The sequence below is a fragment of the Rosa chinensis genome, chromosome 2 (genome assembly GCF_002994745.2).
Source record: "Rosa chinensis cultivar Old Blush chromosome 2, RchiOBHm-V2, whole genome shotgun sequence".
NCBI lineage: Eukaryota > Viridiplantae > Streptophyta > Magnoliopsida > Rosales > Rosaceae > Rosa > Rosa chinensis.
Genome location: NC_037089.1, coordinates 20,245,093 through 20,316,699, shown reverse-complemented (window position 1 = coordinate 20,316,699; position 71,607 = coordinate 20,245,093). Strand labels below are relative to the sequence as shown.

General features: G+C 36.9%; 6 protein-coding genes, 1 long non-coding RNA gene and 1 pseudogene across 11 annotated transcripts; 4 read left to right on the top strand and 4 right to left on the bottom strand.

Moving 5' to 3' along the window:
* The first annotated feature begins 4,166 nt into the window (after positions 1-4,166).
* On the top strand, positions 4,167-5,933 carry LOC112183870. Its single transcript, XM_024322187.1, has one exon. It carries the CDS (start codon positions 4,167-4,169, stop codon positions 5,931-5,933), a length of 1,767 nt encoding a protein of 588 aa, XP_024177955.1.
* A 1,032-nt stretch (positions 5,934-6,965) lies between these two features.
* On the top strand, positions 6,966-9,231 carry LOC112185854. Its single transcript, XM_024324179.2, has 4 exons — positions 6,966-7,009; positions 7,810-8,166; positions 8,272-8,377; positions 8,492-9,231. The coding sequence occupies exons 2-4, from the start codon at positions 7,994-7,996 to the stop codon at positions 8,867-8,869; spliced, it is 657 nt and encodes a 218-aa protein (XP_024179947.1). The 5' UTR covers positions 6,966-7,009; positions 7,810-7,993; the 3' UTR covers positions 8,870-9,231.
* Positions 9,232-16,072: 6,841 nt separating this feature from the next.
* Positions 16,073-19,008, top strand: LOC121051763. 5 transcript variants are annotated; one of them, XR_005806852.1, is made up of 6 exons: positions 16,073-16,508; positions 16,657-16,721; positions 16,876-17,029; positions 17,106-17,154; positions 17,807-17,937; positions 18,515-18,997. XR_005806852.1 is itself a non-coding variant. In XM_040515010.1 (5 exons), exons 1-4 carry the CDS (start codon positions 16,417-16,419, stop codon positions 17,884-17,886), a joined length of 375 nt encoding a protein of 124 aa, XP_040370944.1. In that variant the 5' UTR covers positions 16,073-16,416; the 3' UTR covers positions 17,887-17,937; positions 18,728-19,008. The 5 variants fall into 5 exon arrangements, 3 of the variants coding, with proteins under 3 accessions (XP_040370944.1, XP_040370943.1, XP_040370942.1); XR_005806853.1 differs by having other exon boundaries at positions 16,657-16,732; XM_040515010.1 differs by lacking the exon at positions 16,657-16,721 and having other exon boundaries at positions 18,728-19,008.
* A 3,677-nt stretch (positions 19,009-22,685) lies between these two features.
* LOC112185801 (AP2-like ethylene-responsive transcription factor ANT) lies at positions 22,686-26,228 on the bottom strand. The gene is made up of 9 exons (XM_024324113.2): positions 25,548-26,228; positions 24,740-25,445; positions 24,544-24,626; positions 24,352-24,360; positions 24,169-24,257; positions 23,991-24,064; positions 23,836-23,886; positions 23,668-23,744; positions 22,686-23,411 (listed from the first exon to the last, which is right to left on the bottom strand). The coding sequence occupies exons 1-9, from the start codon at positions 25,852-25,854 to the stop codon at positions 22,825-22,827; spliced, it is 1,983 nt and encodes a 660-aa protein (XP_024179881.1). The 5' UTR covers positions 25,855-26,228; the 3' UTR covers positions 22,686-22,824.
* Positions 26,229-35,701: 9,473 nt separating this feature from the next.
* Positions 35,702-36,546, bottom strand: LOC112184238 (annotated as a pseudogene).
* An 8,390-nt stretch (positions 36,547-44,936) lies between these two features.
* Positions 44,937-45,902, bottom strand: LOC112189985 (short-chain dehydrogenase ptmH). The gene has a single exon (XM_024329400.2). It carries the CDS (start codon positions 45,900-45,902, stop codon positions 45,057-45,059), a length of 846 nt encoding a protein of 281 aa, XP_024185168.1. The 3' UTR covers positions 44,937-45,056.
* A 7,027-nt stretch (positions 45,903-52,929) lies between these two features.
* Positions 52,930-53,945, top strand: LOC112186017. Its single transcript, XR_002930593.2, has 2 exons — positions 52,930-53,008; positions 53,898-53,945. It is a non-coding gene; the product is annotated as an uncharacterized LOC112186017 (long non-coding RNA).
* A 12,545-nt stretch (positions 53,946-66,490) lies between these two features.
* Positions 66,491-69,349, bottom strand: LOC112186559. The gene is made up of 4 exons (XM_024325012.2): positions 68,539-69,349; positions 67,986-68,387; positions 67,168-67,272; positions 66,491-66,826 (listed from the first exon to the last, which is right to left on the bottom strand). Exons 2-4 carry the CDS (start codon positions 68,208-68,210, stop codon positions 66,797-66,799), a joined length of 360 nt encoding a protein of 119 aa, XP_024180780.1. The 5' UTR covers positions 68,211-68,387; positions 68,539-69,349; the 3' UTR covers positions 66,491-66,796.
* Between the last annotated feature and the right edge of the window lie 2,258 nt (positions 69,350-71,607).

The following is a 71,607-nucleotide window of genomic DNA, read 5'->3' as shown; positions in this document are numbered from 1 at the left end:
AAATATGTATGTGTTATATATATTTATATATATATATATTTATAAACACACATATATCTATATAATTATATATATTTATAAACACACACACACACATATTAAATATATATGTTTATAAATGTGTGGAAGTTCTCATACTTCTATATAGAATATGTGCATATATAATATAGAATCATGACGACGGTTGACCAATTTGATCGGATTCGAAAATATGGTGAAATTGGCTAAATTTTTTACCATACTCATAATTTGTTGTAATAATCTCATCCAATGGTCGGTTTTTCCATTTTCTTTGAATTGATAGGGGTTGCTCTTTGGAGTGCATGATATATAAATATAGGTTTATAAGAGAAACTAAGTTTGACCTCGTTGATTGAATTCAAAATGAGAACCAAATTAGCTGAATTTTTTACAACCACCATAAAACATTACAATCTCTCCATCGAGCGGTTGGTTTCTCTAAATTCATTTTCTACTTCATGGTTGCTTTAGAATGAACCTCAACAATTTAATTGCAATATACAAGTCATACAACTTTAGGGGGCAAATTGATATAGGCCAACGTCTTTGTAATTAAAATTGAAATTTTTATCTTATGTACACGCACATCCATCGATAGGATATTTACAGACGTGATGTGAAAAAATAAGCACGTTTCATTGTCGTCAAGCCATCGGTCAACCAAGAAAACATACAAGTGACAACGGTTGACCAATTCGATCGGATTCGAAAATATGGTGAAATTGGCTAAATTTTTTACCACACTCATAATTTATTGTAATAATCTCATCCAACGGTCGGTTTTTCCATTTTCTTTGAATTTATAGGGATTGCTCTTTGGAGTGCAGGATATATAAATATAGGTTTATAAGAGTAACTAAGTTTGACTTAGTTGATTGAATTCGAAACGAGAACTAAATAGGCTGGATTTTTTACAACCACCATAAAACATTACAATCTCTCTATCAAGCGGTTGGTTTCTCTAAATTCATTTTTCACTTGATGGTTGCTTTAGAGTGAACCTCAACAATTTAAATGCAACATATAAGTCATACAACTTTAGGAGGCAAATTGGTATACGTTAACGTCTTTATAATTAAAATTGAAATTTTTATCTTATGTCCTCGCATATGCATCGATGAAATATTTATAGATGTGATGTAGAAAAATAAGCACGTTTTGCGGTTGTTACATCATCGGTTAACCAAGAAGACATAGAAGTGACGATGGTTGACCAATTCGATCGAATTCAAAAATATGGTGAAATTGGCTAAATTTTTTACCACACTCATAATTTATTGTAATGATCACATCCAACGGTTAGTTTTTTTTTATTTTCTTTGAATTGATAGACGTTGCTATTTAGAGTGCATGATATATAAAAATATAAGTTTATAAAAAAATTAGTACCTTTAAAGATTTATTTGTAAATAAAGCCAGCAAGGCCCGACCCAAAAAAACCCTCAAGGCCATGCCCGCAAAAGCCCAAAAAAGCCTGCAAGGCCCACTTTATATGGACAGATTTGGATCTTTCGATTTACAATAAACCCCAGCCCAGCCCGGCCCGTTGATGAGGCCTACATGAGTATTCAGTATTTTGTTTATGACTAATATGATTGAGGTTATTATTGGAATTCAAGAGAGGTCTGGTACACAAATTTTAATATTTATAAAAACAAAATACAAGTGGCGTCGAAAGTTTAAGAGATCAAATAAAGAGATTTGAAGGTCCTAATAGAAAATTTTTTAAATAATAGATTATGTTTTGGTATTTAAATTTGGTATACACTATGCCAATAACCTCATCAGACGACAGAGCTCAGACGACAGACATGTTGGTTTCTGTCGTCTGATATATTTTAACGACAGACAGTGTAAAAACTGTCGTCTGAATATCAACAATACCATACAAAGTTGGTCTTGAGAATTAAGTTTGTTTTCAAACAACAGTTATCTGTCGTCTCGTCAAAGGAGATAAATTGATTTCGTTTTTGGTCGTAGCTTCTTTTTTTTGTTTGTATTCAGATGACAGATATATGTTGTGTCGTCAAAGGAGTAAATTGGCTTTGGATTTTTTTGTCTTGTTTTTTTTTTTTGGCACAACAAACAGTGGCTTAGTTTGGAACACTTAATGAGATTCTCTCCCCGACTTTATGAAAACTAAAACCTAAAGCGGTAGAGAGCAAACTTTTCCTTCGCAACGCTCTGACAAGACCCCCTTCCAACTGATGAAAATCCAAATTTCTTGCCAAATCGAAACACCCTAATCATAACTAAGAACCCAGATCGAAGAACCTTATACTCCGTCCATTCCCCATCTCTCTTCGACAGACGAAGAAATCCTCATTCCACATCTGAGTCTTTGTTTCAAACCTAAATCGCGAAATCATCCAAACCTCATTGCAAATTTCATGGGTCTCAATCAGTAGCTCTTTATCTATGCTGGTAAGCCCTTAGATTCATTGTTCAGCTATTTAGGGTTTTTGTTGGATTGGGGATTTACAGGCTTGAAAATGAAATTTCCTTTGAATCTTGAATTTTTTTTTCTGGGTTTTAATCGAATTGGGGATGCGAGGTTATAAGTGTTAGGGTTTTTGTTGAAGTTGAATGACAAATAGCATAATGTTGTTGTTTCAATACTGGCCTGGGTTAACTGGAAAGCATTTGCCAATCTGAATTGATAGTCATTGAATTCCGAAGGTAAAGCTCTGCTCTTTTTCTTCACTACTCCTTCACTTTCTCCAATTAAAGTTATAGAATTTGGTCTCTTTCTTGACAACATTTAATTGTAACCAAACCTAGAATTGTGATTGTATGTGGGCATTGACCCAATCATAGTTTGGGTTCCATGTGGGCATTTGTTGTTTACTGTGTTATGTCATTATTGAAATATGCTTTACATTTCTATTTTTCATCTTGGCTCTTACATTGGCTCTTATGTGGATTGCTCACCATCCAATGGTTGGACAGTAAAACAATTCTTAATGTTCGGCTATTCCCTATTGAAGTTTTGAAAAGTCAACTATGGGTTTGTGTATTTTGTATGAACTGTAAGTATTGGATTGTCATAATCATGTGAACTGCAAGTATTTTGTCTCAAAATCTGATGGTAGCCATTTCCATGTGGACGTGTAAATTAGGGACCTTGTGGTTATGGTTTTTCACCTTTGCTATTGATCTGATGCTGGATACATAATGAAACTCTTAACACGTCAAATAAATTGACACTGTCTTATGATTTGCAGAGTTGAAAAATCAGTGACATTATGAATTAAACAAGTCTGGAAGTGGTGGAAACAAGTTGTGGTGTTTGAATTGGCTTTGACTTAAATCAATTTTTGGTGAGTTCCATGATCATTACAAGTTTGTTTTTTGTTTTGTTTTGTTTTTTTTTTCTTTCCATTTTTCCTGTGCTGGACTACAAATGAGCAATGTCGAATTATTACATGGCTGGTATTAAGTATGAATTATATGATGATGTAAAACTAGAAAGATTTATACTATGTCAAATGCCCCTGTTATCGTATCGCTTGATGAAGTGCTAAATGTACATGAAGTAGCTAATTGCTTTATTGTATTGCTTGATTTCAGATGTGCATAAATGTACATGTTTGTGTGCACTAGCTAGTTTATGTAGCATGATCCTAGCTAGGTCTAATGTTAATATTGTAATTGATACATTTGTTTCTCTATATAAGATGGATAAGTCATGGATGAAGGCTGATAGAAGATCACTACAGTTTCAGTTAGGACTTGAAGAATTTCTGAAATTTGCATCGGATAATGCAAGAGACATAAATAAAATATGTTGCCCTTGCTTGAAGTGCCATAACACTGATTTTGGTGGTATAGGGCTGATTAAGGACCATATACTTTTTAACGGTATTGATGTTAGTTATAAGCATTGGAAGTGGCATGGAGAACCATCTGCTTCTGCCTTGCATGCTCTTAGAGGGGATTCTGAAACAGTCGAAATGAATCCTGATTTAGGCATACAAGCAGAAGCTGTAGGGTTAGAGGGTAGTGAGGATGAGGAGATTTCGGAAGACTCGAACGAGTTTATGCAGTTTGTAGAAGATTGAGATAAGCCTCTATATCCTGGTTGTACCAAGACAACCAAGTTGAATGGTTTGATACAAACATTCAATCTGAAAGCAAAGCACGGCATGACTGATGCGTGCTATTCAGATATGTTAATTATGATTGGCCTCTTGCTTCCAGAAGGAAATGACTTACCAGAGTCTACTTATGAGGCTAAAAGAACACTTTCCGCATTGGGGATGGGGTATGAAAAGATTCATGCTTGTCCAAATGACTGCATCTTGTACAGATTGCACCATGCTGATGCGACCAGTTGTCCAACTTGTGGTGAATCAAGGTGGAAACTTGGAAAGGACAAATCTGAGAAAGAAAGGGTTCCAGGGAAGGTATTGTGGTACTTCCTTCCGATCCCAAGGTTCAAACGGATGTTCCAATCGACAGTGTCAGCTAAGGAGCTAACTTGGCATGCCAATGATCGAAAGAAAGATGGAATGATGAGGCATCCAGCCGATTCCCCAACTTGGAAAATGATTGACACAAAATGGCCAGACTTTGGTCTAGAAAGTAGGAACCTTAGATTAGCGCTTTCATCAGACGGGTTTAATCCACATAGTTCTCTAAGTAGCAAATACTCATGTTGGCCTGTTATACTTATCACCTATAACCTTCCTCCATGGTTATGCATGAAGAGGAAGTACATGATGTTGACTATGTTAATTTCTGGACCCAAACAACCCGGAAATGACATCGACGTCTATCTACAGCCATTAGTGGATGATTTGAACGTGTTGTGGGATGGGGTTGAGAGAGTATATGATGCTGTAAGAGGAGAGTATTTTAAACTGAAGGCGATACTATTATGGACAATTAACGATTTTCCCGCGTATGGGAATTTATCGGGAAGCATTGTGAAAGGATACAATGCTTGTCCAATATGTGTTGATCAGACAAGACCCTATAGGTTGAAGCACTCTAAAAAAATGGCATTCATGAGGCATCGACGATGGCTGCCACGACATCATCCTTATAGAAAGCAAGTTGCTGCTTTCGACAACACCATAGAGGAGGGTGAAGCTCCTACACCATTAACTAGAGAGGAGGTGTTGACCAGAGTTCAAGGTCTAAATCGACCATTTGGCAAGAAAAACCCTCCTCCCCCTTATAAGGGTCTTGAAGATGAAAACAGACCTTGCTGGAAAAAAAGGTCTGTTTTCTTCGAACTTGATTACTGGGAACATCTTCCGGTAAGACATAATCTTGATGTGATGCACATTGAGAAGAATTGTTGTGATGCTATTCTTGGTACGCTGTTGAACATTTCTGGGAAGACTAAGGATGGGGCTGCTGCTCGTTTAGACATGGTCGAAATGGGTATACGGACTGATTTGAAGCCTACAACTGCTGCAAAAAGGGACAAGTTGCCTTTGGGTAGTTGGAACTTGTTCCTAGATGAGAGAAAGATTGTTTGCAGTTCCTTTTTCAATATGACCGTTCCAGTTCGGTTTTCATCCAATGTACGAAATCTGGTGTCAATGGAGGATTTACGACTTGCTGGTCTTAAATCACATGATTGCCACACTATAATGCAACTTCTTCTCCCTGTTGCATTATGTTCAGTTTTGGAGAAACCAGTTAGGTACGCAATTATTCGGTTTTGCCTATTCTTCAAAGCAATATGCAGTAAAGTGATCGACGTTTCAAAATTGCAACAAATGAAAGCAGACTTGGTCGATACAGTTTGCCTGCTTGAGAAGTTCTTTCCACCATCATTTTTTGACATAATGATTCACCTAACTGTCCATCTTGTTAGGGAAGTCGAGTTATGTGGTCCGGTATTTTTTAGATGGATGTACCCTTTTGAGAGGTACATGAAAGTGTTCAAAGGATTTTGATAGGAGCATTTTAATGCGACATTTTAACTGTTATTTCCCTATATTTTCTGCGTTATTTCCTTAATAAAACTCTGTTTATGAAAGTTTTCATTCTTCGAATGGGAAAGTTCCTAATTGTAGAAAGTTTCCGTTTTGTAGTTTCTATTTTCCATTTTTAGAAAGTTTCCATTTTAGTTTAAGAAAGTTTCCATTTCTTATTTTAGAAAGCTTCTATTTTCAGGTTTTTGGAATAAATAAGCAGAATTGAGTTCATAAATGGAACGAGAAGTTTCATGAAGATGACATGGCAAGGAGAGAATCAAGGAAGAGTTTTTTTAAAAAAAGGAAAATATATTTTCCTTGGGGATTAAATTTGCCGTGTAATACTTAAGGAAAAACAAGGTGACAACGTGGGAATTGAAGATGATTGATTGAAGATTTCAAGGAGAGATTTTCTTGGGAGACTTTTATGGAAAGAAATATTGTTGGAGGAATAATTTGGTGTGATTGCCAACGTGAAAATCAGAAATAATCAAGGAGATGACGCCAAGAGAGATTCAAGGGAGATATTTATGGAAGGAAAATATGTGTGTACCAAGGAAAAGCTAAAAAGGCGTCTAGATTCATCTCTAAATTCCCTAAAGGAATGTTGGCCGAAATTCATGAAGAAAATCAGAATAATTTCAAGGAAATTTGGCAATTAAATATTAGGGAGGTATTTTAGAGAATTATGATTGGTTGGACCACATCACAAGCTTACTTGGCGAATTATCATTGGTTGAAGCTATGTGGAAAATTCTGATTGCTTTGTGAACCCTAGCCATGCTCCTATATAAAACTCCCCCTTTCTCAACGTCAAGGGTTCCTCTCCCCCATACAGGTTCAAAACACCTTAGAAAAATTCAGAAAAATTATATTGTAGCCGTGAGCTTTTCTCTCTCTCTCTCCATCCTCTAAAGCAAGCCACGGAGTTCAAGCAAGGCCGAAGGGAGAAGAAGGAGCCGTGACCTATTCCTCCACCATCCACCATTGAAGACTTGCTTTCAAGCTTCAAGGATCACAACGAAAATCATCCATCCTCATCTTCCATCCACGGTGTAATTCGACCTCTACTTTGTAACCTTTGTTTGAATTTCATTGGTTTTGTTTTAGTTGACATTCATGATTGAACAAAATTATTATTTCTGGAATTTTTATGATTAAATGAGAATTTCGATTCTATTATTGTAATTCGAGAGTTGCTTATGTGAGTTTGTTTAATTAAATTTCCTTTATAGATATCTTTTGTATTTTAATCTTAGGTGGTTCGAAACACTTAGGGTTTTGATATGAATGGTGCTAGATTTAAGAACATGAAATCAACTTTTTGTTTTGTGTAACATGAATCGAAGTAGTAAAGGTTTTGGACAAAAACCGAATTTAATTAAAGAGGATTGCAATTAGGTGGACTTTTTCATACTAAGTTGCACACTTGAGTTGATAGCCTTTCTTTGTTCTTAATGCGTTAAACATGTCATGATTGACTAGCTTTCTAGGGCTTGATTACATGTTTGATAGGATTAATCTTTGTGCTTTCACTTAGGTTAATTAGCATTGAAAAGTAAAAAATGGGAAATTATTTGCTTTCGAATATTTCACATGATCAACTTCTTTCTCATGACTTAGATGAACAATATTAGGGTTTAATCGAATTTGATCATAGTTTCGGTTTTGATCTTTGTTCTCTCATTCCACCGTTGTATATATGTTTTTACATTTTCTTTATTTTATTTATTTTAGTTTTTAATTTAATAATCCTAAAACCCCCTAATTGTGTTTACTTGTATATATTTCTTTCTTTGTTTTATTTTTGTAAATAATACTTTTTACTTTTATTAATTTGTTTTGACAATGACAGGTGTACCCTCAATCCCCGGAATAGAATGATCCCTACTTGCTTATACTACTAATGATATTTATAGGGTTAAATTATATGCTTGCTTTTAAGCTGCATCAGATATGTGAGAAATCGACAATTTCCTGAAGGGTGCATTGCAGAGTGTTACATTGTAGAAGAGGCAGTTGAGTTTTGCTCAGAACGTATGCTTCCTAGAGAGGCTACCACTGTTGGGATTCCTTGGAGAACCAAACTTGGGCTCTTAAATGGCTGCAAGCCTTTATCAGGCGCCACCATCATTACTGTCGACAGAAAGCAGCTTGACATGGCCCACCTATGTGTATGCACGAACACTGAAGATGCAATCCCTTATTTCAAGTAAGTAATAATTTTACTTATGTTTTGTTTTCGATCATTTGTACTATATCACCTTACGCGTGTTCAGTTATGTTGCTCATTTGCTTAGTTTTTCTTCCATTGCAGAGAGCATATGGAATTCCTAAAGTTGAGTTTTCTAAGGTTCAAAAAAAATAAGAAGTGGTTGAAGGACAAACAGAACCTTACCTTTGCTGGTTGGTTCAAGGAGAGGGTACATAACTTATCTTCGACCTCATTGCAGTAGTATAATGTCTATTCAATTTTGAGTTTCGAGTTCAATAAACTTGTGTGGTTCCATACTTTTGACATGTCAATTTATTTGTAGGTTGCAAATGAAATGAGATTTGCCGATAATGATGTTCCTCAAACCATTAGGTGGCTGGCTGGTGGACCAAAAATGGAGGTCCCTACATTTGGTGGTTACCATGTGAATGGGGTTGATTTTAACACTTCGGAGCGTGACAAAGTACGATCAGTTCAAAATAGCGGGGTTTTTTTGGTTGCTGATGCAATGCAAGTTGCTAGTGCAAGGGATAAAAACCCTAAAACTGATGATATGGACTTTTACGGCAGGATACAACAAATTTGGGAGGTGGACTACTACAAGTTTAGGATACCCGTCTTCATGTGTGATTGGGTGGAGTCAGCTAGAGGGGTTAAAGTAGACGAACTTGGGTTTACTTTGGTTAAACTTGATAGGTAGGGCATTTAAATGATCCGTTTGTCTTAGCTACCCATGTGAAACAGATTTTCTACATACAAGACCCCCTTGATGATCAATGGTCAGTGGTAGTGTGGTGCCCGGAAAGAGACTACCAAGGAGGGTGTAATGATGAAGAAATGGAAGATATTGAACTGGAACAACACCCATTCATTCCTACAATGCCATCGATTGAGACCTTTGATGATGTAGTTGGTGATCTGCCTAGCTCCTATATTCGAGATGGCGATGAAGGAATATGGGTTGAGAATGAGGATGGTCGACGTGTTTAATTATATAGGCTGATATTAGTATAGGCTGCTTTTCTTTGTTTTGATTTCGATTTCTTGCTTTGTTAAGTAGGCTACAAGTTTAAGAATAATATACACAGACCACTTTCATCCATTTGTTTCGTGTTACACTATTGCTTTAGTTAATTTTTATTGATATTCTGTTTAACTATTAACTGAATCTTATCATGATAGTATTAACATGTAGCTAACAACATGCATTTGGGTTATGTGTTTCAGATGATGTCGCCTTCTACTAGATCATCAAGTTCTGCAAGAGCCATAGCTCTAAGGATTAAGGCTGTGGCAATGAAACGATCGAGGACAAAACCAGCAATACCAATTCTAGCAATTGAAGGGGCTGAGACATCAACCAAAAAGGCTGCCAATCCCATATCTAAAACTACCAAAAAAGCAGCCTCTCCCAAGAAGGGTCGACCTACCAAAAAGGCTGCCTCTCCCAAGAAGGGTCGGACTACCAAAAAGGCTGCCTCCCCCAAGAAGTCTCGGACTAGCATGACTATAACTGCTAAGTCCAACGGGATTGTGTCATCAACCAAGTCAACGAACAAGTCTGTTTCCAGTAAGACCAAGAAGTCTGAGGAGGATGATGATGAAAACAGAACTGGTGGATTGAAGTTGCTGAAGCGAGGAATGGTTACGATGAGCCGCATTACAAACAGGCTTATCCGAGGAAAGAGGCTCACTGTGAAGTTTAATGAAAAAGGAGAACCTGTTGGTAAGGCTGCAAAAGAAATGCAGTCTTACATTGGGCTGTTGGCACGTACGAAGATCCCTATCTCAATAAATGATTGGAGAGAAGTGGATCTAGATGAAAAGGAAAAGATATGGGAATCTATAAAGGTACTTACTGACCATATTTCAGCTTGATTAGTTTATATATATTCTACATGTTAATTAGCTTTGCATTACAGTAGCTTAGTTTATTGTACATGTATGTAGGATGCATTTGTGGTGCCTAAAGAGCTTAAAAAAATGGTGATTTCATCTGCTGCAACTAAATGGAGAGAGTTCAAGAGCAAGTTAACAAACATGTACATCATCCCTTATATGGATGAACCAGAACTGTTAGAAAATCTTCCAGATGATTACCGAAGCATAACGAAGGATACTTGGCACCAGTTTGTTGCTGATAGGCTTTCAGCTACCTTCCAGGTTACTGATTTGATAAAAATTTGTTGTGTTTTTTGGTTTCAGAAGGTGCTCTCTCTATGAATATTCATTGTAGTTTCTAATTTACTTATGTTATGGTTTGCAGGAAATACGTGAAGCCCAAATTGCAAAGCGAAAGGAGAATAAATATCCTCATCGTATGTCACGCAAAGGTTATGCAAATTTAATGGAAGAACTGGTTAGTTTTATATTTAGACGAGTCAACATATTCTGAGGTGATATGTACAGAATATTAACTAATTCATTGTGTTTTCATTTGTCAAAGTCTGAAAGTGTCCCTTTACAAGAACTTGATAGAGCTACAATGTGGATTAAGGCTCGGCAAGATAGGAATGGCAACTTCAAACAACCTGAGGCAGAGAAGAAAGCCGAAAAAATTGTAAGTATGGACATCAAGTTCATATTAATTTATATATGCATGGATGTAATGCTATCGCAGCATTTAACGCGGATATTTTGAATCAGGAACATTTAAGGAAAAGGGAGGCTGAAGGGGAAATTGCCACATCTGGGTCTGATGATGTGCTCACTCTTGCATTGGGGAATCCGGAGCATAGAGGTAGGGTTAGAGGTGTTGGTGGCAATGTCAAGCCCGATTTATATTTCAACTTGCCAAAACGGCAAAAGATGACTTTTGAACAGAGGACTAGGTTATCGCTGAAGAAGATACTAGAGGAGGAGAAGGAAGTTTTGTTAGCTAAGGAAAGAACTGCATGGGAGGAGGAGAGGGATAGAAAACTTGCTGAGGAGAGAGCTTATTGGACTGAGAGGATTGCGAAGCTAGAAGCGAAGGTCGGAAGGAGCTGCCTGTTGAGTCCCCCAAACCTGTCACAACAGTTAATGAGCTTGGTTCAGGACAAGGGAGTTGTTTTCGCCATGGGGAGAAGGCTGCACATGATAATATTGAAGCTGAGGTGAAGGGTGTGAAGAAGAAGTTGGTTTTAAGAGATGAAGTGAGCATCGAGGTTGAAGAGGAAATTGTGCAGCCCAGTGATGAGAGGGTACGGTTAAACCCGATATTGGAAGAGGAGGTTAGAGAAGATGTCATTGTACTAGAGGCACCAGTACATGGTGAAGAGGTAAATATCGTGCTTGCCTAAATACTTGAACTTTGTAGGTATGCTGATATGGATTTTTGGATATAGAACTGTATGGATTTAATTTGTTTCATGTATAGGAACAATTAGGTGAGACCAAGTATAAACTGGCCATTGACACGGTGGAAAACATTGTGGCTATTGGAACTGTCATCAGTGTCGACCTTGAGACCAAACAGCAAACAATCCATGGTGTTCCACTTGGAGAGGAGAATTTGCGTGTCTCTATCACAGAAACTGTTGTTCCTGAAGCTTTGCTGCCATTTCCCATAAAAGATGAGATAGTGAAGGTCAAGGATGCCATTGGGACTTGTGTCGCTTGGCCGAGGAACCTTGTTATTGCCCCTGCACCTGGTGGGAAGGTAACTCAATTTCTTTGTGTTTACTTCTGCATATGTGATTATGGAATATAATCTAACTTCATTTTTACAACATTAGAAAAAACCAAAGCGTAAAATTCCTAATAGGCCACAGAAAGATATGTTTGATGATAAGGAAGACTTGCAAATCCTGCCATCGAATCTCCCTGCACCTTTAAAGGACTTATGCATTTGGGCAAACATTGGATTGCGGAATGGGGCAACCATCCACGCCACTTTTGGACCAGAACTTTTTGGTCATCCACATAAAGCCTTTGTCTTTAGAAAGGACATCTATGCTATGACACACTTATTGGAAATTTCAGGCAGCTGCATTGTTTTTTACATGAGGTAATGCAACACGTTAAAGTTTCCTATTATTTGTTAGGTTTTGTGATTTTTCATTTGTGAAATCAATTGAAATGTTGTGAAATGTCGATGTAGCTACCTTCAAGGTGTGTTGAAGAAGGCTAAGATGAATGACATGGTCGCTTTTGTCGACCCTGCTCACACGGGTGCAAGTGGTTGTGGAAATCCAACCGAACGAGCTCGCTTAGTATCAAATCGGTTCATAAATGGGAAGTCTGGGCAAATTTATTTGGTCCCATATAATTCAGGGTGTGTAAACTGAATTACTATGCAGTATGTTGTGTTATATTACGTTTTGGTGAATGCTTTATATAAACTAGTTTAAACTTATAATGAGTTTTGTTTATTGCATATAGTGGTCATTGGACATTGTCTGCTGTGAATCCAGCTGAAGAAACCATTCACTTCATGGATCCGTTAAAGAGGCGACTCATCGCTGGTGAATGGAAAACAATTCTGGACAAGTGAGTTGACTGATTTTTCACTGTATAAGTCGATAACTAGGAGTTGTTTGTGCATTATATATGCTGATGGTCTGCTATTGATTTGCAAGCTCCATTAAAATCTACAATGCACACAAGAATAAGAAAGGGAAGAAAACCATTCAATGGAAAAATCTTGCTGTAAGTTAATTGCGTTTTTTGGGTCTTATCACCTAAGGTTTTATACTCTTAAGTGCTTCTGATATGGTACGGTGTTTTTTTTTTTCAGGGCATTCTGGAGCAGAAAGATAGTAAGACTTGTGGGTATTGGATCATGCGCTACATGAAGGAGATAGTGGAAGATAAGAATTTGGAGTTTGCAGCTAAAGTATGTGTTTTTGATACCATAACAGATTGTATTTCATGGTTTCAGTATGACTTTTTCATCATTGGGATATATGATAGTGATTTGATTTGGGTCTTGGTTTTTGTTTTTGTTTTTGTTTTTTGCAGTGGGAAAGAAGGACAAATCTGGTTTACACTGAAAAGGACATTGATCAAGTTCGGGCAGAATGGGCGAAGCATGTTATCATGTTTCCAGATATGTAGTGTGCATGCTAGGAGGTTTGTCGTACATGAATGGTTAGGGTCTGTTTTTGTGCATATTGACATCAGCATGCCTATATAGCTAGATATTGGAGGGTTTTTGCCTAACCAAATGATCAGCTTTTGCTATTATCGATCATTTTAACCTTAGCAGCTGATTAGTCACTTTTAGCCTCCATGGATTTTAATCTGTTGATTATTTTCAACAGTTGATGTACATTGGTGGAATATGGAAATGGTAGTACATGATTTGCAGTGGATATGTTAGTGATTTCCAGATATTTGATGAATATATGGTACCATTTTCTAAATGAATGGTATTGGTATATACTGTGGTTTATGTTTATTTCCAGGTTCTGGTATGGCACATTGAAGCCAAATTCTGTGGTTTTAAACCAAATCACACAATATAAAAATGTGGAACAATTGAAAGTCCAACAACAGAATTCAGGCAAAATACCGTTGTCTGAAACAAGAAGATTCAACAGACAAAAATAAATTTCTATAGTCTTAGTCTCATTCCCACGACAGAATATTGTGATGTATGATACTTTCTCACAACAGACGTAACAATGAAACATCAACTATCTCCATATTCAGACGACATATAAATGTCTTTTTAAACAATATCAAACAATAGAATGTTATCAACGACTGTGGTTTGAAAGGAGTACACACATCAGAAATAACAAAGAGATTTCAAGCATCCACACAATCAGAGGACAATTAAAAGTCCTTTTAGAATAAGAGACACAATAGATAAATGAAAGAAAATGTTGTGTCAATGAAGTTCACACAACAGATTTTGAAAATAAACTTCTAAATTCTACACATTCAGTAGACACTTTATTGTTGTCTCATATTTTTTAAGACAATAAAAAATTATTAAAGTCTGTTGCTAAAGTTAAACAACAACAACATTTGACTGTCATCTGATATCATATTTAACCACATATACTACCATTTTGTGTATATCTAAGCTACATTCAGACGACAGATATATTTTTGGTGACTGTCGTCTGAGTCATCTTCTGACGTCGGGCATTGACTGTCGTCTGAACACCAATCAGATATCAGCTTAATAGACGACAGATTTTCTTCATATCAGACGACAGTCAAAGTCTGTCGTCTGATGGGTTTGTTGGCATAGTGATATAATTTTGGTAGAAACTCATGACATTCGTCTCAAAATTAATTAGCATGCCTCCTCACGTGAAACCAGGGATGGAGCCACTACAAGGGCTATCTGGGCTGTAGCCCACGAGAAAAATTGGGCCAAAAACTGCCAAGTAGGGGTATAGCCCAAATAAAAAATAATAATAATAATGCTTTGCAATTGCTGCCTTGTTGGATTGCTGTTGTCGGTCCAACCGAGTTGAGATCGATTTTGATGCCACCTTCCAGAGTTCCAGGCTCTAGCCACTAAGCCATCTCCCTATTCAGAAGTTCAATCCGCCTGAGCTACCTCCTCTGCCACCTCCACTGCGGTTTGCATCTCTGGATTCTTTGCGATAGTGCGACTCTTGCTCCTTGAACTCTTGAAGGCTTCAAATCTTCAATCCATGAATCTCAGATTCTCAGGTAAACACTGTATACCCAATACCCATGCTGAACTACTGTCTTGCTGATGATGTTTGAATCGTGAATTCGTGATGTTTGGTGTTTAGGGTGAGGTTGTAATTGGGAATTGGGAATGGTCGAATGGGTTGATGAATGATGACTTGATGTTGATAATTGGGAATGGGTAATGGGTTGATGTCGATAATTGGGAATGGGTTGATGTTGAATACTTGAATTGTTTATAATTGAGACTGGGTTGAATCAGTTGATGAATGGTGATGTGGTGTTTGATAGATTCCAGATAATTGGGATTTTGGTGATGTTTTTTTTTTGGGCGAGGGTTGTTGATGATATTCGTAATGTTTGATAATTGATTTGTAGATAAATGATAATTTTTAGATTTTTCAAAAAATAAATTATGTGTCTGATACTCTGATTTGTGTCGACGGTTAGTTGAATCAAGAAAGTCAACATTCTTTTTTATGATTTATAAGTTGATTTGCCTTATTTTGACTCTGCCAGTTTCTACAGCAACAACAGAGAGAGCACACTATGCCAAAAAATGAATTAGATGACACATTTTCAACAACAGCGAAATTTTTAACTGTCGTCTGATTATATCATAAGACAACAAGAATTATTCTGTTGTCCAAATTTTTGATTCAGTCAACAATTATTACATTGCTGTTGTTCAATTGTCATTCAGACAATGATTATATTTTGATGTTGTCTGAGTGAGTTATTTAAAACAACAGTTATTACATGGACTTTTGTGCAATTACTATTCAGACAATTGTGGTATTTTGATGTTGTCTGACCAATCTAATTCAGACAATAGTTGTTTTTTGCTGCTTTATTATGTTGTGTAACTCTCTTTCAGACAATGGTTACAGACAACAGTTATCTATTGATATTTTACTGTTGTGCAATTTGTATTTAGACAATGGTTGAGTTTTAATGTTGTCTGACTGATTTTACTAAGACAACCGTTATTTAGTGCACTTTATTCTGTTGTGCAAGTCTCCTTTAGACAATGACTTCCTACAACAGTTATTTATTGATGTTTTAATCTGTTGTGTAACTGTATTTCAGACAATGACTATAAATTTATGTTGTCTGAGTTCCACACTTGGCCAAAACTCAAATTTATTGACTTCCTCTTTCAACTTTGCCCGCCCATTTTTTTTTACCAAAATTTAAACCGTTGGCTTTTCACAAAACTAATTTTTTAATTTGGGAAAGAAAAAATAGACGTTCAGATTCAACATCTCTCTCTTTTCTCTCGGAGGCCCAGCTCCCCACCTCTCTCTCTCTCTCTCTCTCTCTCTCTCTCACACACACACACACACACAAACGCCAGACCTTCAAGAAACCACCCATTTATTGATCGTGAACAAGAAACCGCAAAGAACGAAGAGTACCGCAACCTCAAGAAAGAGCTCCATCAATCCACAGAGCCTGATCCTCTTGCTCCTCAGATGCTCCCTCACTACCTCTATTTTTAGATCTTCGATCTGTCTCCTTAGCGCCTTCTCCTTCTCCTGAATCACAAAACCATCAACTCCGGTCATCAATTACAGAAACGGATCGAAAATCGGAGAAAGCGAGTTGAGCGAGTTACAGTACCGTGGTAGCGTCGCGGTGGTCGAGCGAATGGCGGACGACAGTTTAAGCCGAGAGAGAAGAAAAGCGACTTTGATCGAGCGAATTACGGTTCTCGATTGCAGAGCTTCGGCACGGCTAAGGTTAGGGTTTCGGCCTCCATTTCTCTCTCTCTCTCTCTCTCTCCTTCTTCTTCTTCCTCTCTCCTCCTCCTCCTCCTCCTCCTCCTCCCCAAGATCAAGAACTGATAAGCTGTCTCGCGATGCAAGGATCGGAAACTGTCTCGCGTAGGTCCACCAGCTGTCTCGTACATCACCAATCTCGCTCTCTCTGCGACCCCTTCCAAGTCGCCGATGGTAAAATTGTGGTGTGAAACAATGGATTTCTTTCTGTTGTTGGGTGTCTGATATATCAATTTGTTGATTGGAATGCTTGTATTTCTTCTGCTTTGTTTAAAGTTGTGGACTGTTTCGGTTCTTGTAACTAAAGATCAAATCTTTGTTTGATTAGATTGATGGAACACTATGTGGAAGACGCTAATGGCTTTGGTGGTGAGGAGGAGGAGTTCTCAGTTTTGAGTGGTGGGACCGTCTACATTGAGAGTATGAGTGGTCCTCTCGCCAATGTCGGTCTCTTCCAGTCTTCTATTCTCCAAGAGCTTCAGGTGAGTTTTGTTTTGTTCCGCATTGCTGGTTTTCTGATAGAGCCAATTACAAAGTTGTTTGATGTTGAACTTTCAGGGTTTGGAGCTGGAGTTGGCTTCAGGTTCATCGCAACTTATTCAAAGAGGTAGATTCTCGCCACCGCCTTTCATTCTCTTAGGTTCAAATTGAAATAGCATTTTTTTTTGTTTTGTTTTGCTTCGAATCGGGGTTGAGCTCAATCTTTGTTTAGTTGTTGAGAAACGGGAATATTTGGCTTAATGTTTCTTTTAATTAGGATTGGAAGATTAAGTCTCAATTGCTTTCAATTTTCAGTAATCATTCAGAAAGCTTCGATATTTTACTTGTGTATCTGTTTAATTTTGAAATGCCAATGAATACTGTTGAAGATGAAATTATGTATTTGATACCAATACTCGCAATACAAGATTATGAAATTGCATCAGTTTTGGTTAGTTAATGATTTGCTCAGTTTGGTATGATCTGATAATTTTGGTATGTTGTGTTTTGACTTGCGCTCAGTTTTGGTTAGTCAATGATATTACCCATCAATATGAACCTTTTCTAGCTACATGGGATGGCAACCCTACATTGATGATGTTTAGCTGCGTTTTAGTAGACTATATATTAATCATTGGTCTATCTTTTGGTTTGCATGTTTATGCTTATATGTAGAGTTTTAGCTTCAATGTGAACTAATCTCATCCAACAAACAATGAGTATCACATCCTTTTTTTTTTTTTTTTTTTCTCTCACGTATAACTTGCTTATTCTTGCAGGCTGTTCTCGTGCAAAAGAATATGGATCACTGAGGGTTCAGAGGCTATGTTCTGTCATTTATGAAACCAATATGGACTGATCTAGTTTTCTTTCCTTGTCGTTGTTTAGCATTGAAGAGCTAGAGAAGCCAGTAAGTTAAACTGTACCTTCGTATGTTTGAAATCTAATTTAGTAATATAACCTATTGATCATCTATTCAAGTACTTGTCTAACATATGAAGACATTCTATTGAAAGTAAGCATCTATTTCACCAAAGAAAGGGATTTTAGCCATTTTCATATTTCTGAAATTTCGACCCAGTCACTTTCTTTTGTCAAACTGTACTGATCTATTGGGAATTTGAGGTTGGCTTCTTCTAAAGTGTTTTAGTAGACATCTTAAAGAGTTATTTAGAACTAGAATCACCCAAAACGGAATTTTCTGGAATTAGTTATGAATTTCCAAAGTCAGAAGTCAGTCACAGAAATTTCTGATATCAGCTTTCAACTTCAGCCAAAAGGCAGAGCCCTATAACCCTTTGATTCAAACTCGTAAAAGTGAAAGAGAAGAGGAGATGGGCATTAGATCTGTATGGTTCTTAAACTTGCTTGTTCAGAACACTTCACTTGATACATTATTGCCTTTGTTCAAATTTTAAACCTGATACACCATTGAATATGGTTTAAGAGCTTAATTAGTGAGTAAATTCTGTGTTTTGTCAAGTTAGGTACCAGCTTTTATGAGGTTTCAGAGCCTTCTTCAGTGTACAGTCAAAGACAAATGACACTAAAAAGAAAGAGTACAAGGAAGCAAAATGATGTACCATTTAGTTGCCCTTTTTCTGTATTGCAATATTGAAATCAATGTTATATATGGTACTTAATGAGTTTGCTCTATTCGTGTTTTCAGATTTGGTCAATAACCTTGGTGCCATTGCAAGGTCTAGCACCAAGGAATTCATGGAAGTTTAGGCTGCTGGAGCTGATGTTAGCATGACTAGTCAGTTTGGTGTCGGGTTCTACTTTGGATATATTGTTGCTGAGAAGGAAGAGGAAGGAAAGGTATAGAGTTCGGAAGTTGATGAAGACAAGGAAATGGACTAGTACAATATGTTTCTGGCCTTGATGTTTTTGGGCTTTATGTTTAGGTAGGGTTAGTATGTTAATGTTGGGGTGATGATGGAATGAATTGTTTTTGAATGTTTAATCAATGGATATGTTTAATCAATGGATTATTACTCTACATGAAGTTGTATGTGAATGCATATGGCTAAGGTCTGTAATTAGACATATTCAAGGAAGTTGTAGTTTGAAGTCTACCACGGATGAACCTACATGCATTTATGAGAATAATGCAGCTTGTATTAAACAAATGAAGTTAGGTTTCATCAAGGGCGACAACACCAAGCACATATCGCCTAAGTTCTTTTATAATCAGCAACAACAATTGCTTCTAAAGATTGAAGTGAATCAAATCCGATCAGAGGATAATGTAGCGGACTTATTCACTAAGTCGTTACGTAAATCCACCTTCGAGAAACATGTGAAGAGCATCAGATTGAGAAAGTTATCCGAACTCCCATGATTGTAGCAATCAGGGGGAGATATCGACATCAGGGGGAGTTATGATGTCTACATGTTCAATCTCAAAGAGTAGAGGACGTGTTGTACTCTTTTTCTCCTCCTCGAGCGTATTTTTGTCCCACAGGGTTTTTCACTCGAGCAAGGTTTTTAACGAGGCAACGGATGAAGCGTCACCACCAAATTTGAGCGGCACAAGGGGGAGTGTTGAAGGAAAATCGAGTCTTGTGTGCCTAATCAAACTAGGAGTAGTAATAGGAGAGAAGGTTCTAGAATTCATAATCCTACTCGGATTAGTATTCCTTGTAACATTAGAACATGTACTTTGTAATCCCTATATATAGGGCTTCTATTCTCAATAATATGATTACAATTCTCTCTACAATCTCTCTCGAATTATCTCATACTTAAACACCTAGCAAGTCGAATACACAACTTAAGTTGGTTTAGTAAATCATGCTCTCGATATGATCGGATGCTTAACACGTAAAATATTTAGCATCTTAAATACCAATTAGCAATGGTCTACGTCGATTAGGTTGAAAAGCTTAAATTTCCAATGCGAAACTTGATATCTAAGAAAACTTTTCAATGAGATTTTGTTGATGACCAAAACTTTTGTTCATATTACACTTTGAGCATCACCAAGACACACGAAACTTTCCATGTTTGCAACCAGGCGTACGTTAATATATAAAGCCATTATTTTCAGCTATATCGATCGGAAAAGTAAAAGCTAAAACTCACCCTTGATATATCCTAGTTTGAACTCGTTTTTCAAAAGTTTCTAACTATCATGCCATGTAATTTATAGTATAGTAATCTCATTTTTCTAGTTTTTAGATTCTTACTCAAATGCAGCAAGGCAAGAGTTGTTGCATATGAGCAAGAGACAGTTGGAGAGCGCAATGACCCTTTGATTCGCACTAATAATATGGATTCTGCTTTGGTAGAATCTAGTGTTCATCAAGCTAAATTCTGTTGGGGTGATTGGAAAATGAGAAACCCTTTGGCCGTGGGTTGAGATAAGTCATTTGTGTTCCTAGTTTGATGAGGGTGAAGCAACTCTGAAAGATGAGAATCCTCTTAAGTTCCTCCCAAAGCCTCAAAATAAAAAATGGAAGACCAAAAGAGTTCCCGAGACCCATACCCTACCCGCAATCGGACACTTGTTGTGCGTCTTAATCTTCGATTCAATCGGCTTTGTTTAATCTTACATATGTTTTGGTTGCCTTTTGGTTTTGAAAAAAAAAAAAATATCATTTTTACTTGGTCAAATTTTCACTTCAAGTGATTTTCACTTGGTCTAGTACTAGGAGCCAATTTTCATTTCAAGTCATTTTGTCACGTATAAAAAACCATGAAAAAGAATTCCAAAGACGCTCCTCCATTGCCGTACACCTTTCTGTAAATAAGGACTACAATTATTCCTCCACTTTTGCAATCTTTAATTTCCACGTCCGGCCAGTTGTTCATTTCATTCCTTTTGACCCTGCATGCTATTCTCTCTTTATGTTCTTTTTCCCTATTTGTTTTAGATCAGCTAGCTGTATCTATCTGTTTATTTTTCCTCTTCGTTCTCATGCATGCCTGTTCTTTTCTCTGTACTTGTTTCTTTCTCTTGCTGATATTGATTTTGAGCCCACTTTTCTCGAGCACTCCTACTCCCTTTTACCCTTTAAGAATATATGAACTAAGATGCTTCCCCTAGATCAAAAGCCATCGATCACAATCCAAATGATCGTATCATTAATTTCACAAGGAGAGTTTACCTTTTTCCAGTTTTCTGCACAAGAAATAAAGCAGTTTTCTTTTTCATGTCAAAATAGGCGTGCCCTTATTATGGGTCGTTAAGATCTTACTTTAGTTGTTTAAGATCCTTTCACAAGTTCATAGTCATCCAACTCACCGACGTGAAATTCACATGTACGTAATCCACTGATATTGAATTGAAATGACTCTTAAACAGCAACAATCTACCCTAATCACTATATTCTTAATTTGTTTCCTGTTCTTTTTCAGGCAAAAGTTTTAATCTATCTCGCAAGAAAAATAGAAAGATTAATGATTGCTTTGATGCTAACAACAATGACTATAGCTGCAATCTAGAGAGCTATGGATTTGTATCTCGATTCAGTAGTATCAGTAATGTTGCGTATTGCTATACAAATAAGATTTTTGGCATCTTCACTCATTTTTTGAAGAGTTTTGAGATTATTACTCTAAATTTATATATAAGTTGTCTATGGAGTAAGATTTTAACGAGGCCACTTTTATTGTCTTCGCCACCATTTTCTTTTGCTTTGCAAGGTCGACCGTTTGGTTGAGGCTCCATCTTTAGCTATTTTGTGTTGGTTTGTGGAGCCAACTTTCTCCGTTTGTATTAGTTTCAGGCAGCGGACCTAGTTAGTGGGTTTTAACTTTTGTTTAGACACTATCTAGAGGATGGAGTATACTTCTACTGCCGTTGTCACGTTGTGTATACTACCTATTTTGTACTCTTATTTATCTCGTCATGAATACAATTGATACTTTTTACTAAAAAAAAAAAAAATTGTGTATGTGTCATATATATTATGTTACCCAATTCAAGTGACAGATGATTTATCTTGTAGTACATTGATAAAGTGATCATCTAACATAGAGTTATCACAAATAAGCATGTTATTCAATGCAAGCAAATCCAGTTCTACCGTTTTGCCATTACTTCAAACCAAAGTAACCTCTTCAAATGTGAACCTAGCTATCAGAAAAGGATGGTATGATTATGGTGAATGATAACTCATTATTCACACGAAGTGACAACTTCTACCACCACACGTACGTGTGAAGATATTTGGGATTCATTGTTGTGGTAGCCAACAATAGGACATGGGATTGCTTTTTATGCCGGCATGATTAGGTTTCACAGTGCACAAGTGTGAGTGGGATTAGAAAGAAACAACTTTAAGGTTTTCCAACAAGAGGGAATTTGATCAATTCCAGAATACCAGACAAACTCCCCGTATTGTCCATTGTAATCATTAACAGACCCCTAAAGTTTTGATCTTGGAAATCCTATTCCACCTTCAACCCTCTTTTCTTTGAATTATGAGCAAGGAATCTCTCATCTCTGTTACCTTTGAAGAAAGCTCAGGCAAAAAGGAGATCAAGTAATGATGGTGTCAAAACCTAAAGCATGAAAAACAGAAACTGAGCTGGTCCTGTACTTACACAAAGCAATAAAGCTGGTAGCAAATTATGAATGCCATACCAAATAAAAATCATAAATTAGCTTCAAAATCTTATCCTCTTCAATGCTTTCGTTCCCTTCCTCAAATTTCTTTCAAGATTTTGATTAGACAAGATAGGCTAAAATTAAACATTGATTAGTGGAGTTTTCTTTCACATTGTTCACAAAAGGTCTTCAAGACCATCATTAAAAACTACATGAACTCTTGAAACTCCTACTAGCCGATCAAGCATCAGTCCAGGCAGCAAAAATCGGCATGTGAGGGAGGGATAGACCTGGCCTGGATTGGACTGCTGGGATCCAAGAACTGACCGTATTATTAGTACCGGAACTTGAGAAGAACTTAGAAGCAGTTGGAGGCATTCCAAAGAAACTTGGTTGGCTTGACTTGTCAGGGCTGCCTTCTCTTGAGCTGCTCAAGCTTGTCACCAACGAAGAGGTGTTAGACAAGTGAGTAGTAGTCCCCATTGTTGCGGATTCTTCTGCTCGATGATCTGCTTGAATCACATTTTGATGATCAACTACTTGCTGGGAAGACTGAAAGAGCTGCATCATTTTCCATTCCTCAACTTCATTGGTGTCCTTAACTGCGACAGTAATGCTTTGTTCACCATTGCTGATTTGGTTAGTAGCCTCCTCACTTGGTCGAGGCAGCACCTTGTTTCGCTTGGCATTGTCTCCAGCAAGAAGGGTATTGCTTGCCATGATTCGATCCACATCGTACCTTGTTATGTCAAAGTTGGTCACAGCATTCAGTCCTCGAAATTTTATGGCCGCAATGTCATAAGCCTCAGCAGCTTCCTCTTGTGTGCCTAAAATTACAGATTAAAGATAACTATTTAGCATTTGGAGTAAAAACTCGGGAAAAGTGGGCAGTAAATGTAAATTAACCTTAGTTCCAAGACACATTGACCAATAAAGGGTACAAACATTACAGAGAGATGAGAGCACCTCAAAGAATCGCTTTTACCCTCATAAACCACACACTTCAATTTATTGGCTACAATGTAATAGTAATAATGACATGGTTTTCAGTCTTTTATAAAGTCAAGTTCTAAAGTGACTCACTGAATGTCCCAAGGTAAAGATCCTTATTCCCAGCAACCCTTCCAATCCGAGCTTGCCATCTTCCATGTTGATGATGTCTGCTACACAGATAAACACAGTTAGAGATTTTAGAGATTTATTATGTTTTCTTTGAGACATTTAAAATTTCATATGAGTAGCTTTTAAGACCTTGTCACTCCTCTGTACATTGATGCCCCCCTTGAGAATCCACTGCTTTTCCTGTGGAATATATTTATTATAAGTTAAACTAGAAATACACACCATTACTCCACTAATCAGTTAGTCAGCATCAACAAAAGGAAATATTTCACTTTCACATTTACCTTCTTAAGTGAGCAACATATTCTTGTCTACTCATGTTCTTCATTTCCTCGAGCTCTTTTTGGTAATTTTCCAACTGCCAAATCAGCATCACAGTTGTATTAAGTAACCAAACAAAGATATATAGGCCTAGTCCTGTTAACGGATTGAGAATAATTCAAAAGAGAACAGAATTATTACTGGGAAATTGATGTGAGTAGATGGTCCCCAATACTTAAGAGCTGCTAGATCATAGGCTCTTGCAGCTTTTTGTTCCATATCATAACCTCCTAACAAATATAAATCTTGGAATGATTAGATAAAAATAACAATATTGTAGGACAGTTTTAAAATGATTAACCAGATTGAAAATAAATGGCTTACCCAGGTAAACTAAGATTCATCATTTGATTGGCATCCACAGCCAAGCAAGTAAAACCCCAAACAATCAGGCAAAAAATCAGTAACATATAGTAATGGGCTGGTCAAAAAGCAAAATGAGACCAAGAAAAATGCACATTCATTCAAACTAAAACATCATTTTGAATTTGAATATAGCTGGATTGCTCCACCAACCTTGTCTTCCTTTCCTGCTCTGACCTTCTTTCTTGCAACTGTTGTCCCATAAATGAGCTTCATATCTACCAGTCCATCTATGCCTGCTTATCAAAATCCATAAATCAAAATCAGAACACTGAAGAAACAGAGAAAACCGAGTTTGCTAATTAAGAGCTTCGTACTTGAATAGTGTAAAAAACAGTGAAGGACTAACCTTGTGACTCCTCTATACTGAGAAGTTCTCTGCCCAAATGTATCCAGAGACTTCCTATGAACAATTTGCTTTTGCTCCACTTTTTCAGGCCCTCTTTTCTTGGAAGAATCCATGGCGACTACACAATCCGTATTAGTAGTCAAAGTGGGTGAGATTTGCTGTGAACCAGTAACACAGCTTGATTGAGAGCCAGGGCTCATTGACAAGCTCAAACACTGTAAATCCCCGTAAGGCATTGACCCAATAGACCCTGCAGATTCGGCACCATTGTCACCCATGCACCCAATCATGTTCTGCTCCAACACCCCTTGATTATTATTAGCTGAGAAATTTCTGGGAACCCAGTTCTTCATATCAGAAATGCTGTGATTAAGTGACCCCATACTTGGGTTTTGGACATTGTTGTAATGCTCAATCTGGGCTTGCTGCTTCTGATGATCCTCAAACATCATTTCATGGGTTTTTAGGCCAGAGTAGTAGGACGAGAAATGTTGCTGTTGGGACTCATGTTCTTGGTTGAGCAAGTTTTGGCTGTTGTTGTTTGGCTCATGGTGATGATGATGGGTTGGGATTTGTTGGTAAAACATGCTGTCTAAGCTTAGAGCTTCTCTGTCATTGTTGTCATAGTGGTTATGGGTCCCCATGGTTGCACCACCAAAGAAGTCCTCTAGTTTTGGAGTTGAACTTGAACTACTAGTTCCCATTCCTTGATATAAAATATAAAAAAAGTCAAGAACTTTACCAAAACCTACAAAGAAATTAAGACAATGTAGAAGTGGAAGTAGCTAGAAGTTTGATTTGAGCTAACCTTGAGGATGATGAGACCTGTTGAGAGCTTCCATTATGCAAAGAGAACCATCAGACTTTATTGGCATCATGGGCAAAGCAGAGTACAAGCCAGTGTGATCTCCTTGATCAACTCCATAGTATATTCCATAGTTAAAGTGAGGTGGGGAGTTGAAAAAAGCATTTGGAATAGAAGGAGAAGAGGACTGAGAAATTTGGTGGTGAGGGTCTGAAGGAGGATGAGGAACATCCATTTTCATGTTAGGGGAGAGAGAAAAATCCAACCAGTTATTGCTACTGTTGGTGTTATCATTACTCATGGATTTCATGGTCTCTCAAGGTTTTGAGTAGAAGCAGAGATATTGTTGGGGTTGAGACACTCACTCAATCATTGGGGTACATATAAGCTAATCATAATACTCTCAACATTTCCTTGCATTGTTTTGGTACTACTGGTTTTGCTTGCTTTGCTTGCTCTCTCCTCTCCCTTCTCTCTCTATGTTTGAAACTGGGTTTTTTTGTTTGCTAGCTGCAGAAGTACTGATTGGTCCAAGTCTAATACTCATCCAAAACAAATCCCAACTCCTGCAACTGAATCTATGCTAGCTTCTCTCTCTGAAAAGATATATATTTAAAGAGAACAATACAAGTTCCTTTAAACTAACAAAAAGAATGAGTTGTTCCAGGCAAGCAATGCTGGGTATCGCTCCCTCATTCTATAGGCATCTCTGTGATGTGAGAAAGTCCTTTTCTTTTTACCTTTAATTTTTGCTTTTGTTTTTTTGGTATTATTATTTCTTTTTTCTTCTATCAGAGGGATTGAGACCTCATTTTCTCATGTGGGTAAACACTGCAGATTCAATACTGGTGCCTAGAAAAACCCAGCAGTTACTCACTAGTCACAGGTCACAGGTCACAGGTCACAAGTCACAACCAAAACCAGTACGTAATTCTTTTTTTTTTTTTCAGAATTTATTGACTAATTGGTTTAGTGGGTGAAGCATTATTAATGGTACTGGGTTCTCGTTTAAATGGTTTCTCAGGCTTTTGAATTTTCAGGTTTCACGGGCAAGACAAACTGTCCCTCCAGTCACTTCATCACAGTATAAGATAACAGTAGGCTGCTGCCTCTGCTCTGCTTTGCTTTGCTTCTGTAGTAGTACTGGACCTACTTGTACTACTAACACTGCTCCATAGCTAAGATAGGGTAGGCTACTACAAGATTTGCAGGGTATCAAGTATTAGATTTGATGTATATGCAACCAATATATGGCCTTGGAGTGTAACACAATGCTCTAACGACGCCGTCTTGAGCAGACTAGCTTTGACTGACTGGGTTGGCTTGGCTTGGCCTTCAAGTACCCTCTGATCTTTTTCTTGGAAAACTTTCACATTGTTCACAAGGTCAATGCATTTTTCTCCGTGAGCTAGCTATACACAGATGGGGGGAGATTCCATTTTCAATGAATTCTTTTTCTTGGAAGAAGAAACAAAATTTCGGGACATTTTTCTATGACGGTCCAAGAGAAATCTCATCCTAAATATCATTGGATTCTGATCATTTCAAGGCTTTTTTTTTTTTTTAGTTTGAAGAGTTACTACAAAAGAAACTAAATAGATTTATTTCTCTAAGTCGGCATTCACCACTCCAGTGCTTCAAAATATAACAAATATTAATTTTCAAATGAACTAGAACAAACTCATATAGTGCGACCCCTGATCCACTAATCATGAAATTTTTAGTTGACATATGTCCTACCGTATGAATAATAATTAATTTAAAAATAAAATCAATAAGTTAAAAAACTTAAGCTCATAAGAAAACAACGTATATTTACTTTTTTATTTTATTTTTCGTTAACATTAAAAGAAATTGAGAACTAAGATACAAACAGGAGAGGTTGACATGACCTTACCACCTTGAAAAGAAAATGACCAATATTGAAGAACAATAAAGATCATACTAACACAAGAAATTTGTTTGACAACATAATAGCTGACTCCCAAAAAAACAAAAAACAGGAAGGAACAAAATGGCATATATCGATATATGAATGGGGCAGCCCTAGCTTTTCCATCATACGGACTAAAGCAATCTTCATACTACAGTGATGCCACAATACAACACCAAGAACCAAAGTGGTGTTTTTTACATATAAATGCCTACTACGACTCGTCATCGAGCTCTGGAGACAAAGAATTAAACCTGGAATTATTGATGAGCAAGACACAGTACAATATATATATATATATATATATTAATGTTTGCTTTATATATCTAGGCCCTTGTTCATGACTTGTTCTAAGGCTTCTAGCTAGTCAACATCAAGATGAAAAGGAAGAGGTACGTGTGTCACTGTAATTAAGAGCTAATCAGAAGTCATCTCCTTCTAATTAAGGGCCATGAACTTAATTACTTATTAGCTTAATGGTTGATTAATCCTCTAGATTAATGGATGCATGCAATAATTAAATAAAGAGCGTTACGGGAGAGCTTTGATCAAAGTTGATATTCTTGGAATGATGAACCAAGAACCCTTTGGGAACATTCTTTTCTGGGAAATGCATTTTATATCTTTCTAATCATTATGTAGTTCTTATAAAACTCAGAGAACAATGCGAATCCAACTTTGGTCGCTTGTAACTTTTTCAGTCCAATTCGAAAGCTACTGAATCAACATCCAAGGAGCAGTGGGATTGCTTCCTTGGATAAAATAGAGTAGTAATGACTACTGTATAATCATCCCTTTTGTATATATTGTTCATTATTGTAAACATTATTAAATTAATTGATAAAAGTTTTCAAACTCTCATAGGTTTTAAAATTACCCACCTTGCAAATCCAAAATTTTTACTTGATATATTACTTCAATATTTTGAGCTTGTATCGAGCATCACATATATGTTTTGAAACGTATATATTCACGAATATCAATTATTTGACCTCTTATACTTTAATTTCTGAAATTAAACTTAAATCAATCAACCTCTAAAAAGAAATTAACCAACCATTCAAATAGGGATTTCCCCTTTTAATCATATTAATCTTGCATGGGAATTTGCATGGCCAAGTTCGTGGAGACAGATTGTCAAGACGCCATGATTTGGTTTCAAAAGAGTGGTGAGTTTTGGGAGTGAAATATGACCAAGGACAGAAGGATATATAATGGAGGAACAGAGATAGCCTCCTTTTGATTGAAGTAATGATGAGCAAATGCATTATTTCATACCCACCATAGCACTAGAGGCCAATGAAATTTTCTACAAATGGTGCATGGCCAAGCAAAAGAGCATTGTGCTTCCTAAGCAAATTGGTTTTGCTTTCCTCTTTTCCTTTTTAATTCTTACCAAATACCCTTTTGGTGGGAAGCTGATGGGAAAGGGTTGGTGGCGCCTCTTTTCTCTGCATTGTCTGCTTTTAATTAGGGCATGGAGGTAGCCCCATAATTAGCAATTTGTGGGGTTTTCCTCCGTAAGAAATTGAAGTTTAGCAATTTGAGTTAGCTTGGGCACTAATTAACAGTCTTTTCCATACCTGCAGGCTGCAGCATTAAGGTAAGACATACCTCTTTTTGAAGCTCTTATTGAAGCGCGTCATGAATACACTACATCAATTGAAAGCTTAAAATGACATAATTGAATGAGTTTATGAAGATTATGATAAATACTCGAAAGTTTATAAGCTACGTAAGTTCAAAAGAAATGCTAGCATCTTCTTCCACTAGCGTTCTTTCTATATGCTAAATTCCAATTGCAGTGTACTTATTCTCATGATCATGTTGCTTTTTGTTGAAGGATGTTGTATTCTAGTCTGCCTCTTCAAACTAGGGTTTAGTTCTAGAGTTGTAATAGGAGAGAATGTTCTAGATTTCCTAATTATATTCGGATTCTATTTCCTTGTATGACAAGATTATGTACTTTGTAAATCTCTATATAAAGGGCTCCTATTATCAATAATAGAACACACAATTCTCTCATCAATCTCTCTGCAAATCATATTTACTACAATACGTTATCAGCATGAGCCCTAACCCTAGCCCTAAAACCCAAAAAGCTATCGCAAACTCTAACACCCGAAATTTCTTTCACCAAAAGCTACCGTAAGCTCCTAGCCCTTGCTAGCCATACCGTACGCTGCTCCTGCAGCCCTTGCGCACCCGTGTGCCTGCCCCTGTAGCATCATCACACTCCTGCTGCCCCTGCAGCATAGCAGCACGCTCGTTCCTGTGCAAATCAGCCTGTTTTCACGCCCTAAAACGTCTTGATCGAGACCTCAGATCAAAATCCTTCCTTCATCAAAGTCGTTAGTCTCTGTCTCTTCTATCTATCCTCCAAATTTTAGCCCCATTGGAATCATTTTGAGACCTGTACACCATTCGAAATGGGAGCTGTTCAGAACCGAATCTGCTCCTAATTTCAACAAGTAAGTTTTAAAGATTAAAGTTCATTCTTTCTTGTCTTGTAAATTTCTTTATTTGCTGCAGGATTTGCCATATACGAACATGGGTTAGATTATTTAGTAAGCAGAATTGTGGGGATTCATGCTAAACGAACTAAGAGCGTTTGTAATCAATGAACTAAGAGTGTTCATAATATTCGAACTAAGAGTGTTCGTAATCAATGAACTAAGAGTGTTCATAATATTTGGACTAAGAGCATTTGCAAGCATCAAATTGTGACCCTATTAAACATCATTGTTTCGGTCTAATCCAAATATTCTTGGAAATTGATTTCTTGGTAGCATAGCTCGAAAATCTTATTATTTTAGTTTTCGTGCAAGTTTATCTCCGAAATTCATTGGTTCTTATTTCACCCTTTTCAAGATGTCAAACACGAACAAACTTGATTTTGTTCCATTGGATTATGCAGGCAAAGGGTATTTAAACTGGGCCATTGACATTGAGATCCATCTTACTGCCCGGGATTTTTGCATACAATCCAAGAGCTTTGTCCTATAGAAACAGCTCCAGATCCTCAAACTAAGAAAGATAATTCCAGGGCACTTGCCTTCATGAAACGTCACATGAATAGTGACCTCCAGTTTGAGTTCGTAAATGAGGATAGCGCCATAAAGCTTTGGCAAGCGCTTCGTGAACGTTATGGCAATGTTTGTGACTCCATCCTTCCGAATATAGAAGTAGAATGGAATGATCTTTGCTTCTCTGAATTTGACACGGTCATGCAATTTAATTCGGAAGCTCTTCACATCAGATCAATGATGCATCTCTGTGGAAAGACAATCACAGAAGACCAATTGATTGAGAAAACCCTCAATACCTTCCCTGTCTATGCTATGAGGTCCTCAGAATTATTCCGGACTCATGTAAATGCAAGACGGATCACAAGTTTTCAACAACTTGTTAAAGCTATGAACAGAGAAATTGATAGGCCTCAAGATGGCCATCAAGAGCATCGTCCCATGGCTAGAGAAAGTCGCCATCGACGTTATGATCCATACGATCAAAATGCTAGAGAAGGTAATCGCCCAAGGCGACAATCACGCAACAGTAGGAGCTGTGATTTTGAGGGAAGAAGGGTTGGAAACCATGCAGCCAACGTTGGCCATGGTCATCACTTTCCAACGCCACCGGTTCTAGGGACCATGCAAATTGCGCCAATGCGCCTCAATCAAGGGAGAATCCTCTTTATGGTGTCTATTTCTGATATGGAACGTCTGATCAATGGACCCGAATTTGCAATGTACCTAACAAGGTAGCCACATCATGGTGATCAAGACATTGAGTTCAAAAAGACTTTAAATCTGACGATAAAGACAAAATGCCGCAGATTTTTATTGCGAATAGTTTTTTATTTTTCCAAGAATTTTGTAATGGCAATTATGCCTTAATCAATAAATGACAATTTTGTATTAAATCTTTCTCAAGTGGCGCATCCAATGAAGTATGATGTCTGGGAAAGTGATTGAGATTAGTGGTACTTAAGAGAGCCTCGCTCCACCGACATCTCTCTCTACTTCCCTGGTCATATTTGATTGGAGTTACCAAACGGATTGAGTGAATACGATTTATCTAAGTTTGATTTTTATTTTGGATTAGACTTTGGTTAAGAAACTTTGATGTAATCATTGGCTATTAATAAATTGTCGATTCTGTTACTTAATGTCTTGGACATACCTTAATTCGAACTTTATTTGAAAGATATAAAAGCCAATGGTTTTCATGTGAAAACACATTGTGAGAATTGACTAGAGTTCCTTTGCATCACCTCTACTAACTACGGACATAAACGAGTATTAGAGAAACTTATGTGTCGCTCTAGTAGGTTGTATGCAACCACTATTCAAGTCATTGAATCCAACCATGTCATGAGAGATGACTTATGGGATTATGACACATATAGACTTTGGCACGACCGTTTGGGACACCCAGGTCATGATATGATGATCCATGATACTAAAGACTTCACACGGACATCTCTTCTTCAGAATGAAGAGAAGTGAGAATCAAAAGTCGATTCAAAGAGAGCATTGCACCGCTGCCATGCACCACTAGCTGGCCAATGCCGGCGCTGTGATCCCCCTGCGGCAAAACCATGGCTTTGACGCCATGTATGGAGACTTGGCTCCTCTCTCTACTTCTGAAAGTAAATTGTGACATTGTGGCTCAAACAAAACCTTAATTGGTTGATTATAAGGCCAATCTTTCGTTCTGTAAAGCCTGTTTTTTTAAGATCAAGACCATCCTATGCAAAGGACACTAAAGAAATAATTTCATTCTTACATAGAATCCAAGAGGATTTTGTGGATCGATTCAACCAACTTGCGGACTGCTTAGATATTTTATGGTGTTGGTTAATGTGCGGATACGCTGGTCACATGTCACTCTATCATCCACTAGTAATGTTGCTTATGATGAACTCCTAGCCCAGAACATATGGCTACGGGCTCACTACCTAGATCATCCCATTCAGTCAATTTGACTTGATAATGCTAGAGAGTTTACATCGAAAATTTTCGATGACTATTGCATATCATTGGGTATTGATATCAAGAATCATATTCCCATGTATACACCCAATTGCTCTCGCGGAAAAGTCACCATTAAAAGACTACGATGGTAGTCCGGACTTTGGTAATGCTCACCAATATTTCCGCTTGGGTTATGCAATATCGCATGCAGCTATGCTAATTCATCTACGACTCATAGCAGCCACTCAACTTTTATTTGCGTTACAGCTAGTGACTGGGTTCGAGTCTAATATCTCGTACTTATGCATATTTAAGTGTGCGGTTTATGTGCCAATTGCGCTGCCACAGTTCATCAACATGAGTTATTACAACGAATGCATATATATATGTATATATATATATATATATATATTTGTGTTGGACATAAGTCTCCAACTATAAGTCCGCTATGTAGAACCCTTGACAGGCGATCTCTTTTTCGCTGGATTTGTGAATTGTCAATTTGATAAGATAGTCTTCCCGTCGTTAGGGGGAGATTAGAACGTCAATGTTCAACAGGAATTGTCGTGGTCTGTCCCCACTATGTCTCATCTTGATCCCTTAAAAGTGATGAGATCACATATACCTGCTGCAAACATGTCTGCAAGGATTATGTCCCCATAAGAGGACATGGTGCCACACAGTGGAGAGGGGTACGATACCCTACCATGGATGGTGGTATGGTGACACCACAAAGGTGGCATAATAGCGTCATAGGCCATGGGTTCCGCTAGAGAGAGTAGGAGAATCATAGGTTCGATGGATTCTCACCATACGAAGAGAGCGAGTTTGGCACAACTTGATCTATTGATCCTTGAAACTCAAAATCCATCTCATAAGAATATTCTGGATTGTGGTTATATCCAAGAGACATCGTTGGGGGACGCCTCAATGTTAGAACCAATTCATGAGAATATAGAGATCTCTACGAACTACACTAGTGTACATGAAGACGTGGAATTATTGAGACCAATGACATCGAACCTTACTTCGTTGAAGAATGCCAAGGTAGAGAAAATTGGCCTAAATGGAAAGATGCGATCCAGGTTGAATTGGATTCACTAACGAAGAGGAAGGATTTCGGGCCTGAGATGCCAACATCTCCTAACAGAAAACCTGTTGACATTAATAGGTCTTCTTTAGATAGTGTGATGAGAAAAAGAGATGATAATCTCGCCTTATGGTGCAAGGCTTCTCACAAAATGCCCTGGAATCGACTACGAGAAGACATATTCTCTCGTAATTGATGTCATTGCACTCCACTACCTTGTCAGTTTGGTAGTTTCCGAATAACTGAACATGCAGCTTAAGAATGTGGTCACTACGTATCTCTATGGGGATCTAGATACGGAATATAATGAAGGGTCTTGTGTACTTCATTTACCAAAATCAAGTGGCTCTTGACCAAGGAGCGTGTTTGCAATGAGGGTGAAACGCTCACTAAAGTGACTACTTGATTAGGAAGGGATATGATGAACTATGCCCCTGCGTTTTCATGACAAGTTCTAGATTAGCAATTGTCACGGTTTATGTTGATAAACATAATTGGGACTCTTGAGAGTTAAGGGAAACCGCTGAACACCTGAGATCCGAGTTTGAGATGAAGGACCTTGGGAGAACACGGTTTTGTCTAGATTTAGAACTTGTATACTTTGTCAATAAATGCTTTGCATTTTGATAAAGTCAAAGATGCACTCCCATGGTCGTCCGTAGTCTTGACCCTAAGAGGGATATGTTTTGTCCCAGAGATGATGATGAAGACATGTTAATTGGCAGAAATGTCTTACCTAAGTGCAATAGGCTCATTATTGTACTTAACACAATACAAGACCAGACACCTCATTTGTTAAGAACTTGTTGGCTAGATGTAGGCCTGCGCCAACGCAATGCCATTTGGACTGGTATAAAGACAATATTTCGTTACTTAAAATGTACGATAGATATGAGCTTGTTCTATCCCTACAGAGAGAAAAAAATGACGGAAGAATGAGAACGGATCTCATTAGCCCAAGTGGCACCGTCCAAGACGTTGTGATCGGCAAAAATCGCTGGCCACCCATTCTGCTCCCTTACATCAAAATGATGATGATGTTTTGATGAATTTTGCTGATATAGGGTATCTCTCTGACCCTCACAAATGTCGTTCCCAGACCGGTTATGTCTTTACTATGGGAAGCACTGCGATATCTTGGAGGTCTACAAAGTAGACCCTTGTTACTACTTCCTCAAATCATGCAGAGATTATTGCTCTACATAAAGCCATGCGTGAATGCATATGGCTAAGGTCTGTAATTAGACACATTCGAGGAGCTTGTGGTTTGAAGTCTACCACAAATGAACCTACATGCATTTATGAATTGAGAAAATGAAATTAGGTTTTATCGAAGGCAACAACACCAAGCATATATCTTCTAAGTTCTTTTACAATCAGCAACAACATTAATCACTTCTAAATATTGAAGTGAATCAAATCGGATCAGAGGAAAATGTAGCAGACTTATTTACTAAGTCGTTACCTAAATCTACCTTCGAGAAACATGTGAAGAGCCTCGGATTCAGAAAATTATCCGAACTCCCATGATTGCAGCAATCAGAGGGAGATGTCGACATCAGGGGGAGGAATGATGTCTACATGATCGATCTCGAAGAGTGAAAGACGTGTTGTGCTCTTTTTGTCCTTCAACCAGGGTTATTTTTGTCTCACTGGGTTTTTGTAACATGGCAAAGTGTTAAGTGAGGTAACGATCAAAGCGTCATCACCAAGTTTGAACGGCATAAGGGGGAATGTTGAAGGATGTTGTATTCTAGTGTGCCTCTTTAAACTAGAGTTTAGTTCTAGAGTTGTAATAGGAGAGAAGGTTCTAGATTTCCTAATTATATTCGGATTCTATTTCCTTGTATGACAAGATTATGTACTTTGTAAATCTCTATATAAAGGGCTCCTATTATCAATAATAGAACACACAATTCTCTCATCAATCTCTCTGCAAATTATATTTACTACAACACTTTTGTTTCTCTACCCAACTCTCTTATTACATGCAATTCCATCATTTAGTCCATCTACTGTTAGAGAAGCTTTGGCATAATTTTAATGTTTAAGAGCATTGATCCGTCTACATGAGGTTCTGACTTGGGAAAACAAAAAATTTACTTATAACTATGGCGGTTTTAAGCCCTGAAGGCTATTATTACATAAAACCTTAGGCTCACAACTTCTTGTTTAAGTTGAAATGAGTTGAAAGGAAAAGATCTCTCACCCAAAGTGGAGAGCAAGAAAGCACAGCAAACAACCAGTCATGTGAGCAAAACTAATTAGCCTTGGTGGTTTAGGACCCAAAACCTTCTTTGCCACATGCCTAGCAAACACACTAGGCTCAGTTGCTTTACCCCCTTGAGAAGCAGCAACTCTCTCTGCAATTGCCTCCTTGAAATCCTTGTAGAGTTTCCAATCATGATTCGCCAATCTATCAACATTAGCACTCCCAAAATTTGACCTTACTGCCCCAGGCATTACAAGCGCCACATCAATCCCAAATGGCTTCAGTTCCACCCTCAAAGTGTTTGACACGGCATGAACATATGCCTTGCTTGCACAATATGACCCTGCCCAAGGGTTCGGCGCTTTGCCCACGATGCTCCCGATATTGACAATGCTGCCACTGAGCCATGACGCCATGTGTGGCACAACTTACTGGACCAACCTCAATTGTCCCAACGTGTTAATTTCCCAGGCCCTTCTAATAGTCTCTAGCGGAAGCTCAGCTAGAGGACAGGTGCTTCCAATCCCGGCATTGTTGATCACTACATTAATGTGACCGCACTTGGATATGATAGTATTGACGGCCGATTCCACGCTTTGATCTGAGGACACATCGAGCTCGAGCTTGGCAATGTCATAACTATCCAAAGACTCAAGGTCAATGTCATCCATGCGTTGGGCGATGTCACTTGCAAAGACCTTGCATTTGTGCTCAGCAAAAGCTTTGCAGTACTCGTAGCTGATCCCGCCTCTGGCACAACCTGTGACTAGAACAACCTTAGAGTCACTCATTTGTTTTTCGACAAACCTCAACGGAACAACTAAAAAACACGATGATCAGCTTGCATGTATAGCTTATGCAGGAATGACAGTATATAGAGGCACCATGTTAGTTCCGCCAAGACGTTAAATTTCTTGTTAATCATAGTTTTATTTATATATCTAGATCCAAGGATATGCTTGAGGGCATATGCTGTTTTAATTGTTTTAATTGACGATTGGCCGGCTATGCTTGGGTGTGTTTGGAATGGCATGTAGACATGGACAGATTCAAGGGGTTCAAGTCTAGGCAGCTGCCTAAGTTAGAAATTTAAGATAAATTATGGAAGTCTTCTTTTTTTTATTTAATTTTTTAATTTTTTTAAATAAAGGATTGGTGCGGTTGCTCTCAAGTCTTGATTAATGAAACTGTCGAATACAAGGGGAGGGGACATTAATCCTAAACCTCTGAGTATAATAAGCATTTAGAGAACGTCTTGAAATACTATCATGAGTTTCTACCAAATAATTGTATTCAACAAGGCACCAACTAGCAAAAAGCGCTCGACTGGTAACTCTATTTGCTTTGACATAGCGGTGACATAACGGAAAGATAACTCGATATGTAACCAGATTACAACATAACATAATTACCATACATAGCTTTCCCATTTTGTTGCATCTGAAAGATAAATCCGACGACACTTAGCTTCACCCTGCCACTAAGCGGTAACGACCATTTGTGAAGTAAAGAACTCACTGCCTACCTAGAGCAGACAAGGCACGTTGAGTGCACGCACAGGCACACAGGCACAAAACCCGACTAGCCCTACAAAAACTATGTAGGGACTTATTGCTCGCCAAAAGCGCAATTGAACTAAAACATAAGAAACAACTACCATAATAAAGCAACATAAAAGTAAACCAGAGCCCAATTAATCCCAAGCAACAATGGAGTCAAACGAGCCAATAGCCACCCCCACAAACCAACAGCCAAACTGATTACATGCATTTATATACGTGTGATTATATCTAAAACACTAGGAATAAGCCAATCTTCATGTCAAATAATATGTAACTAATCCATTTTTATTTATTTTGTAGAAAATAAGCAGAGCTGTGGAGACGAGAGCAAATTGTGCAAAATTTGAACAAATTGGGGTTTCCGACAAAATGACGAAAGTCAATCTTGAGTCAAGTACATTGAAAAGAGCGAAACTTGATAGAAGTACAGCAGAATTAATTAAACTAATTAATTTTAGTTTAATTGGAGAACGGGGACAGCTTAACAATTAATTAAATCAATTTAGTTTAATTAACCAAAAAGGGAGCTGCGCATTGTTTTCTACTTTTCTTTTTGGCTTAATTAAGTTACCCATCTGCTCCATCATATAGTCTTCCTCTACTCCCAGTGAACGACACGTCCCATGATCCCCTCTCTTAGGAAGACGCCAGCTAGCCATCTTCAATCGACTCTTGTTCTCTCTAGCTTAAAAATGACCACATTTTTAATTAATGAGGGAATGTAGACACTAGACACGACCCATATATATCTATTCACCCCAATCGCACTACAAGAGAAAATGTCATCGGCGACAACCAAAAGTTGTTGTAAGAAGTCTAAATTTCTCGCTGAATTAAAAATGCGACGATTTTGGGTTGTCGCAACCAGTTGTCGCCTTATGTGTTTTACTGATTGTCAAAAGCGATGAAATTACATGGTTGTCGCTTTTTCAATATGCGACGCATTTGGTTCCTCACATATAACAAATTGTGAGACACACAATTGTGTTACTAAAAACTATATGTGAGACTTTATATTTGTTGCTATTTTTAATATATGAGACTTCATTTACGTGGCATATTCCATATGCAGGGCTTGGATGTTTGTTGCATTTTCAATAAGCGACGCAATTTGTTCCTCGCGTATGATATATTGCGAGACAAGTGAGTGCGTTACATTTTTGTCTGTATATAGAAGTTAATTATGGTTGTGATTCCTTAATCACGATTATCATTTTCTTAATTGATATATAATTATGGTTTTGATTATCGTTTCCTAAATCTTTTAAATCTAATATTTTTTTCCTTTATTTTCTCTATTATCTCTCATCTCAAACAGGTGCAGAAATCTTCAAGCTATTCTTCCCAATTTCTCTCACACAAGCGAGAAAAGTAGGCGGGATCCTAAGAGAAAAGAGAGGAGTCCTAATTATGACTCTTCTTAAACCAAAAGATATGGATCCGGAAGACAATATAAAAGGGAGGTTGGCTCTGTTGATCAGAACAGTTGGCTACTCTCTTCGTTCAATCTTCGTCTGTATATGGTTGAGTCTGTATTGTGATGGTTAGTGTCTCTGATTTCTTATATTTTCTTGAATGATTTTAATTTTTGATTTTTTTTCTCTTATGTCGAATTGCAGATTCAAGGTGTTCAGGACATCCAAACCCAGCCACCAAAATGGTACGTTTTTTCTCTAATTTTTCGATTTGGATCCATATGTGCCTGATATATAGTTCTGTTTAACATTTCAATTTAGGGCTTAAATAGTTGATGAGTAAATGCGACAGAGGTTGGGCACGGTTGATTGATGTAGTTGTGATGCTTTGAGGTTCCTAGTTCTGTTAGTTTTAGGGTTCCTGATTATGATAGGGTTATTCAAGCAAAAACAAATGAAACTGAAAGGGCCTAACATCAATATATCACAGCATCACCCAAGTCCACAACATTTCAATTTTAATCAAAGGACTAGCACTCTAGTATTTGAAATGAAATTTTCTACTGATCGAGTTTTTTTGCTTTACTTTGAAATGAGAGAGACGAGTGCATGTTTTGCTTCTATCTCCTTTTCTATTCCAGTCCATCTTACTTTTACTAGTATAATATGAATTGCCCCTTTTTAGTATGATAAATGGGATAGTTTTCTAGTGTCCAATGTAATCTAAGTAAATCATGATCAAATGTATTGTCTTTTTTTTTAATGAATAGTTTGACCCCTACTGAATTGAAAAGAAAGCATGGAAAAACTACTGGAAAGGGTATGGCAATGGCTATGTGATAAACTCTACACCAATCCAAAGTATATTGTATGTATTCTCTACACCTTCATTTTTTTTCTCCAAAATATTTTTTGTTATATTTTTTCAATTTTATGCTTGGATTAAAAATCTTAGAGTATATATATTTGACTTCACATTATTTATAAAGGATAAATGTAACAAGAATTCAGCTAGTCGAAGAAACAAAAGAGTATGAATTGTGGCGGAGCTGTGCCTTTCATTTAACATGCCTTACGGAGAGCCAAGAGATGAAGATAGTGTCAAACAATGCAGACAATTTGGAACATGAAGAATATGATGGAGATGATGAAATTTGATACCTTGCGAAGTTTTAAGTAATAATTAGTTTAGGTTTTAGTTAGTCTTGGTAAACTTTTTTTTTATTTTTTATTAGCTATTATTATTTTTTAGTAGAATATTTGTAGACTTTATTTGATTTATGATTTAATAAGTCTTTGAATATTATTATTTACAGATAAATATTATTAATGAAGTTTTTTTTTTCAAATATTGGAATTATTTTAAAATTTTTAAATAAATAATTAAATTTGAGCAAGAAATATGTATCCATTTTTCGCATTCCGCTTATTATTAAATGAGACAAACAACCTAACCTCGTCTATAATAATTTGCAACAGACAATCATTTCTCGCTTAATTGAAAATGCGACGACTTTGGGTTGTCGCAACTAGTTGTCGCCTAATGTGTTTTACTGGTTGTCAAAAGCGATAAAATTACACGGTTGTTGCTTATTCAATATGCGGCGCAATTAGTTCCTCGACGAAATTATAGGAGACAAATAAGAAATCTCGCTTATAAGTTTCAACAATAAATACATATGTGTCACATATTAATGTCTGCAACAAAAATGAAACCTCGCAGTTACTTTTTGCAACAAAAAAAAGTCCCGCATATAAATTTTTGATCAAATATATAAGCCTCGCAGACGGAATATGCAACGTAAACGAGGTCTCGTATATTAGAGATATTCTAAAAAACCAAAACACAGTACAGGAGAAAGAAAGGAAAAAAAACAAAAAAACACATCGAACCCAGGACCACAACCATATTAAAAAAAAAAGAAGACAAAACCAATTGCACTACTTTACATTTGTAGAAGTATCATATTTTTCATTACACTTATCTAACTTAAAAAAATACACTGAAAAAAAAAGACAACAGTTAAAAAACAAAAAGATAAGTAAAAAATAACATATATAGAACTCACATTAGAAGTAAAAAAAGAATAAACCCAATATATGAATTTTATTCATTGAATCTGAGCGTCAAAAATACCGAACATAGATTATCTTATAATTTAATTAATTTGGGTCATAATTCTAGCCACTATTTATGTCACTATCAATCATTAATTCTTCTTCACTAGGAGCTCTGTTATACTCCAACATAAGATTATCATCAGTAGAATCATCATTAATATATTCACTATCATATAATGTCTTAGAACGACTTAGAAACCATTTTTGAAACTCTTCTATATGTCTTTGATCTATGTTTTCAATGCACTCCCCTTTTCCAGTTGGATGTACTCTTTGCGCAAAAACAAAATCCTCCACGTTGGGTTTACTCCCTGACTGGTTTCGTTTTGGTCGATTAAAGGTTGTCTCAACATCTCGAAGATATATTGAACAAAATGTTAATGATTCATACGAGATATGAGCCTCAGCAATAGAATCTTATGATCGTTCTTTATTGCGCACATATTTTTTTATATATTCTCAGCAACCTATGAATTAAAAATAATTATTTAGTTTATAAATGCACACAATATAAATAAGTTCAAACAAAATAATATACATTACCTCTCAATTGGATACATCCAACGGTATCTTATTGGACTAGCAAGTTTAGCTTCGCCTGGCAAGAAAATAAAAACAATAGCAAAAAATTCACAAAGAGGGGATTTCTCTTCACTTAGATTTCCCTTGAAGGGATTACTCTTCACCCATGTTCGTATTGAGGAGATTTCTTCTCACATAGATTCACCTTGAGGGGATTTCGCCTCTCTCAAATCAACCTTGAGAGGTTCACCTCACCTAGATTCACCTTGAGGGGATTTCACCTCTCTCAAATAATCAACCTTGAGAGGTTTCACCTCACCTAGATTCACCTTGAGGGGATTTCGCCTCACCTAAATCTGCCTTGAGAGATTTCGATCACCACATAAACTCCATATTCCATAATGTATTTTCTCTATGAATAATCAAGTAACTTTTTGACTTTTTTTTTTTGCTTCTCACATTTTAAACATATTTCTTCATTTTATCGGAATATATCTCAAATATCTAATATATCAGAGAAATTTTCCAAAAACGGTGGAAGATAAAATATTTTTCCCCCATGATATATTAGTAGGTTGTGAGAAAGGTCAATTTGTCACATAATCATTAAGCGACAACGGGTATAAGTTGTCGCCTAATTGGGCTTTTGTGAGAAAAATTAAAGTTGTCACATAAACATTAACCGACAACTCGTACGAGTCGTCGTTTAATTGGTTTTCAACGAGAGAGTTCAAGTTGTCACACAAACATTAAGCGACAACCTGTAGAAGTCGTCACATAATTAGTCTTCTGCAATAAAATTAAATTTGTCACATAAACATTAACTGACAACCGACAGAAGTCGTCACCTACTTGGTTTTTAGCGAGCAATTTCAAGTTGTCCCATAAACAGTAAGCGACAACCCGTTGAGATCGTCGTCTATTTGGCAATTTGTGAGAAAATTAAAATTGTCACATAAACATTAACCGACAACTCGTAGAAGTCGTCGCTTAATTGGGTTTCAGTGTGGAAGTTCAAGTTGTCACATAATCATCAAGCGACGACCTGTAAAAGTCGTTACCTAATCAGGCTTTTGCAAGAAAATTAAAGTTGTCACATAAATATTAACCAACCGTTAGTAGAAGTCATCACCTAATTAGTTTTCAGTGAGGAAGATAAAGTTGTCACATAAACATTAAGCGACAACCCGTTAAAGTTGTCACCCAATTGATTTTTAGCGAGGAAATTAAGGTTATCACATAAACAATAACCGACAACTCCTATGAGTTATTGCTAAATCAGTCTTCGGCGACAGAAATGTAGTTGTCACATAAACATTAAGCGACAACCCGTTAAAGTTGTCACCCAATTGATTTTTAGCGAGGAAATTAAGGTTATCACATAAACAATAACCGACAACTCCTATGAGTTGTTGCTAAATCAGTCTTCGGTGACAGAAATGTAGTTGTCACATAAACATTAACCGACCACTAGTAGAAGTCGTCGCCTAATTAATTTTCAGTGAGGAAGTTCAAGTTGTCACATAAACATTAAACGACAACCCGTTAAAGTTGTCACCTAATTGATTTTCAGCGAGGATATTAATTGACGATTGGCCGGCTATGCTTGGGTGTGTTTGGAATGGAATGTAGACATGGACAGATTCAAGGGGTTCAAGTCTAGGCAGCTGCCTAAGTTAGAAATTTAAGATAAATTATGGAAGTCTTTTTTTTATTTTTATATATATATTTTTTAATTTTTTAATTTTTTTAAATAAAGGATTGGTGCGGTTGCTCTCAAGTCTTGATTAATGAAACTGTTGAATACAAGGGGAGGGGACATTAAGCCTAAACCTCTGAGTATAATAAGCATTTAGAGAACGTCTTGAAATACTATCATGAGTTTCTACCAAATAATTGTATTCAACAAGGCACCAACTAGCAAAAAGCGCTCGACTGGTAACTCTATTTGCTTTAACATAGCGGTGACATAACGGAAAGATAACTCGATATGTAACCCGATTACAACGTAGCATAATTACCATACACATAGCTTTCCCATTTTGTTGCCGCTGAAAGATAAATCCGACGACACTTAGCTTCACCCTGCCACTAAGCGGTAACAACCATTTGACAAAGTAAAGAACTCACTGCCTACCTAGAGCAGACAAGGCACGCTGAGTGCACACACAGGCACAAAACCCGACTAGCCCTACAAAAACTATGTAGGGACTTATTGCTCGCCAAAAGCGCAATTGAACTAAAACATAAGAAACAACTACCATAATAAAGCAACATAAAAGAAACCAAAGCCCAATTAAGCCCAAGCAACAATGGAGTCAAACGAGCCAATAGCCACGCCCACAAACCAACAGCCAAACTGATTACACGCATTTATATACGTGTGATTATATTTAAAACACTAGGAATAAGCCAATCTTCATGTCAAATAATATGTAACTAATCCATTTTTATTTATTTTGTAGAAAATAAGCAGAGCTGCGGAGACGAGAGAAAATTGTGCAAAATTAGAACAAATTGGGGTTTCCGACAAAATGACGAAAGTCAATCTTGAGTCAAGTACATTGAAAAGAGTGAAACTTGATAGAAGTACAGCAGAATTAATTAAACTAATTAATTTTAGTTTAATTGGAGAATGGGGACAGCTTAACAATTAATTAAATCAATTTGGTTTAATTAACCAAAAAGGGAGCTGCGCATTGTTTTCTACTTTTCTTTTTGGCTTAATTAAGTTACCCAGCTGCACCATCATATAGTCTTGCTCTACTCCCAGTGAACTACACGTCCCATGATCCCCTCTCTTAGGAAGACGCCAGCTACCCATCTTCAATCGACTCTTGTTCTCTCTAGCTTAAAAACGACCACATTTTTAATTAATGAGGGAATGTAGACACCAGACACGACCCATATATATCTATTCACCCCAATCCTCTCTCTTGTCCAACAACTGCCGCACACCCCATTCGACCCCCTCTCTTCCTTCTTCTCTACAACCGCAACCCACCTCCCCACTCTTTGCAAATCATATTTACCACAACACTTTTGAAGCTCTTATTGAAGCGCGTCATGAATACACTACATCAATTGAAAGCTTAAAATGACATAATTGAATGAGTTTATGAAGATTATGATAAATCCTCGAAAGTTTATAAGCTACGTAAGTTCAAAAGAAATGCTAGCATCTTCTTCTACTAGCGTTCTTTCTATATGCTAAATTCCAATTGCAGTGTACTTATTCTCATGATCATGTTGCTTTTTGTTGAAGGATGGTGTATTCTAGTCTGCCTCTTCAAACTAGAGTTTAGTTCTAGAGTTGTAATAGGAGAGAAGGTTCTAGATTTCCTAATTATATTCGGATTCTATTTCCTTGTATGACAAGATTATGTACTTTGTAAATCTCTATATAAAAGGCTCCTATTATCAATAATAGAACACACAATTCTCTCATCAATCTCTTTGCAAGTCATATTTACTACAACACTTTTGTTTCTCTACCCAACTCTCTTATTACATGCAATTCCATCATTTAGTCCATCAACTGTTGGAGAAGCTTTGGCATAATTTTAATGTTTAAGAGCATTGATCCGTCTACATGAGGTTCTGACTTGGGAAAACAAAAAATTTACTTATAACTATGGTTGTTTTAAGCCCTGAAAGCTATTATTACATAAAACCTTAGGCTCACAACTTCTTGTTTAAGTTGAAACGAGTTGAAAGGAAAAGATCTCTCACCCAAAGTGGAGAGCAAGAAAGCACAGCAAACAAACCAGTCATGTGACCAAAACTAATTAGCCTTGGTGGTTTAGGACCCAAAACCTTCTTTGCCACATGCCTAGCAAACACACTAGGCTCAGTTGCTTTACCCCCTTGAGAAGCAGCAGCTCTCTCTGCAATTGCCTCCTTGAAATCCTTGTAGAGTTTCCAATCATGATTCGCCAATCTATCAACATTAGCACTCCCAAAATTCGACCTTACTGCCCCAGGCATTACAAGCACCACATCAATCCCAAATGGCTTCAGTTCCACCCTCAAAGTGTTTGACATGGCATGAACATATGCCTTGCTTGCACAATATGACCCTGCCCAAGGGGTTGGCACTTTGCCTACGATGCTCCCGATATTTACAATGCTGCCACTGCGCCGTGACGCCATGTGTGGCACAACTTGCTGGACCAACCTCAATTGTCCCAACGTGTTAATTTCCCAGGCCCTTCTAATAGTCTCTAGCGGAAGCTCAGCTAGAGGACCGGTGCTTCCAATCCCGGCATTGTTGATCACTACATCAATGCGACCGCACTTGGATATGATAGTGTTGACGGCCGATTCCACGCTTTGATCTGAGGACACATCGAGCTCGAGCTTGTCAATGTCATAACTATCCAATGACTCAAGGTCAATGTCATCCATGCGTTGGGCGATGTCACTTGCAAAGACCTTGCATTTGTGCTCAGCAAAAGCTTTGCAGTACTCATAGCCGATCCCGCCTCTGGCACAACCTGTGACTAGAACAACCTTAGAGTCACTCATTTGTTTTTCGACAAACCTTAACGGAACAACTAAAAAACACGATGATCGGCTTGCATGTATAGCTTATGCAGGAATGACAGTATATAGAGGCACCATGTTAGTTCTGCGAAGATGTTAAATTTCTTGTTAATCATAGTTTTATTTATATATCTAGATCCAAGGATATGCTTGAGGGCATATGCTGTTTTAATTGTTTTAATTGACATTTGGCCGGCTATGCTTGGGTGTGTTTGGAATGGCATGTAGACATGGATAGATTCAAGGCGTTCAAGTCTAGGCAGCTGCCTAAGTTAGAAATTTAAGATAAATTATGGAAGTCTTCTTTTTATATATATATATATATATATATATATATATATATATATTTTTTTTTTTAAATTTTTAAATTTTATAAAATAAAGGATTGGTGCGGTTGCTCTCAAGTCTTGATTAATGAAACTGTTGAATACAAGGGGAGGGGACATTAAGCCTAAACCTCTGAGTATAATAAGCATTACCTACCTATGTACCCACTGCCTATGTACCAAGTCATGGGTTCGAGTCACCATGGGGGCAGGAGTGAAACCCTTTGATCCTCTTTTAAAAAGAGAAAAGAAAAGAAAAAAAAAAGTATTTAGAGAACGTCTTGAAATACTATCATGAGTTTCTACCAAATAATTGTATTCAACAAGGCTTCAACTAGCAAAAAGCGCTCGACTGGTAACTCTATTTGCTTTGACATAGCGGTGACATAACGGAAAGATAACTCGATATGTAACCCGATTACAACGTAGCATAATTACCATACATAGCTTTGACATTTTGTTGCATCTGAAAGATAAATCCGACGACACTTAGCTTCACCCTGCCACTAAGCGGTAACGACCATTTGACGAAGTAAAGAACTCACTGCCTACCTAGAGCAGACAAGGCACGTTGAGTGCACACACAGGCACACAGGCACAAAACCCGACTAGCCCTACAAAAACTATGTAGGGACTTATTGCTCGCCAAAAGCGCAATTGAACTAAAACATAAGAAACAACTACCATAATAAAGAAACATAAAAGTAAACTAGAGCCCAATTAATCCCAAGCAACAATGGAGTCAAACGAGCCAATAGCCACACCCACAAACCAACAGCCAAACTGATTACATGCATTTATATACGTGTGATTTTATCTAAAACACTAGGAATAAGCCAATCTTCATGTCAAATAATATGTAACTAATCCATTTTTATTTATTTTGTAGAAAATAAGCAGAGCTGCGGAGACGAGAGAAAATTGTGCAAAATTTGAACAAATTGGGGTTCCCGACAAAATGACGAAAGTCAATCTTGAGTCAAGTACATTGAAAAGAGCGAAACTTGATAGAAGTACAGCAAAATTAATTAAACTAATTAATTTTAGTTTAATTGGAGAATGGGGACAGCTTAACAATTAATTAAATCAATTTGGTTTAATTAACCAAAAAGGGAGCTGAGCACTGTTTTCTACTTTTCTTTTTGGCTTAATTAAGTTACCCAGCTGCACCCTCTCTTCTTTTTGGCTTAATTAAGTTACCCAGCTGCACCATCATATAGTCTTCCTCTACTCCCAGTGAACGACACGTCCCATGATCCCCTCTCTTAGGAAGATGCCAGCTACCCATCTTCAATCGACTCTTGTTCTCTCTAGCTTAAAAACGACCACATTTTTGAATGAAGGGCTGGTGCGGCTGCCCTCACGCCTTAATTAATGAAACTGTCGAATACACGGGGGGGACATTAAGCCTAAACCCCTGATTACAATAAGCATCTAGAGTATGTCCCGAAAACGACCACATTTTTAATTAATGAGGGAATGTAGACACTAGACACGACCCATATATATCTATTCACCCCAATCCTCTCTCTTGTCCAACAACAGCCGCACACCCCATTCGACCCCCTCTCTTCCTTCTTCTCTACAACTGCAACCCACCTCCTCACTCTCTCTCCTCCATTTTTTAAAATCTCTTATAATTTTCTCTCAAAATTTGAAGGAGCAATTAAGGGGCTTTCACTTCACATCATCAAGACTTCATCACCACAAGGGATTTTGGCTTTGGTAAAGAGTAGATACTTAATTTCAAGTTGGGTACATATTTGCCTATAACAAATTGTGAGCCTAGCTTGTGATCCCTCTTTCCTCTATCATTACTCTTAATTTCTTATGTATTTGATGATGTATTTGATAATAGGTTGTGAGTAGTTCAATTTTGGGAGTTAGGGTGATGAAGCCCTAACTCATGTTGTATAAATATTGATGTTTTAAATGAAATAAATGTAATTTCCCGTGTATATGCTTTAAATCCGAATTTATTGGTCATTAGAAGCATGTTTCTAGGCTTTGTCACCCATTGAAATTATGTTGTGGACAATTGTGATGAATAGATTGATAAATTGACAACTTATTAGTCTTGTGGATTCTAGGATTTAAGTATGGTGACCATTAGCTAGCTTAATTGTAGCTAAGCTTGAGTCTCTATTATCTTGCTCTCTAGGCCTCTAATTTTGCATATTGCAGCCTTGACCAGTGTAATGGCCAAATTAGAGAGTTGATTGTGGCCCTAACCAGCATAATTGATACACCCTAACCAGCATAATCGATACACCGAAAGGATAATTGGTTTAGTAGCCTTAATCGGTACTAGATACGGGACTCGACACATATAGGAAATGCATGCATTTGTGAAATTGGCATCAATGTTTACAAGATAGTTAACGTGAATCACCCAACACGCCCATGTTCCCATTAATTTGAAATCCGAATTCAATTTCTTGCTTGTTAATTAGTTGTTTACTTTTATTTTAGTTTGCATTTAATTTAGTTAATTTTCAATTCAAAACTCCCAAACAAAATTCTACCTTCCATTGTGCATAACTCATTTGGGCTACAAGTTAGTGGCTTTGATTAGGCTTAGTGTGAGCTAAGCCGAGCATTGCCGAGGTTTGGTGCCTTATGAATATTATTTTACTTTATTTTATTTTTATTTTTCATTGTATGCATTTGAGTTGTCCTAGTGCCAATTACCTTGGTTAGGTCCAACGCCTAATCCCCGAGGTACGATAATCAAGGTTCAAACACTTCATTTACTTGACAACGATTCGTACACTTGCAAGAGTATATGATTCAAGTCACAAACCCACCACCATTGCAATTCCGATCCAGTCACACCAGCCCACCGCCTTCCTTGACGGACAATCTCTGTCGCTGCACCATTGGCGCTCCACCCACCACGATCTCCACCCATCAGCCTTTCTTCTGCCGTCCAAGTAAAATCTGGATCGCGTGCTCAACCATCCACCTAACAAAATGAACCAGGAACATAGCCCTTTCGTCGCTGCACCACCACCCCGCACTTGCCAATCCAACCATCATTCATTACCACTCCCATCAGATCGAAATCAGCAACCCCAACCGGATCAACCCGACCCTTCCACCAAACGAACCACCACCACTTACCGCTAGTCACAGTCAACACCCTGCCACCAGACTTCTAATAGCAAACATACTCGCACGTTGAAGGGGGACGGCGAGAGAAGAGGCCACCAGTCCAACGACAACGCCTCAGAGACGTGCCGCCGGACGAGCACGAGGCAAATTGGAGAAAACTCTAGCGCGTGCGACGTGTTCTAAGGCAGAAGAAAAAAATAAATCTTTTTGGTCTCAGGGTTATGCAAAATTATTTTCTAAAGGAGAGAGCAAGAGGGTTGGGGACGATGCCTTGCACGTTCTTTCTGTTTCTTCTCTCCAACAAAGACGCCACTTGGTAGTTTGAAATCTTTAATTAGGGCTAAGAGTCATAACTAGATTTAAATACAATTAAATATAAATAACACTGGAGAGTCATAACAATATTTAAATACAATTAAATATAAATAACACTAGAAACTGTTCACACCCTATGAGTGTGGAGAAGTGGGTGGTTACCGGTTTAGAAGTGGGTAATTAGTTTCTGAAAATAATAAAGTTTTTTTATTAATTATTTATTTAAGTTTTGACTTTTTTATCTCTGACAATTATAAGGATATATAAAGTTATTTAATATTTTAAGGGTATATGTTTCTTCTCTCCAATAAAGATGCCACTTGGTAGTTTCAAATCTTTGATTAGGGTTAAGAGTCATAACTATATTTAAATACAATTAAATATAAATAACACTAGAGAGTCATAACTTGATTTAAATACAATTACATATAAATAACACTAGAAACTGTTCACACCCTATGGGTGTGGAGAAGTGGGTGATCACCGGTTTAGAAGTAGGTAATTAGTTAATGAAAATAATAAATTTTCTTATTAATTATTTATTTAAGTTTTGACTTTTTTTTTTATCTCTGACAATTAGAAAGATATTAAATAAATTTAATATTTTAGAGGTATAAATTGTAATTTACGGTGAGCACCCTCTTCTCTTAAATATAGTATAGATGATACTTCTCAAAGATATAACATAACGCTCATAGCATCAACATCACTATTCTACACTAGGTTTAGAGAATTGCGTATTTCTTTAAATATTTTATGTTTAAACTTTTTTCTTTTTAAGATAACATAATATTTATACTTTTATAAACTACAAACTATACTTCTCTCTTCGCCCCGACCCTTTAAATTTTTTCTTTTTGTTTTTCTATTTTTTTGTTTTTCATAAATTTGCTTTATTAAGTGATAATTAATTTGCGCTTCAATTTTCATGTATGTAATTGTTACATTTTTAAGAGTTTATAACTCCAATTAAAATATAAGAAAAATTTCTTTGAAAACCAATTAAAAAGAAGTCTATTAATAATTTTGCCTTACCTGAAAAAGATTTCTGGATCCACCACTGCATGTAGTGCCAAACTATTGAATTCTGCATAAATAGTTAGATATTGGAGACCCTAATTCAGATTATGCATAAGGGAAAACATCACTAATGGTCACTGAGTTATGACTTATTCGACACTTAACTCACTGTATTTTCAACAATATCACTTAACTCACTCATTTTTACATCCGTCTTTCACTTAACTCACTGTCGTTAATTCTGCCATTAAAAGCTATTAAAATTGATGGCACGTTTACTTACTTGGAATGGGAATGAAAATAGAGGGAATGATTACGGAGTAAATTTATTCCTGCGTTTACTAACACATAAAGGAATAAGAATGATTCAGGGTAAAAGTATTCCCGCGTTTACTAACACATGAAGGAATCGGAATGGGTGTAGGTCCCACATCCTTATAAGGAATAGATTCCTGAATACTCAGGAATTTGATTACGAGGGGGGGAGATGAGTTTAGGAATCAACTTTTCCGGAATCAATACCGATTCCTTTCTTCTCTCATTCTAGTTGTCTCCGATTCATGATTATTTTCCATTCCAAGTAAGTAAACGTGCCATGAGGGTCTATTTGTCTAAACACTAAAAAAATGCATTTCTAACTTTTTTTTTTTTAAAGACAATTTTTGTTTCAAATTATATTTAAGTTAAAAAAAATCATTTTTATTAGAAATTTCAGAAATTTAAAAAAATTGAAAAAAAAAGTCTAATAAATGTAGTTTTTTTAAGTTAAAAATGATTTTTAAGTGTTTTGACAAAATACCCTCAATTTTAACGGTTTCTAACAGTAGAATTAACAGCAGTGAGTTAAGTGAAAGACGGATGTAAAACTGAGTGAGTTAAGTGATATTGTTGAAAATACAGTGAGTTAAGTGTCGAATAAGTCATAACTCAGTGACCATTGATGATATTTTCCCTATGCATAAATGGTTACAGAATAATTCCTCGATTACGCATATATAGCTCCACTTGTCGTGGTTACTACTGTAGTTAATGTGACTATGATAGGCTAAAAGCCGATCAGGCATCCACAACGGCTTATGTACCCACATAAAACCTTGCCAAGTCTACATGAGAAGAGAGATTAAAAAAATCACCACTCTCTTCATATTTTAAATATGATAAATAACTAAGGAATTAGAGTTGTAATCACTCTTCATATTTTAAATCTCTCTAGAAAAAACCATAAATATACGTAATTGTAATATAAAGAGAAGGATGTTCACCTAAGAGACTGTGAGGGATAAGTGAATCTGACAGCTGAAAACAAATGCACAGTTTTAAGTTAAGGGAAATGATGGAAAAGGTCACATTAGAGTGTGAAATGATAAAAAAGTCACTTAGTTTCCCACTTGATAAAAAGGTCCATTATAAATTGTTAGCAATATTAATTTAGTCCTTATTAATAATGAAGTGATGTTAAAAAAGGTCAGTTTGTCATATTTTCGTTTCCCATTTTACCCTTAGTATTAGTATACCCGATTTTTGTTTCAATTTCAAAACCAAATCAGTTTTCTCTCTCCCTACGCTACTCCCCTTTAGCACTCTCCGCCTCTCCATCAACCCACTCGCCGTCTCTGAAGTCGATGTCGTTTTGCACCTATCTTTATCCGGCTGGAGCTGAGTCGCCGGTGACCACTGGACCTCCATCTACGACTGGAAAGCTACCTAGAGACGAAATGGAAGGCGACGACAATCATGAAGACGGTTGGAGCTGCGGCCGAGATTCGGTGCTCGAGACTCGATCTATGCCTACAGCTTCTTCTTTCTCATCGCGGATTTCGTTCTCATTTCCCGCTCCCAAAACCCTAACCCGAACGCCGCGTTGGCTTTTCCAGTGTCGGTGAGTCCTCTCAATTTTCAATTTCAGACATATTTTTCCTTTAATTTCTTGAACCATTTTTATGCATTCCACTAGTTAATTTTTTTTCTGTTGCTGTTTCTTTTGTTTCGATGCTAATTGTTGATATTTTGTGTTCGTTTTCATGGATTTGGGAGCAAATGGTGGAGTGGAGGCCAAAGATTGCATCAAGATCAAGGATATGGTATTCAAGGCCTCGGGAGCCTACAAAAACTGCAAGCCGTGTTCGAGGCTGTGTGGCGACCACCGGAATGGGAATTGTTCGGACTCTGATATGTCAGCAAAGTGAGTTTGTGATGTGAACTGAATTAATTTGTATACTGATGCATTTGATTGCAGGATATTCATGGAAATGATGTAAAGCTAAGTGAGAACAGCGGCAAGGTTCTTCTGATTGTGAATGTTGCTTCAAAATGGTAATTAACTTGTTCTATTGTGTGGATGAGTTTCTTAGATATTTTCGTCTTTCTTCCATGTAGATCATTACCGGTTTCATCTTTGTTTAAATTCCGTGCTGACAAATTGGAGTTAAATTGGTACAAGTGTTGAAATCTATGACACAAATCTTGCGTCTCAAACACTTTTGTGGATCTGATGTCCTGGGTGTTTGGCGAGTCTACCCCATAGTTTTGACCTGTAGTTTTGCAATATAAGGAAGAGATTGGGTACTTTCAAAAGTCTGATCTTAGCGATGATATGTATGTTTACTAAGATTTTCATAGTTTTAAAGTACTTCATGGATGTGTATTAAAAATGTCTTTGGAAACGCCTGGCATTTCTTTCTGTAGCTTATTTTCTTTTGGTATAAATGATAGTGTTTAACTTGTTTACAAAATTTAGGTAGTGAGAATGTTAAAAAAAGACCTATAGAGGAATTGAGTTCCTTCTAAAGATTGTGGTACATGTCTTCTGGTTGTAGTACATGAGTTCCTTCTCATGAAGTCACAGTGACCTTCCCCTAGTAGGTAAAAAATTTCATCTGGCATTTTATATTTATAGAAAAAGTTCAGTTGGAAATGATCTTTACAAAAGTGTTGGAAGTGATGGTATCTCAAAGTCATCACAAAAGAAAAAATAATCAATCTGAGATCATATGTTCGTCCTGCAAGCTTCAAAGGATTCGAGTGGTAATTGTACATGTTTTTTATGCGAAGATGATGAACTATACATTGTAGATGTTGCTACTCAATCTAAGTGTTCAACCTGTAATGGAACTCTATACCTATGTTCTTATCATATTGTGCTAGAACTCTATGAGCTCTATTGTTTCTTTGTTCTTAATTTTTTTTAATTGAACTTTTGTAGTGGTTTAACATAATCCAACTACAAGGAATTGAATATTTTGTATGAAAAGTACAAAAACAAAGGCCTGTGACTACTTGCAGAAATCTCATACATTATTTAATTCATGTGTTTCATTCTTATCCATGAAGCTTTGGTTTTCTTTTTCTGGCAGGTTTTGAGATCCTGGCATTTCCTTGCAACCAGTTTGCAGGACAAGACGTTTCCTGGAATGAGGAGATTCAGGAAGTTGCATGTACGAAGTTGAAAGCTGAATTTCCAATCTTTGACAAGGTAATCTTTACAATTGAACAGGAATTAAGCCAGGAAAGAAAAGCTCTCGGCAATGAAATTGCTGAAGAAGGTTGGCCTCCACTGTTTGAATCAATTCTATTATCGTGCTTCTTCGTAATTGTGCATTTCATAAAATTGTTTGAGAAATTGATGTTTAGTGTGCTACATTCTACTCAAAACTGAAAATTGAAAGATGATTGCACTCGGATACAGTATTTTAGTACTAGATAGTAAATTGAAGTGGAAGAACATAAAGTCACTAGCTTCATTAATAGGATTTGAAATCTGAACCTGCTACCATCCTCTTCATCTATTGGACTGCTGTTGGAAATTGGATGGAGATGCAGCTCAAAGGTTCAAATAGCTTGGATTTTATTTGCTATTTGCTTGTGATTGGTGCAACTGTGATATCTGATATTTTGTTGGTTAAAAATTTGCAGCACACACATGTTGTTTGCTTACAGAAAATTGTGATACAGGATATTTTTGTTGTATCCTCTATATTTCTGTGTCCTTATGCATCGCTAAAATTCTGTAATTTCTAGGACTGGTATAATAGCAGCTGGTATGAATTACCACTTTGCAGATTGACAGCTCTTCAAGTAGAGTATGTTTTTAATCTCATGTGTGAATCACCACTTTTTAGTTGTGTTAATGCTTTTATTCGTATCACATACATTAGTTTTCCATCATGTAAACCTTTACAGGTTGTTGCTCGTTGATGATTACATAATTTAGTTGTTTATACATTTCTCTTATTTGTAGCTCTTGAGAAGTTGCTAAAGGATTTTGCTAGTAGATTTGCTACTGGAAATGAAGTGTATATGGTCTCTCCTCGTTGGAGAGGAAAGATCCCACATTGGAAAAGTGACAAATAAAATATAACTTATAAGTGGGTGGATCTCACCCAATTGTACCGAGGCCTTTTGATTAAAACCCAACACCTAATGTGTGGTTAAGTTGGGACAGTATCGGTACAATGGTGGGCCACGCTTGTCGTTGTTTAACATGATATCAGAGCGAGTCTCTCTCCAATTGCTTCGTCATCATGGACCTGGATATGGGTTCATTCATTAATTGATTCACCAATCTCCTCTCCAATTATGGACCTAGTTTGGGTTCATTAAATTGGCCATCGGAAGTTTCCGATGTTTAACATGGTATCAGAGCGGGTCTCTCTCCAATTGCGTCTCCAATTGTCATGGGCCTGCGGGTCTCTCTCCAATTGCGTCTCCAATTGTCATGGGCCCGAATTTGAGTTCCTTATATTGCCATCGGAAAATTCCGATTGGATTGTTACCAAGTGTCCGATGTGGGCCTTGGATTGTTATATTGGCCAAGTCTCCAATATGAGACTTGTGTCCCAATTTCCAATGTGGGAATTGGATTGTTAATTAATATCAAGTGTAGACCTAGAGTTAGGTTGCACGTGAGGGGGCGTGTTGGAGAAGAAAGATCACACATTAGAAAAGTGACAAATAAAATATAATTTATAAGTGGGTGGATCTCACCCAATTGTACCGAGGCCTTTTGTGATTAAAACCCAACACCTATTAGGTGGTTAAGTTGGGACAGTATCGGTACAATGGTGGGACACGGGCCACGATTGTCGCTGTTTAACATATACATCCCTTTAGCTTCACTCCTACCTAAGTCTCTTTGGTTTAACCAATATGAACTGACAAAACTTGTTTTAACCTAAGACATTGTGAGATGACATCAGTTAGTTGCAATAGTTCGATATCTATGTGAATGAGCCATTTTGAAATTGGTTTTTCTGAAGCAATAGAAGAGACTTGATTGTTGTTTTTTCTTTTTCCCCAACCATTTGAGCTCTTTAAAGCAAATCTGATCAATTAGATGTTTATAATTGCAGACTGACGTGTTCTTAGCACCATAGATTGCTATAGCTACAGCAAGGTTCAATATAAACATGGTAAACTCTATTCCATTTCTATATTCGATCTTTTCCTTGGTCTTTAATTTGCTTTTTGACTTTAGAGCACCAATAGTTTCCTCCTGATCATTTTATTTTGAGAATTGAGAGCTTTGCATTCTCTGCAAATTCTATGAAATAACTTCAGGGTTAAACTGAACTAGTAAATTTTGTAGCTCTTTATTAATATCTTATTCAATATTGTCCAGTTCCAACTTCGATGAGGAAACAAGAGGCATCCGTTAGTGTTGAAATTTATCATGAAGATCCAAAGTGAAGCTATTTTCTTATGAAACAAGATGTATTTGAAGTGGAATGTGTAGTGAATGTTTGAGGCAATCCACCTCAGTGGCTTTACACTACCACATATAAAGCAAGCTTGCATATTTTAATCCTATGTAATTTAGGTTCATTTTATTTGTATTGGTTTTGCTATAAGCTTCATTTGTGATTGCTTCCACAACATTTGTTTGTATACTAGCTCAACTTTTTATATAAGTGAAAGTTCTCTCATGAAATTACAACAAGCAAAGAATTAGACAGACTTGTTATTCTTTTTATTTATAAAATTTTAGGGTGACATCGGAACAATAGAGAATTGATTTCTTTTTTATTTAAAAAAATTGACTTTACGGCTTGCAAAGCATGCCTTAAACCAAATCTTACCACGCACAAGAGATCTATTTTATGTCACTGTTATACACATGTCACTAAGTTGACCAGGGATTGACAGTGACATGGTTAGTTACTTTGCCAATAACTTGAGGTTAACAGTGACTTGGCCATGAATTGACAGTGAAATGGTCAGTGACATGACTAATAACTTGACCATTGATTGATTGTGACATGGTCAGTGACATGTTCATGACTGCGACATGGCTAGTAACTTGACCGGTGACCTGAGGTTAATAATGACTTGGCTTGTGACCTCATTAACTAGGGCCTTGGTCATGGATTGACAGTGACATGGCCAGTGACAGTGACATGACCATGGATTGACAGTGACATGACTGTGACATGACCACTAACTAAGTAACTGACCATGTCACTAACCAAGTAACTGTCAGTAGCCAAGTCACAAGTTGATAGCCAAGTCACTGTTAATCACATGTCACTAACTAAGTAACTGACCATGTCACTGACCATGTCGCTAACCAAGTAACTGTCAGTAGCCAAGTCACAAGTTGATAGCCAAGTCACTGTTAATCACATGTCACTAACTAAGTAACCGACTATTTCACTGACCATGTCATTAACCAAGTAACTGTCAGTAGCCTGGTCAGTGACATGGCCAGTGACATGTTCATAACAGAGACATGAGGTTAACAGTTACCTTGTCAGTGACATGAAAATAACAGTGACTTGGCCAGTAACATGGCAAATGACATGTAATTGACAGTGACTTGGTTAATGACTTGGCTATCGACTTATGATCAACATTGAATATGACCAGTGACCTGGCCAGTGACATGTTCATAACAGAAGGTCTATAAAAATAATGTTTCATTAAGGAAAACTAAACATTCCAATGATGACACCATAAAAAGATAAAAAAGTTATTTGATTTGGTAAGCTAGAGTTTACAATAAGCATTGATCAAGTGGACTAATTGAATAAGCATAATAAATAAACAAAAAACAATAGCAAAGATCATAGCTTTTCCAATGCTCCACTTAGCATCCAGCAAAACACATAAGCAAAATTCACAAATTGTTCCAAAAAAAAAAAATTTTAATTTTCATGTGATCAACAATCACATGCAGATCATAAACAATCAAGATCAATCGAAAACACAAAAATGAAGTAAGGCTACAAGTACTATCAGATTATTACAAATCTGATATTAGAAAAATAAGAAGTAATGCTACAAGTACTATCAGATTATTACAAATTCATCTTCAACAAATTATTATGCATTCATCTTTAGCATACATTTTCTATGTCGTGAATGGGGTGTAACTAGACAAACGAGATTGGGTACTGATACATGCGAAGCAAAACAAGGCCGGTGTCATCTCATGTAGCATATTAGGGCAGATAATCTGTTGAAGCATGGTTCATAGTTTACTCGCATCAATCCAATATTCAGCAAGGTTCCATCATTGGTTCTTCACCTCTTCAGTGAAGCATGTCCAGTGTCACCTAAATGCTTATGTAATTGATTCCTGCAGCAGAAAAACCATCCACATCCAACTAATTAACATTACCAGAAAACTAGAACTATAATTATGATAAGAACAAATGAACCAAACAAATTGCTACAAAGTGAACCAAACTTGCTGCTATGCTAGTTAGACTATCCAAAATTTCAAGCATGGATAGTGCAAATGATGTTCAAAACATCAAATTCGAAATCAAATAAGCAGATGGACGAAGAAACAGAACTTCATATTCTTAGCAACAAATTCAAATAACCATAATTTTCCTTTTTTGTTTTACATGTAAAACTACTAAACTAGTAAAATCCACCAAGCCCAACACTATTCCCTGATCACCACTAATAGAACTGTAATACTAAGAACAAAATGTGAAAAAGAACTTGGTGAACAAAGAAACAAAGTTCACACTTATTTGGAATGATTCACAAACCTTTCGACCTTGGCATCATTCAAATTCAGTCCAACCATAGCCTCACCCAATCCACAGCTCACATCAGCAAGTATATTCGGGTCATTGTAATGGGTCACAGCCTGCACAATTGCCCTGCCCCGCTTCAATGGAATGTCAATGCAATATAATCTATTAAATATCACATTCCAACTATGAAAAAGGCACGAAAGATCAAATAACATAATTATAAAAATTTCAAATCAGCAACAGTACAGTTCACTAGTTCATTACTTCAAGAAACTAGAAACTTTGAAATGTTCTTTATGAGTTTTCATGCCAAAGCCAATGAGTCTACAAGAAAAAGAAAAAAAAAAACTTAGAAATTGATCGAGTTTGGATTAAGATTTTGAAGAGATTGAGAGAGTTGGAGCCTTGGAGAGATTGGAATCGAAAAGCCAATGGATCTGCATGAGACATTTTTTATGAGATAGGAGTTAGTTTCTTTATCTTCATATTACTTAAATATCTTAGCCTTTACGTTCTGAATCTGCAATATGAAGATGATCCTACTTGGTGATCAAGAGCTAATGCAAGTCCAAAAGGCAACAATTGAAAAAGCTTTTGGAACAATATTCTTATAGATGGAAAAAGGCAACAAACCAATCGTTCACAGGGTTTGAAAGAACCACATACATATTTTCACATTTGAATTCAAGCTTCAAACTCGGATTCATAGAAAAAGGCAACACACCAACTGTTCATAGAAAAAGATAACAAACCAATCAACTTCAAATTCCAAGCATATTCAATGAAGTTCATAGAATTCAAGCTCGGATTGAAAACAAAATAGATATTCAACTCCAAAATGATCAAATTCAAAGCTCAATAAGGGGAGAATCAACTTCCATTTCATTTAGAGAAATCGAGCGAGTAAGAATCGAAAATCAAAATCGCTTAAGCTATACGAGATTGAAATTTACCAATTGACGAGGCCGATTTGATCTTCGTAAAGCGAAAGAGTGAGATTTGTGAGAGATAACACATAAACAATAACAATCAAGCAAAGGACAGTGCCGAAGGGGCTTTCATCAAATTTCAACAATCAAAGCAACACAGATAGTCAAATTCAACGCTAAACCATCAAAATTGAGAGAGCAAAAATCAGAAAGAGCCTTACATGTGCTTCGAACATGGTTGCGAATCGAACTGATGGACGATCGGCCGGATTATGACCTCAGCAAAGTATCGGATTCAACACAATCAACAAAATGGTCTCCGGCAAGTACTTGGTGAGTGGAGGGATGATCTTGTGGAAGAGAGCGACATTCTTCTGTGGCAAGTTGAGCCTGGACTCGTTGTGGCCCCGGCGGTGACAGTGTAGAGGTCAGAGACGTACTGGGAGCCATTGGAGAGAGAGATATATTTTGGTATGGATAAGGGTTCAAATGGGGGCTTGGACATCGAGAGAGAGAGAGAGAGAGAGAGAGAGAGAGAGAGAGAGAGAGAGAGAGAGAGAGAGAGAGAGAGAGAGAGAGAGAGAGAGAGAGAGAGAGAGAGAGAGAGAGAGAGAGAGAGATGCTGGTGGCAGTTTTTGTAATTAAGTTTAACTTCAGTGGTAGGTTGTAAAGAGGTGACTTAAATTATCATGGGAACAATTGTGTTAACTGTATTATAATAAGACACTTCAAAATGACCTCTTTTATCATTAGCCCTTTAAGTTATTATAATTTTAGCTTTTAAATTTAATACATATGGTTGAGAAGCATTTGTCTCTCATAGTCCCTTAAAACTGTCTCTTAGGTGAGTAAGACTGCTATAAAGAGTTCGTATTATGTACTGATTTCTTCGGTGTTGATTTTGTATTTATACCTATAATGATAGAATACTGAATATTAAACAAAAAATCTATAGCATAAACTCATATAAACCAAATAACTTTGAACCATAAAACATAGTTAGTAATATTCGGGACAGGAATTAAACGTCAAAATACGTATGTGAATAATTTGGTCACTTTTAGTGAATAATACTTTGAAAAATTCGGCCATAAAAATATGGACCTATAAATATTATAAAACTCAATATGTACGTGCTTAAAACGAAATGTAATGAAAAATACGTATATAAAAATATGGACCTATAAATATCAATATTGTCATTTCTAGTACTTATATGCAGTTAATATGACTTCTCAAACATAAATTTTGAAGAAAAAAAATCAAGGCGAACCAAAGTTTTTCTTCTTCTTCAAATATTACCATTTGCATGTACAAACCTTTAATGCGTCTAAGTTATTTAATAAATTGAAAATGTAAATAATAACATTTTAAACTATTTTTTAATAAACATTTTAAATGTTTATGACTATTAGTTGTATAATCTTTTAATAATAAAAGCTTAAAATGAACTAATCTTAAAGTTGACGTATTCTATTAAAAAAATAATAAATGATAAAAAAAAAAATTTCTTCATAATTTGGCTTTTGTTTCATAAAAAAAAAATTCAGAAATAATTCGGCTTACTTACAAAAAAAAACGCTAACTTTCTAAATCTTTGAAAATGATTCGGAAAACAGGAGTTTTCTTTAAAAAATTCGTTAATTCACAAATTAATTAATTAGGTCGTAAAATAATGCTGTATCATGATGCCAATGCAATCATGCAATGCAAAATTCTCAAATCAAGATGATTGCTCAAATAATTTTTTTTTTCTACCTAAAACTATTATTTGTTTTAATACTTTGCAAAAATCTACTTGTAGTACTTCAAACTTTCAACTATATATGCAACAAGTGGGGTAGTTAGAGCAAGTTCACCCGTTGGGTCACCTACTATTCACTGTTTTTGTGTGTTTATTTCTACTATCTGGGTTAGGAAATACACTGTACCCGTGACCCAGGGCTCGAAATACACTGTGTTCATGATCCAGAAGATGAAAATACACATAAAAAGTATTGAATAATAGGTGACCTGGTGACTTACGGGTGAACTTGCTCTTACAATGTTACATACACCAATACACTATCAAATTGCATCCAAGAGGTTATTATCATGTTTACATTTATTCACTAAAGGATGTTTTGTGAATAATTTAGCTCTAAGCTTCGACGTCCTAACTTGGACTTTGTCTAAATTGTTTCATTACTTCGATATGGTGGATTATAGTTTTCTATTTTTTTAATTTCTTTTTATGACATGTGGTGGATTATAGTTGTATATTTAAGGTTTATATATCAATTTTGCACCCATCAAGGGAGCAGGCCAATTTCTCTCAAAATTAACATCTCAAATTTGCACAGTTGGAGCATTTCACATGTGCCGAAGGGGTTTATTTTGGGCCTAGAAAGCCTTTGGGTTCCCCTTGACAAAGTCAAAAAAAAAAAAAAAAAACTCAAATTTGAACCCAAAGGGGATGTTTGGTATGAGGGACTGGACGAGACTAGGTACTATAAGACGAGGTAGCCCGTGTTTGGCAACAATCAGGACTGTGTTAAATGAGACTTTGCAGTAGTCAAAGGCCGAGACCTTCTAAGAGAGTGACGCCAAAACTCATGGGATTGTGGAAGCTAATTATCACTGGTTCTGCTCTTTGCCTCAAAATCACTCCTGCCATTCTTTTGCTTCAGCCTCATTCAACAGCTCTTATTTGGGTTCAATTTCATGCTCTTTTTTTCTTTATTCTTTTTTTGCACTGATTATTTTTCACTCTCACCTTCATCAACCCCTCTACCTTCTTCTTTCTCTATCTACTACATTATAGATGATTTGTTTATGGATTGTAATTATTTTAAAGATTTGGTGTCTGGGTAGCTTGATTTGATGAGAGTTTTGATCAATTTGATGTCTGGGTAGCTTGACCTTGTAAGAATTGTAATCAATTTCACGTTTGTGCTTTTTTTTTTCTTTTCTTTTTCTGGTTGTAAGGATTGATTTTTGTTTAAGGTTGAGATTTGTCTCTGATTTTTGCGTGGTCCCTCAAGGTTTGGTTATTCATTAATTGAGTTGGTTCTCCTCTGTTAATTTTCAACTCCACTAATCAGTTTTTTTTTTTTTTTTTGGACTTTGTCAAGGGGAACCCAAAGGCTTCCTAGGTACAAGATAAACCCCTTTGGCGCATGTGAAATGCTCTAACTGTGCATTGCTCCACTAATCAGGCTTATTCTGGTGTTCATCTTTCTTCTATTGTTGCTCTTTTTTATTATCAGTTGGAGCACCAAACATGGATCAAGTATTAGTATAGCATAAGCTAGGTTAGAGAAATCTAGAACTGTTAAAGAAAGTAAGATGGAGGATGATTGTGAAACAAACAGCCCAAAAAAGCGCTAATATTTGTCCTTGGAAGCAACATAATAATGAAATGTAATGAATGCCCTCAAGTACTGAAAGTGATGCAATGTTAATCAAGTCATAATCAAGGACTGTTATGGCATTTCACAAGAACCAAGAATCCATCCAAAATCTAAGCCAAGATCTGCACAGAAATGGCCGAGAGGAGCTAATCCCCAGGGTCAAAAGAAAAGGCTCAGGATAGATATTACACCAACAGAGATGGCAACCCCAGCTGAGAGCGACCACAGCCTCACGACTCTCTGTACATGGGGACTAAAAGCTGTGCCCTCTTATCCTTTTCGAGAGATCAAGACAATACCCTTTTCTCTGCAGCTCTCCTAACCCCCATTACTCTCTTTAATTGCCTTTACCTTCTAAAACCTCTGTCATGTCACCTTCATAACACAATCAGATTCTCTCCCCACAGCTATAACTCCAACCTATAGACAGAAGAAAGAAATTTCTTTGCTACAACACTATAGATCTTCTTAGCTTAGCTAACTAGCCCTAGCTAGGTTTATATTAAAGATAGATAAAGCCCTATGTCTGAGCTAAGAAAGCAAGTTATGGGCAACATCCTTTTCTCTACTAGGGTATTAAAAGCCATTACAAAATTGAAGCACTAGAATTTCTCACATTCCTAGGACCCCTACTCTGTCTGAAACAGGATACAAACAGAGAAAGCTCTGTTGGAAAATGGTGTGAATTTATATCTATTGGGGATTGGTTGGTGGGGGGTTTCTTTACAGAAAAATCCAATAAATGAAGTGGTTCCTTCAATTTCAGCTTCATCTCTGCTACAAGGCCCTTGCAATATTGACTAATTAATTTGTCATTTACTTTTGCTATCTTGCTATGTCTTTATCACAATTGTACAAGGAATGAGACTAGAGGTGTTCGACCTATTAGTTAAGATTTGTTGGGAAGGATAACCATTCGTGATCATGTGCATGTTTAGAATGAAAATTCAAAAACAGATTCATTAATCCAGGAATTTCGAATATAATTTTATTGTTCAATGTCTCAGCGATGTGCCAACGTTCACGGGGCAACAAGAATCACTTCCATTATATGGATACTAGGTGCAATAATCTTAGCAAACCTCTAACACAAGATTTGATGAACAATTAATAAGATAAAAGAGAGAATAAGGGAAAAAAATTCCTAATCATTTCCTTCCACCTCTCGCGCTGTTTGTCCTCCAATACTTTCTTTTACTTATTTTTCTTGAGTGGTAGACTTATATATAATACTCTCACTTCTCTTAGGACTGGGATTTGGTCGCTCTCCCATAGAAGGGTTATGCTTGATGTCCTTTTGTTTGTTGTTGTTCTCTTTGGTCGATGTATGGTAAGGAAGTTGGACCTCCATTGTTTCAAGAATTACTTTATGCCAATTAATTGTTATATTTGTGGGTCGATCTCTATTTCTGAGATCAGTTCACTCCAAGTTTGTGCTCTCTTGGTTGAGTTTAATGAGTTCCCTTGAATATATTATGAATAAATAAATAAAATGATCCCCTTGTTTTAGGGATCGAAATTAGGAGAGAATAAGCTGTGTCTTTCATTGATAATATGAGTTTCTTTATGTACAGGATTACAACCAGAGAATATGAATCTTACAACGAAAATGAATCATACATTGAATAAGATATCTCCGAGAATATCTGTAAGACTAACTCTATTACAACTTGGAAAAGTAACTAGAGTTTTGGGCCAGACACACAAACTAGGTGTCCTTAAACACTCCACCATGTGTCGCCCAAACTTGGTGCTCTTCTCGTTGCCTCGTCAAAAACCTTGCCGAGTAACAAAAACCCAGTGGGACAAAAATAACCTCCGTCGAAGGAGAAAAAGAGTACAACACATCCTTCACGTTTCGAGACCATACATGTAGACATCTCCCTCTGATGTCTGCATCTCTCCCTGATGACCACGGTCATGGGAGTTCGGATAACTTCTGCAAACGATGCTATAACATGTTTCTCGAAAGTGGAATTTAGGCAATGACTTAGTGAACAAGTCTGCTACACTGTCCTCGGATCGAACCTAGTTCACTTTGATCTTGAGGAGAGTCTGTTGTTGGTAATTATGCTTGGTGTTGTCACCTTTGATATAGCCTTGCTTCATTTGTTTAAAACAAGCAGCATTATCCTCATAAATGCTCGTAGATTCATCTGTGGTAGACTTCAAATCATAATTGCTTCGAACATGCGTAATTATGGATCCAATCCATATACATTCACGAACCGCTTCGTGAAGAGCAATAATCTCTGCATGGTTCGAAGATATAGCGACTAAGGTCTGTACTGTTGACCTCCAAGATATTGCAGTCTTGCCCATGGTGAACACTTAACCTGTTTGGGAATGACTTTTGTGTGGGTTAGGGAGGTACCCAACATCAACAAAACTTCCAAAACACTAATGTCGTTTTGGGATTGGGATAGAGGACGCAGGCCAGTGTTAGCGGTCTTCCTGGTGTGTGATGGGTCCGAATCCATCATCTTTATGTAAGGATAGAAGAAGCTCATATCACCAGTCTAATAGCGCCGCGTTGGCACAGAGCTATATCTAGCTAACAAGTTCACTGCAACTGAGATGTCTGGTCTTGTGCATTGAGTTAAGTACAATAATGCGCCTATTGTACTAAAGTATGACACTTCTGCCTCTAGCACATCTTCGTCATCATCCTTCGGAAGAAGATGATCCTTTTTAGGATCAAGATTACGGACGATCATGGGCGTGCTTGAAGGCTTGACCTTGTGCTCAAGCATCCATCAACACAGTGCTCAAGTTTCAAACCAAGACAAAACCATGTTCTCCCAAGATCCTTCATCTCAAAATCAGATTTCAAGTGTTCAGCGGTTTCTCTTAACTCAGAGGGCTTCCAATGAACCTTGATAGAATCCGGAACTTGTCATAGAAACGTGAGGGCATTGACATATCCCTTCTTAATCAAATAGTCACTTTCTTGACCGTTTCAACCTCCTTGCAAACTCGCTCTGTGGTCTAGAGCCACTTGGGTAAATTAAGTTCACCAGGAACCTTCATGTATATTCACTACTACAAAAATTGAATCAGACGATGACTAAAAAAAGTCGTCTAATATAGAGGCAAACTGTCGTATATCGAGGTGCCGTCTGATGAAGGTCAATTGTAGGGAACTGTCGTGTGAAGGGCTCGGCAGCATGTTAACAACATTAGCTGTTGTGTGACTATTCTTCAGACGACGGGCGACTTTAGCAACTGTTGTGTCATTGTGATTCAAAGGTCGCTTTATTTTATACCCGTTGTGTGAGTTTTATTCACACAACACCCTTTACAAAGCATCTGTCATGTGTTTTGAATTCAGACAACAGTTTTTATTGTGTGACGTTGTAATTATTGAGTTCATACGACAGTTTTTTTGGGGTTATTGTTGTCCTAATAGAATGATTCAATGCATTATATATACTGAAACTGGAACAAAAAATAACCAAATTAACAGTAGCTGATCAATACATAGAAGAAATTGTTATAATCCACATCATGCACCAAAATAGATTGTGCAAATGTAATCTTTTATCCACAAAAGGAATACATCAAATAGTACTCTCCTAGCAATATACATCCAGGTTCATAACCCAACATCTTTAAGTAGCTTGTTTCCTTAAGCATCTTGCTGGTTCATGGATTGCAAGCTCTCTGAAAAAAGATCTTGTCCTGCTCCCTCAACAAACTCTCTATTCACTGTTCTATTTCTTTGGTGTTTTTGTTAATTGTTAATTTTAACTGCTGCATCAATATTTTTCTTCTGATTAATACTAACGGTAAATGTTACCAAGTACTTTGGCTGGTTTTTAGAACCTGTAGATTCAAAAGTATCATAGTAAGACATTTCACAAACCTAAATAATAAAGGAGCATGGACAATAACTAAAAGCCTCAAAAGCTAGAGTAACTGTTATTCCGTCATTGTCAGCAGGTCACATATGCAATATATGTGCATAGACACACCATTTGGCTAATATTACCACCATCACCGACAACCATATTTTCAAACTAATATTTCCTTCCAATGATCCCCATCCACTTCGAAAGTTTAAAAGTTAAAAACTAGTGAAGCCTAATTTATTCTGACATTTCGAACAATACTTTTTGAAATATAAAGAAACTTGCTACTTTCATTATCAATATCAAATATCATACCTCACTGGGTTTACCCCATAATCTGTGCATATACAAATCAGTTTGTGGAACAACAATTCCTGGTGGTAGTGTTTCAGCACCAGAAGGATTTGTTGGAATATATATCTGCAATCAAATGAAGAAAAGAACAATAATCATACAGTGAACATAAATTATGGCTGGCATTAACACTTGAAAAAAAAAAAATTAGGACCCTACAGACAAATTCAATGTCTCCGCTCAACTTAATGATAAGTGCTAAGAAGAAAATGGGAAGGAAGCATATTTGATCAGACAGCTGCATACATGAACCATGCATTGAACACAAACATGAAGATACATTCAAGATAGAGAAAACAATAGGCATCCTAATCAACAAAACCCATTCTGGTGGGGAGGAAGGCCCAATAAATATACCTTTGTTAGAAAAGCCGTTTGCAATGATGTGTATGTACACTTCAGATAGAGAACTTTCATCTAATTTGATTCATTTAATCATTAAGAAAGTTTAACTATTTCATAGCAGGTAGGACCTTTTGGCAACTACCCACTTACAGAAAATGTCATTGACACATACAAGTAGAGGACAATATCAGTTGTCAACATAATTCGTTATCGATATTATTATATATATGACTTTCAAACAAAATAAAACAACTTGTGCTATTAACATATTGAGTAGCTGACTAAACTACTGTTTTGCAATGCCTAATAAAGCCCTCTGACTGGGAAAGAAGCTATGGACCAATGTTATACTATTTTAATATTTTGCGCATTATATGCAAATATTGGATAGAATTGATTCAAGAAGAAATTGCTAATGACTTAAGTAAAGGTACCTGAACAAAGGCCCAGCCATCGCCATATCGAAAGATGCACTGCATGACATTGAGAAAGCAATGCGCAGAAGACAACATAAACCCATCCTCGCCCTCAAGTTGATTTAAAGCCTGAGCAACAATTCTCAGTGCTTCAATTGATAGCACAAACAAAGATCCAAAACAAGCACTTCCAAGACTTTTACTCCAGGCTCTCTGGAAACAAAACTGAGTATTGGACTGCATTCCTCTGAGATAATATAGAGAATCACCCTACTCACAGTTATATTAGCTACATTCCTCATTACTTCAGCTAAGTATCAGAAAACCAACTAGCCCAATAGCAGCCACCATGTGCACAATGAAAAGGAACAAAGATATCTTGTTGGTGTAGGCTCTTGAGTTCAGTGTTGTAATTGCTGCCTGGTAAACAAATTCAGAGAAAGCGAAAACCCAAAAAACATCAAACTCAAACTCATCACTTACAAATTAACAAACATGCTCTAGAAAGAGAGCCCTAAATCGACTTGTATCATAACAAGAATTAAGCTGTTTAATATTGAGGAAAACTTACCTGAGGGGTTGGAATAGTGCGAGGCTGAGAATGCTGAGGAGGAGTTGTGTGAGACTGAGAGAATTCAGATAGAGATGAAGGTGGAGTAGTACCAACTCTGACATTTTGGGCCAGTTGGAACCGATAAGGAGGAGGAGGAGCAGCACTTATGGTCTTAGCATTGACAGCAATTCTCAAAGGGTTTGTAGGATTAAGCCTCTGCAACATTGATATATGAACATCTCTCTGATTACTCTGATTATGATCATTGCTCTATTGTTCAAAACCCACCTCACCTTTCTCCACATGGAACAAATCAGAACATTATGGAATTAATTTATTTCAGAAAACATATTTCAATGTAATCCACATAAGTATCTACTATCTAGTACAGTGGCATAAAAGAAACAAAATCGTTGCACATCCCAATCACTAGACCTCTAGTCTTTTGTTTTTTTTGTACTCTGCATAGTACGCAACACAAGGAAATATACTAAGAAAATTTGCATGACAAACTGAAAACTACAAAACAACCTAGAAAGCATAAAAGCTTGTTATCAAAACTAAAACCAAAAAACATCAAAGACTATATCTTTTTATCTTAATGAGTAGAAAAATGTAAAAAGCATACCAAAGAGAACTGGCCCAAGAGAACAGAAGGTCCTCTTTCTCTTAGGCCACACAAAGCAGCAGTAGTAGCAGAAACTATTATTTCATTAAGTAACCCAATTCATCACTCATCAAACTCTCTAATTATACGAATTTATATGCGTGTAATTATATCTAAAACTCTATAAATAAGCAAATCCTCATGTCAATTAATATGTAATTAATCCATTTTTATTTATTGCGTAGGAAATAAGCGGAATTGCGGAAATCGAAAGAAAATTGTGAAAATTGAGCAAAACGGATTTTCCGGGGAAAGAATGAAACTGTCGGCACAAGTCAACCATAGTCAATATAAGTGAAGGAGCAAACCCCACTACGATGATGCGTGCAAAAATTCTAGAAGAAAAATAAACATTTATTTAATTAAATATTTGTTTAACTAAACATTTATTTAATTAAATATTTGTTTAATTAAAAGAAAGGAAGCATGATCAGAAAGCAGTTTCAATTATGCTTGTTGGTATCAATCTGTGCACGGACAAATGCCTTGCAATCACGAAATTCATCCATTGGTGAGCACGTGCCCAAGACCTTATCCATTTCTTTTCAAAAATCACAGCCAGCCAATTCCTTTCACGTCTCTCTCTCTTGGGAGCAAACAAAACGACCCCATTTCAGTCACTTACTCTACCCACACACAAGACCCTACGAATCCAGCCATATATATATTGATTCATTTTGCTGTTGGAGAGGGGAGATACCTACAGCGGCAGCCGCACTACACCAAAACAGGGGGCAGCCTTTGGGCTGCTCTCATTCTCTTCTCCCATCTTCTTCTCCTCTATTTTTCCTCTTTTCTTTAGTTTTATTTTAGGGATTTCAAGGATTTACTCACCCAAAACTTTAAGGATCTATCAAAGGGCTCAACCTCTACAAGATTCAATATTTGGGTATTTTGTGGGAGTTGTAATTCAAGACTAGTCATGCTAGCTTTTTAGCTATTTATGATTTTTCTTGTTTTCTCCTACACTTCTCTACTCTTTTCTATTTGAATTTTGTAATTTTGATATCTATGATTATGGGTTGTGAGTAATTTTCTTGTTGGGGGTTAGGGTTGTGTCCCTAACCCAAATTTTGTGTAAAAGATGTTTAATTTAATGTAATAATGCAATTTTCATATGATGGATGCTTATATCTATTTTTGTTGGGTTAAAATGCATGTCTAGGAGCCTAGTCAACTCTAGGGTGTGTATTTTGAGTATGTCTAGGATGGAGTTAGAGGCTTGACCCCCTCTAATTCCTAAGCTAGAAATCTTCAATTTTGTATTCGAGGGGTTATAAGCATGGTGATTTACACCTGTTGCGTGATTGCTCGGGCGGGTCGCTTAGTAGTCTAATTCCTCGATCTCTACGCCTCTTGATGTGAATTAGTGACCCTTGAACCGGCTCTAATTCATGTCAAGTGAGTTCCTACGGCCCTTGAACCGGAGTAGGAATACCATGAAAGGGAATTTAGGTCCTTGAGCCTTGAACCGCTTTGGATACGACTATCGCCAAAGTAGGGATTTACATCTACATTATATTAGCTTCTGATACATAGAATTTGGGTGAAGAAACCTCCCTAACACCCGACATTCCCATTTATTTGGTTACACTTTTATTAATTTATTTTCATTTTTATTAATTGCTTTACATTTCTTTACATTTTGTTAATCTAAAATCACCTCTCAAAATATTGAATTTCGACTCATTGTAGATAATCATCACTAGGCTCTTAGTTGTGATTAGGCTTTGGTGAGAACCAAAACCGAGCATTGCTAGGGCTTGGTGCCTTAGATTAACATTTTTATTTATTTTCTTTTTCTTTTTCTTTTCTTTGTTTGCTAAGTGTCTTTATTTCCGATTACCCAAGGATTGTGGGTTAGCCACTAATCCCCGTGGTACGATAAACTTTGGGCATAATATTTCCCTATTTTGACAATGATACGTACGCTTGCGTAAATGTGTATCCAAGTCACTCTCTCACCTCAACAACTTAACTTCTCAGAAATTCAACCACCTCTTGTTTTTGTTCTATACCAATAATTACAGCAACATGAAGTTAAACAAGGAATAAACAATAGGGCAAGCACTCAAAACGAATCAAACAACTTGATGATATGGTAATATTCACAAGTAACACAACTAGTTAATAAGTGGGTGTCCTTATTACCAGAAATGCCACTATGATGCTTCATCTTGATAACCAATTGATGTCCTATTTCAGTAGGGTTTCCAAAATTATTTTGGTAATCAATTTCAACTGCAATTTAAATTTCAGATGCTTTCCCTAATAATAATCAAAGCCAAAAAATATCACTGTGAAGTGTTATTAGCTAAACAACTAAACGGAGTTGAGAAGACTGACCTTGGTGGTTTTAGGGAGCTCGTCGCAGAAGACCTCGTACATGACGTCGCCAAGATTTGTGTGAAGAGTGACGG

Bases quoted from the DNA above. Each gene is read 5' to 3' on its own strand.
- LOC112185854 (XM_024324179.2), top strand. From the start codon at position 7,994: ATGCTTCCTAGAGAGGCTACCACTGTTGGGATTCCTTGGAGAACCAAA. The intron at 8,167-8,271 runs GTAAGTAATAAT...CTTCCATTGCAG, and splicing joins GATGCAATCCCTTATTTCAA to AGAGCATATGGAATTCCTAA. The intron at 8,378-8,491 runs GTACATAACTTA...ATTTATTTGTAG, and splicing joins CTGGTTGGTTCAAGGAGAGG to GTTGCAAATGAAATGAGATT.
- LOC112189985 (XM_024329400.2), bottom strand. From the start codon at position 45,902: ATGAGTGACTCTAAGGTTGTTCTAGTCACAGGTTGTGCCAGAGGCGGG.
- LOC121051763 (XM_040515010.1), top strand. From the start codon at position 16,417: ATGGCGGACGACAGTTTAAGCCGAGAGAGAAGAAAAGCGACTTTGATC. The intron at 16,509-16,875 runs GTTAGGGTTTCG...TTGTTTGATTAG, and splicing joins AGAGCTTCGGCACGGCTAAG to ATTGATGGAACACTATGTGG. The intron at 17,030-17,105 runs GTGAGTTTTGTT...TTGAACTTTCAG, and splicing joins CTATTCTCCAAGAGCTTCAG to GGTTTGGAGCTGGAGTTGGC.
- LOC112183870 (XM_024322187.1), top strand. From the start codon at position 4,167: ATGACTGATGCGTGCTATTCAGATATGTTAATTATGATTGGCCTCTTG.
- LOC112186559 (XM_024325012.2), bottom strand. From the start codon at position 68,210: ATGCAGTCCAATACTCAGTTTTGTTTCCAGAGAGCCTGGAGTAAAAGT. The intron at 67,273-67,985 runs GTACCTTTACTT...ATTTGATTGCAG, and splicing joins ATGGCTGGGCCTTTGTTCAG to ATATATATTCCAACAAATCC. The intron at 66,827-67,167 runs GTATGATATTTG...TTGAATCTACAG, and splicing joins TATGGGGTAAACCCAGTGAG to GTTCTAAAAACCAGCCAAAG.
- LOC112185801 (XM_024324113.2), bottom strand. From the start codon at position 25,854: ATGAAATCCATGAGTAATGATAACACCAACAGTAGCAATAACTGGTTG. The intron at 25,446-25,547 runs GTTAGCTCAAAT...TTTTATATCAAG, and splicing joins CAGGTCTCATCATCCTCAAG to GAATGGGAACTAGTAGTTCA. The intron at 23,412-23,667 runs GTGAGTCACTTT...CTGTAATTTTAG, and splicing joins TCTTTACCTTGGGACATTCA to GCACACAAGAGGAAGCTGCT.